At 40.5% G+C, this 72089-nt stretch overlaps 1 pseudogene; it reads left to right on the forward strand.

The window, feature by feature from the left end:
- The first annotated feature begins 18455 nt into the window (after positions 1-18455).
- Positions 18456-27302, forward strand: LOC107768317 (uncharacterized; annotated as a pseudogene).
- Positions 27303-72089: the final 44787 nt, after the last annotated feature.

Here is a 72089-nt window from a genome sequence, read left to right on the forward strand (position 1 = left end):
GTACATATTGAGGCAGGTAGATGGGGGTTGACTAAAGAGCTTCATCAGCTAGCCAATATGAGAATCTTATTATTAGACTTTGATGACAAAGGTGTTACTGTACAGAATACATCAGAATTATCTTTGGTAGCCGAGGTAAAAGCACGACAATGAAGATCCTATCTTAGTACGATTGAGAGAGAGCATTCATCAGTGTAAAATTACGGCTTTTGAGATCGGAGGAGATGAGGCACTGAGATACCATGGCCGATTATGTGTACCTAATGTGGCAGAGTTACGAGAGAAGATTATGAATGAGATTCATCAATACCGGTATTCCATCTATCCCGGCTCGACAAAGATGTATCATGATGTCAAGCAGCAGTATTGGTGGGACAACATGAAGAAGTCTATTGCAGAATTTGTAGCCCAGTGTCCCAATTGTCAACAAGTAAATATAAAACATCAGAAACCCGGTGGATTGCTTCAGAATATAGAGATTCCGACCTGGAAATGGGAGGTGATTGATATGGACTTCATTATTGGATTACCTCATTCTTATCATACGTTTGACTCCATTTGGGTGATAATTGATCGACGTACAAAATGTGCCCATTTTCTGCCAGTTAATACAATTTACACGACTGGAGATTATGCGAAGTTGTATATCAAGGAGATTGTTAGGCTTCATGGTGTGCCGATATCTATTATATCATACCGAGGAGCTCAATTTACGGCTAACTTTTGAAGGTCTTCTCAAAAGGGTTTAGGCACACAAGTGAATCTTAGCATTGCATTTCATCCGCAGACTGACGGAAAGGCTGAACGTACCATTCAGACACTTGTAGATATGCTACGAGCATGTGTTCTAGATTTCAAGGGGAATTGGGATGACCATCTTCCACTCATAGAATTTGCTTACAATAATAGGTATCATTCTAGTATTAAAATGGCCCCATAAAAGGCACTATACAGGAGGAGATGTGGATCAGCAGTTGGATGGTTTGAAGTCAGTGAAACAGAATTATATGGGCCAGATTTGATTCACCAAGCCATTGAGAAGGTGAAAGTGATACAGGAGCGATTGAGGATGGCACAAAGCAGGCAAAATTCTTATTCCGATGTCTGACGTCATGATCTGGAGTTTGAGGTTGGTGATTGGGCTTTCCTGAGGATATCACCAATGAAGGGTGTTATGCGTTTCGGGAAGAAAGGTAAGCTAAGTCCGCGGTATATCGAGCTGCATAAAATTTTTCAATGAATTGGACAGTTTGCTTATGAGTTATAATTGCCATCAGAATTGGAATTTGTCCACCCGGTATTCCATGTATCTATGTTGAGGAAATGTATTGGAGACCCTTCTCAGGTTGTGCCTATCAAATATGTACAAGTTACAGAGGATCTATCATATGAAGAAGTGCCAGTGGCTATATTAGATCGACAAGTCCGCAAGCTGAGAACAAAAGATGTAGCTTCCGTCAATGTATTGTGGAGAAACAAGAATATGGAAGAAATGACATGGGAAGCAGAAGAGGAGATAAAGTCTAAATACCCTTACCTATTCCAGTATGAAGATAACAAGGATGTTGGTGGAACGCAGGATACATTAGAAAGTGAAACGACTCTATGAGGTAAGCAATAACTTGAGAATAATCTACCTTAATACAAAATGGTGATATGCAGATAATGTACATATCCATAATGCTTTGTTTAGCCTTGTGAGGCCATACATTGGGCTTAACTACTTGTAGGTTTTGCTAGTGACCATTTTATACGGGAAAATTGACCGGAAATTTCCGTTGGAATCCACGATGATTTGGACTTCCCATAAACCCTTACATTCGAGGGTGAATGTTCCTGGGGGGGGGGGTGGTGTTACAACCCATATTCAGGTATGTTAGTTCCTGCCGTAAGGTAGTCAACGTAAATCCATGAAGAGATTATCTTTAAGATGATAAGAAATTAATCCTATTGGTCTTAAATGATACAAAGGTGTATAAGGGTGGTTAACAAGTATTAGAAGTTAAACGAATAAAGGATGTTGTCAGCCGTATTTTCGGGTAAACCTAGAGTTAATACACTAAAGAGGTTGTGTTTTAAGGTATTTGAATTATATAATATCTGTATCATAAGTCTTGAAGTCAAACGAGTTATGAAACAAAAGTCGACAAAAGTGTCGCGACTTAGGTTCATAATTTTACTTAAACATTAGGTCAAATGTTACTAATATTTTCACCCAATTTACTTGGAATTAAGGGGTGTTCTACCCATCAAATTGAATATATATGACATCAAAATGAATATCTATGAGTCTAGTTTCCAATGCATTAAACCGTTCATCGATACAATCTCGGAGTAGAGAGATATTCGCATTTTTGCGAGACTGCGCCAAGCACCTCTCTATGGGCCCACTTAGGTGGTTTAAGACATTTGGATATATATATATGATGCCTCCAACCCGTTTTATGTCATTGTTTACAGTATATTCATACCTTAGAACCCTAGAAATACCCTCTCAAGGTTCTCTCAAGATTCAAGACCCAAACAAAGGGCAAACAACACAAATCAAGTGTCGGGAATCTCGTGGCGCTAGTAAGTTTCTTGTTCTTGTTGTTGCTCATTTTTGTGTTGTTCTAGCTCGTGTGGGAGGTTGTTTTAAGGGGTTTATGTTCTGTAAATACTCCCTCAAATTTCTAATATCAAACCTAGGTGATTTCAAGCCTTCTAAAGTGATTCTAGTACCGAAAAACCCTAATTGATTGCTAGTTTCGCTTCCTTGTTGTTGTGGAAGCATTGAAAGGATATTTCGTGGACAATTGAGGTCAAATTGGAGTTGTTCTTTCTATGTAAAGGTAAGGAACCTCTTACTCTACATGTATTTAAGATTATCCAAGTTGCGGCTAAGTCATTGAAACTAGAACTTGTGAAATATATATCGAAAGGCTTGGTAGTAATGTTATCGGTTGGTGGACTACTTTTGGAGGCTCAATATGATTAACATTGATGTTGTTTGGGATGTTTGGTGATTGTTTTCACTTGTGGGAAGTTATTTAAATAGGGGAGGTGCTGTCCGTTTCATCGTAAAATAGGTTGTGGTCGGTACATAATAGTTACAACGCTTAAACATTCACAATAGTGGCATTTCTCCTATTGTAGACTAAGGAGTCATGACATTTGCATAGCTTGAGGTTGGGTAGAATATACAAGGTATGTGAGGCTATCCCTTTCCTTCTTTTGCACGACTTCGATTGTACATAATGTAATGAACGAGCATCCAAAGATACTCTACTCTTAGAAGATAGCAGTAATTAGATTGTTTTCCCTCTTATGGAACGATTGGTGTTGATGTTGCTTCTCTTATTCTTATGTTATAAATGTTGTTGGTACTTCCTGATTCTTATAAGGTTCATGGTGATGAGTTGGTCCTAATAACGTGTACAGAGGATACTGACCTTACGTCACTTCGAAAGGTTTAGAACGTGATTCCATGAGTCGAGTATGCGTTATATATATATGTATCTATTTTACTATACCGAGTCGCGCTATAGTCGGCCGTGTACGGCACCTATTGTGCAACCACTGATCAGTTGGGTTTTATCGAGCTCTACGTGGCTGGGTATGATTCTACCGAGCCTTATGATGGCCGGATACATTTTTACCGAGCCTATTACGGCCGGGTACGATATGATGATGATGATGCCCACAAAGGTGTATGTTTTAAAAGTTTATGTATATATACATATGTATCATGCATTTCATGTCAGTAGCCCTCAGAGGTACTCAGATGTTACATGTTGTATATTCTCTATCCCTGCTTACATTACTGATCGTATTTATGGTTCCCTGCCTTACATACTTAGTACTTTATTCGTACTGACATCCTTTTATTTGTGGACGCTGCATGTCGTGCTACTGGTCCTGATAGACAGGCATGCGCACTCTCTCACCATAGTAGGCTATCCAGTTCAGCGGTGATTGGCGAGATCCCTTCTTCGGACTTGCCGTGGTCTTGGTATGCATTTTTGTTATAGATATTAAGGGTATGTCGGGGCCCTGTTCCGGCAATGTTGCAGTACTTATGTTCCTGTAGAGGCTCATAGACAGGTGTCGACTCATGTATAGTTTGGTATGCCTTGTCGACTGATTTTTGTTGTATAGTCTTTCATGGTAGCATGGTAGCTCGTACCTTATATATAGTTTCTTGGTTGTCTGGTAATCCCATGTTATGTATGTTCATTCTATCATCTTCTATTGTTGGCTGTCCATGATCCATGTCTACCATTTATATTGATCTCGTCGGCCCTAAAAGATAATAAAGAAGGTTAGATAAAATGTACGTTGGTGCTCGACAAGTATGGCCGGGTGCTAGTCATGGCCCTCCAGCTTGGGTCGTAATAGTGTTTTCAAATTTAGAACAGGGTCATTCTGCTTAAAACAAATCAAAAAGTAAATAGGTTCACATAAATTAGAACAGATGGAGTATTAAAATGGACCTAATTCTTATACATTGGGTCCACAAAACCTTGGGTTCATTTGCTGTAAGACAAAACAAAGCCTCACACAACTAGTATCAGTTGTGTGAGACACAAAATAATTTTTTTTGATAAATTTAATTATACCTTAGTCAATATGTTCTTGTAGAACTCACTTTATAGCAGTCTTTCTTCCGTCATATTTTTGCTCCTACAACTTTTTGGCTTTGAGATAATAATGATAATAATAATAGAAAAACTTGCTGTAATAAATTGTTTATTAGTTTTGTTTACTATGATTTTGAGTGAATCTTAAAATAGCTTACCCTTTCTATATTTTAATTTAGTATTGTAGCATTGTATACGGTGGAAATCGGGATACCCGATTTCTTTCTTTGATACCGTTGAACCAAGGGTGGACATAATTGAAGCTTTGATACTGTTTTGGGACCCGACGCACAATGTGTTCCATTTCTCTAATTTTGAGTAACCCCTACACTTGAGGAGATAGAAGGCTATGCTGGCCTTAATGGGAATCTTAGGAGCCGATACCCAGTGTCACCAAGAGTTGTAACCCCTCACAAGTTTCTAGATCTTCTGAGTATTAGTCGGGAAGTCAAAGATGGAAATTTGGCTGAAGAATTTTGCATATTCTACTTCCTATACCGCCGTTATAGGGACCCCCACGGTTTTGAGGCTCCGGATACCGGGTTAAGTCATAAAGGGAATAAAGGCAAATGGGAAGCACTCCGGGGATTGGTCTTCGTAGTGGCATTCTTAGGCACTCTAATTTGCCTAAGGAGTGATGGGCATATAGACTTGGGGCTCGCAGGAGTAGCTAATTTCATGATAAAAAAGGCTAATGGTACTATTACACCAATGATCCTAGCAGAAATTTATCGAGCTCTAACTGTATGTCGAGGAGGGGTAAAGTTCTTTGAGGGTTGCAACTTGCTCTTACAGATCTGGATGATAGAACATCTTTTCCATCGCCCGGGTTACATGAACTATGGTCTGACTGGTCTCAACTGCATTGAAAAACATGAAAACCGGGTAGACGGTCATGAGTTTTCGGAAGGTACAAAAGCATAGTTTGCACATTTGGGTTCCTTGACTACAAGCCAAATTGAGTGGACATTCAGCTAGCTCCCGGTCAACGAAGTTATTTATATGTCGGCCCGAGTGTGTTTTCTTCTATTAATGGGTCTTCGGAATGTTCAGCCATATGCCCCACACAGGGTTCTACGACAGCTGGGCAGGTACCAAACTGTCCCTCAAGATGAAGATTTGAGTCGACAAGTCATTGAACTATGTCCAAAAGCTGCATTCCCAGAAGAAAAGGTTCGCCATATTTGGCATCAATATAGGTTTCTGGAGCCATAGACTTGAGTACGGGATTTGTACAAAGGTGAGGTAGAGCCTAGCTACACGGCTTGGTATGGTAAAAGGGTTCGAGTCCATTAAGAGCCTGAATGGCCCGCCAAAAGGCCCCACGTACAACAGTTCACTGATGGGGCACAAGAACAATAGAATTGGTTGGCAAAGGAGAAAACCTATATGGTTACGATAAGCAAATTAGAAGGGCAAATCAGAGATATTAAATTTGATAGCAGTTTGCAGGCCGCTGTAGATGAAGGGGGGAAGAAAAAGTTGGCCCGAGAAAATGAGGCCCTGCGAGCCCAGATTCAAAGGATGAAAATAGTTGCTGAAAACCTGGAGAGGAGTAGAACAGATGAAAAACTTATAAACGGCCTTAGGCAGAAAATGTGCGATAATGGTGCCAATTTTGAAAAAGCCGAAGATGAATTGGCAAGAACCCAAGAAAAATTGGCAAAGAATGTAGAGGAACGGGTGAAGTTTGTTCAGCAGCTAAAAGGAAAGTATGATAAAGAAGTCACAAGTTTAAAGAAAACGCTAACCACTCTTGAGAACGAAATGGCTCAGCAAACAAAGAACTTTAAAGCAGAAAAAGAGCATTGTTATGCATTGATGTCTCAATTGGAAGAAGGCATGCAATAGTTACAAGAGCAAAACCATACGGCCACCCATGTTCTAGAGGCCAGGTCTTAGTAGATTGGATGCCTACTCCAAGAAAACGGCATCATTAGAGAAAGGATTAGAGGAATTGCTAATTATGTCGTCATGAAATGCCATGAGTGTGAGGATATGACCAGATCCATGTTCTTCACCACTGTGATGATTTTTGTTCGTCAGATAATGGACGATCTACATCACCTCCAAGAAGATATGGCATGCAGGCTCGCGGCGAGATCGACTGACGTCCCTAGGACCCCCGGAGTAGTCTTGGAGGCACTTATGTATTCCTGATTTTTCTTTTCGAGTCTGTATTTCAGTTTTCTTTTAGAGTCCGTTAGTCTACTTTGAGTCTATTTTGGTTTTTCAGTTCTTAAGTCTGTATGTCGGAGTCGTTGTAATAGAGGAAAATCAGAAGTTTTTATTTAATGAAAATTTGAAAACCCAAAAATGTTTCTTTCTTTTATTTCGCATTTATCCCCTGAACTACGTAATGATCTGATTCACGCGGGATTATGATATGTAGGCAATCCCCATCGTATCTGGTCATAGGTATAGATAATTCAAATAAGATAGAAAATGATGAAAAGAGGGCATAAGAAAAAGAGAGAAAACAATACAAAAGAGAGAGCACAAAGAAAAGAGAAAGAATGATGAAAAAACGCAAAAGAAAAGAAAAAGATTCCAAAGATATGGGAGGTAACAAAAGCTGGGATGAGACACACAACCGTTGCAAAACATGTAGAAAAACGTTTAACTATCTAGGTGCATTACATTCCTCCAACATGCGGTTTCCTATGTGTTAAATGTCTCAAACTAACCGGTTTGTTGTGTATGTTGTTGAGAACTGGTTCTGTTTTAAGTGTTTGGTTTTGTGGTAATCTGGCTTCATACCCTTACTTCATGAGATCTAAAGGGAGTGTTGAAATGACATCGGAGAGTCACCGACCAATCATTAACCCCTCAGAGGACAGCCCGATGTCGGTTATCCCGATTTCAGATTCAGCAACTGCTGAAGAGAACAGGTGTACCTCCGCATATTGGAGATGTGGGACGCTTGGTCTAATGGTAGAGAGTGCAATCCCTGGTTTTCTCGAACGAATTCCCAGAACAAGTGGAACCTCCAACGTCCCTATAATTTACCCAGCCACCCCATTCGGGTACTCCACTATGTCAACCCATTTCACCGGAATACCTTCTAAGGTTTGTCCCCACACACTATTTTCGATAGTGTCTTCTAACATATTCACCATACCACCAACCTCTTCTACGGCCCAGCCAACAGTTCCCAGGCCAGGTTTTGAGCCGTCAGCCTTTACTTTCCAAATACCACCATTTCAAATGGACACGACTTATGTCACCCCAAACTCCTACCCTCAGCACCCTCGGTATGAATCTACCATGGAACAAGAGAGAACTGTGAAGAACCCTGAGCAAGAAGAGATCACTCAAAAAATGAAAAGCATCGAACAAAGTCTCAAGAACATGCAAGGCCTGAGTGGCCAGAAGAGTGTCTCCTACGCTGACTTGTGCATATTCCCTCATGTTCATCTACCCATCGGCTTCAAGACTCCTAAATTTGAAAAGTGTGATGGATATGGAGACCCCATAGCCCACATGAAAAGGTATTGCAATCAGTTAAGAGGAGCGGGTCGAAAAGAAGAACTCTTGATGGCTTTCTTCGGGGAGAGTTTAGCTGGAATTGCATCCGAGTGGTATATGGACCAAGACATCTCCCACTGGGACATATGGGATGACTTAGCCCGAGACTTTGTTAGACAGTTTCAGTACAATGTGGGCATAGCTTCAAAGAGAAACTCTTTGTCTAATTTCAAAAAGAAATCTTCAGAAAGCTTCTGAGAGTATGCTATCAAGTGGCATGAACAAGCTGCCAGGATAAAACCCCTAATGGATGAGACCGAGATGGTCAGTGTCTTCTTGCAAGCCCAAGAGGCTGATTACTTCCAGAACAGGATGTCCGCTATGGGCAAGCCATTTGCAAAAGCTATAAAGATTGAGGAAATGGTGGAAAATAGTTTGAAAACAGGTTGCATCCTGAGCCAGTCAGCTATAAGAGCCACTTCTCAAGCAATCTAGAGCGGGTCGGGGGGTATAGCAAACCGGAAAAAGAAAGAAGAAGTATAAATGATGGCCTCAAGTCTGAGAACCTTGTCAACCCTGAGGTTACTTTGGTTCCTCTTCCAGCAGCCCGCAACATTACTGCCCTCACCAAAATGCGGCATATGCCATGACTCCTCAGCCTTATGCAGTAATGAACGCCCAGACATACGCTCGGACACAACAATATTATAACTAAATTCGAGCTCCACCTCCAAGAAACAACCTTCCTCACCAAGAATAATTATCCATATTATGCCTGTCCCGGTAAGCCACCCAGGAAAACTAACTTCACACCCATTGGTGAATCATATTCCAGCCTCTTTTCAAAGTTGGTCCAAATGGGCCTGTTACAGCCCGTGCCTCCAAACAGGCAAAACCTAGAGTCACCGTCATACCGACCCGGTACCATATGCGCTTATCACTCAGGGGCGGAAGAACACGACACTGAAGATTGTTGGACCCTTAAGAGGGTAGTCAAAAATCTGATAGAGCAGAAGTGAGTAGTGTTGAGGGATGAGGAAGTTCCCAATGTAACTAATAACCCATTGCCGGCTCACAACAACGAGCCAGTCATTGGGATGATATGTGAGGAAAACAGTTCGACCTAGCTTTGAAAGCTATTATTGCTATTGCTGATGTAGAAAAGAAACCCAAAGTGGTAGAAAAGCAAGCTAAGGATGAGAAGAAAAGCAAGGTTGTGGAAACCAAGATAGGGGCAGCGACTCCTAAACATGCCATTCTCTATGTTCCTAGGGCCCCCAGAAAAGAACAGTTTGTGTTGAGTCCCCCCCAAAAGGTTTGAGCAAAAAAGGTTACACTGAAGGTACCAAAGATGTACGTACCAAAAGGGACTTATGTGGCATAGGGGCCGATAATTTCACCCAGACTGACTGAGCCCGTGGTTATCAGCCGTGCACCACAGAATCCCATGAAGGACCCCACTGCCATCCCCTGGAACTACAATAAAGCAGTGGTGACGTGCAAGGGAAAGGAAATCATGGGGGAGGTGAATGAAACGATCCCGTCTGGGAAGTATATCAACTTAGAAGAATTGAACATGACCAAACAGAAGCATTTTCCGCTCAAAAAGCCAGTCAGTGATGAAGAGATAGAGGAATTCTTCCAAAAGATGAAAACCTCGGACTACGCCATGATTGATTAACTCAGAAAGTCCCTCTCTCAGGTTTCACTTTTGTCCCTATTGATAAGCTCGAATGAGCATCAGAAAGTGCTGTTAAAGACACTTAATGAAGCATATGTTCTGGTCAAGACCACGGTTGAGCAATTGGAAAGAATGGCGGAACGATTTTTTGAAGTCAACCGGATCTCATTCAGCCGAAATGACTTGCCTCCATAAGGGTTTGCCCACAACAAAGCTCTTCATTTGACCGTTAAATGTGAAGGATACTACGTGAAAAGAGTTATGTTGGATGGCGGATCTGGGGTTGACATCTGCCCTCTCTCGACCTTACAGAGAATGGAAAATAGGACTGAAAGGATTAGACCCAATAATATTTGCATACGTGCTTTCAACAGCGTCAGGAGGGATACGATAGGGGAGATTGATTTGATCCTAACCACTGACCCTGTGGATTTTGAAGTAACATTTCATGTTTTGGACAAGGACACCTCCTACAATTTTCTCCTAAGAAGGCCTTGGATCCATGCTGTAGGAGCTGTACCCTATACTCTCCACAAAATGGTTAAGTTTGAACGTGAAGACCGAGAAATCATGGTACACAGAGAAGATGAGCAATCAATCTACAGGGACCTGTCGGTCCCATGTCTGGAGGCTAAAGAAGGTAGCGAGCACATAGTCTACCAAGCTTTTGAGATCGTGGTCGCGGACCAGTGTGAGGAAGGAACCCCGTGTCCTCAACCCTTCTTGTCAAACACATCAATCATGGTCACTAGTGAAATGATCAAACATAGCTACAAGCCCGGGATAGGGCTCGGGGCATCTTTGCAAGGCATTATAGAGCCCATCACTTTGACTGCCAGTGAGAAATTCCTTGGAATTGGTTTCCAAGATACAGAAGCCGACGTAAAATGGGCTAATAAATGTAAGAACAATGGGTGGGTTCTTCCTCAGTCAGTCCCGCATCTCGCCAGAATGTTTGTTAAGTCAAGGTACATAGAAGAAGAAGAAAAGGCCTTCACGACCAAAGAAATTGAGTACATATGTGGGGCAATGAGGCAAATGTTGTATGAGGTTCACATGGTCCAACCAGGTGAAGGTTCAAGCACCGCTGGGGTTCAATATATGGGGCCAAATGCCAAGCTTCAAAATTGGAAGGCTACTCCGTTCCTAGTCAGGCGGGAATCCCGGTAGCTCAGTCTTGCCATCTTTTCTGCATTCTGAGTTATTTCAGGGTGTAGCTCGAATGTTTTTAGTTTATTGTCTTTTAAATTCCGATGTAAACCCTCCTATCTTCAAATTTAATGAAATGAAATCAATATTTCATCATCTATGAATCTCTTTCTTTATTCTTTTTGATTCTTTGTTATTTTTTCTTATCTCTCTTTTGAGTTCTAATAATGAGGACTTAAATAACATGACATGCTTGCGGACTTCATGCTCGGATCTTATTACGCTGTCTAACTGTGAAATAATTAATCAAGAACCAGAATATGATGAAGATGAGGCTTTTAGGTAAATAAATCGAGAACTGGAACAATTTGAGAATAAGCCTAAGCCAAACTTAAATGAAACCGAGCCAGTTAATTTGGGTAGTCCGGAAGAGGTCCAGGAAACCATGATAAGCATTCACGCTGATGAAAGAACTAGAGATGCATTGGTCCAATTTTTGTTTGAATTCAAAGATGTGTTTGCCTGGTCCTATGATGATATGCCAGGACTGACTGTTGATTTAGTGGTGTATAAATTGCCAACATACCCCGGTTATCCACCTGTCCAACAAAAATAGAGAAAGTTTAAAACAGACATCAGTAACAAGATCAAAGAAGAAGTCACCAAATAGTTGAAAGCGGGTATGATCCGAGTGGTCCGATATACCACATGGTTGGCTAATGTGGTCCCAGTGTCAAAGAAAGATGAAAAACCCGAGTGTGTGTTGATTATCGGGATTTGAACAAAGCAAGCCCTAAGGACAACTTTCCATTACCAAACATTCACATTCTTATTAACAATTATGCCAAACATGAGATATAGTCATTTGTGGACTGTTATGTTGGGTATCATCAGATTTTGATGGATGAAAAAGATGCAGAAAAGGTGACTTTCACCACACCTTAGGGTACTTACTATTATAGGATCATGCCATTTGGTTTAAAGAACATCGGGGCAACTTATGTGAGAGCTATGATTGCCATCTTTCACGACATGATGCATCAGGAAATTGAGGTGTATGTGGATGATATGATCATTAAATCCAGAACGTAGGATGACCATGTATGAGATTTGAGAAAGTTCTTTGAGCGCCTACGTAAGTATGACTTGAAGTTGAATCTAGCTAAGTGTGCATTTGGAGTACCATTTGGGAAACTTTTAGGGTTTATAGTCAGTCGAGGGGGCATCGAGCTAGATCCAACAAAGCTAAAGTCTATTCGGGACTTGCCCCCTCCAAGAACCAAGAAAGAGGTTATGAGTCTGTTGGGAAGATTTAATTACATCTGCAGGTTCATTGCTCAACTGACTACCACCTGCGAGCCCATATTCAAGCTATTAAAGAAAGATGAGACAATTAGATGGATAGATGAGTGTCAAGAAGCTTTCGACAAAATCAAAGAATATCTGCCAAATCCGCCGGTGTTGGTTCCACCCGAGCCTGGAAGCCCTTTGTTCTTGTACTTGATAGTGTTGGAGAATTCTTTTGGATGTGTTCTCGGGAAACATGATGTGACCGGGAAGAAATAACAAGCCATATACTATCTGAGCAAAAGGTTCACTAGTTATGAAGCCAAGTACACTTTGTTGGAAAGAACTTGCTGCGCCCTAACTTGGGTCGCTTAGAAGCTCAGGCATTACTTGTTGGCTTATACCACCTATCTCATAACCATATTAGATCCTTTGAAGTACATATTCCAAAAGTCGATGCCCTCGGAAAGGTTAGCAAAATGGCAAATCCTGCTCACCGAGTTTGACATAGTCTATGTCACCCACACAATTATGAAAGCTCAAGACATGGCGGATCACCTAGCTGAGAATCCCGTTGATGATGAATATCGACCCATGAGTACTTACTTTCTAGACGAGGAAGTAAGTTCGGTTGAGGTAATTCCAGAAGACACCAATGCTTGGAAAATATTCTTTGATGGAGCTGTAAATGCAAAGGGTGTTGGGATAGGGGCAATTTTGATTTCGCCCACTGGACATCACTAACCGGCCATAACCCAGCTTCAGTTATTTTGTATGAACAATAATGCCGTGTATGAAGCCTGCATTATGGGCATGAACATGGCAGTTGACCTTGTTGTGGAAGAATTGTTAATCATGGGAGATTCTGACTTGATTATTCGACAAGCTCAAGCTGAATGGGAAACTCAAGATATCAAGCTTATTCCATATAGGCAACATGTAGAAGATCTTAGCAAACAGTTCAAATCCGTCGAGCTCAGGTATATCTCTCGGTTCCACAATGAGTTAGCTGATGCACTAGACACTTTCGCCTCAATGCTGCCGTATCCACGCAATATCCACATTGACCCACTAGAAATCCAAATTTGAGAAAGACATGGTTATTGCAATACAGTTGAAATGGAATCAAATATTCAGACATGGTATCATGATATCAAAAGATTCTTGAAAATAAAGGAATATCCCGAACAAGCTAGTGGAGACCAAAAGAGAACCATTAGAAGGCTCGCCAGTAGTTTCTTCTTGAGCGGAGAAGTCTCGTATAAAAGAACTCCAGATCTAAACATTTTAAGATGCATGGGTGCTCAAGAGGCCAGAATAATCATGAATGAAGTGCACGTAGGAGTATGCGGAGCCTATATGAACGGATACGTCATTTCAAAGAAAATCCTTCGGGTAGGTTATATCTGGATGACTATGGAAAAGGATTGCTTCAGTTTTGTCCGAAAGTGTTATCAGTGTCAAGTGCACGGTGAGCTGATTCATGTACCGTCTTCAGAATTACATCCTATGTCAGCACCGTGGCCGTTCGTTGCTTGGGGTATGGATGTCATTAGGCCAATCGAGCCGAAAGCTTAAAATGGGCACAGATTCATCTTAGTTTCCATTGACTATTTCACAAAGTGGGTTGAAGCAGTGACTCTCAAAGCCGTCACCAAGAAAGCGGTAGTGGACTTCGTGCATTCCAACATTATCTATCGTTTTGGTATTCCTAAGACTATCATTACGGACAATGCTGCAAATTTGAACAGTCATTTGATGAAGGAGGTATGAGAACAATTTAAGATCATACGTCAGAATTCTACCCCTTATCGGCCTAAAGCTAATGGTGCTGTTGAAGCAGGAACAAAAATATCAAGAAGATCCTCAGGAAAATGATTCAAAGTTCGAGACAATGACATGAAAAGTTGCCTTTTGCATTGTTAGGATATCGCACAACCGTGCGCACATCAGTTGGGGCAACACCCTATCTATTGGTTTATGACACTGAAGCCGTAATACCTACAGAAGTGGAAGTTCCATCTCTTTGAATCATCGTTGAAGCTGAGATTGAGGATAATGAATTGGTCAAGACCCGTCTAGAACAGTTAACCATGATTGATGAAAAGCGGATGGCCACAGTCTGCCACGGGCCATTGTATTAATAAAGAATGGCCCGTAACTACAACAAGAAAGTGTGGCCTAGAAACTTTAAAGTGGGGCAACTCGTCTTGAGACGTATTCTCCCGCATTATAAGGAAGCAAAAGGAAAATTCGCTCCAAATTGGAGGGGTCCGTACATTATAAGAAAATTGTTGCCAAAAGGGGCATTGTACTTAAGAGATATTGAAGGAAATAACCCCGAAACAGCTGTCAATGCGAACGCAGTCAAAAGGTATTACGTTTGACCCTTCTGTGGTGCTAATATTCTCCGATTGGGATGAAGAAGGCTTTCATTCTCGCTACCCAAACACTATCAACCGTTTGTAAACCCTATGAGCCTGTTACTTTCTTTGACTACCCTCTTTGGAACCCGAAAATGTTGATAAAAAAAACACAACAAAACAACAAAAACAAAAAGAAATCAAAAACAAGATTTGCTAAACTACGTTCGACTTGATTCTAAAAGGATACCTAGACAGTCTCTCGGGGGTTCAGTCACACCAAAACAAAATTCCACAATTCTCCAAAAGTTGAAACTGAGGCAGAAGTTATAATGATTCGGTAGTGGTTCGCCTGAAAGGTTCCAAAGTTATAATTCAATCCAAACTATTTTACCCCAAATCCTGTTCAAGTCCTTCCGATCAATCGGTAAAGATGTTCAAATTTGGAGGATATGGTTGCTTGGATCTGATAAAATCAAATGAGAGAAATAAAATGAGAGAGTCTTATTGGTGAAAACCCACATGGGCACCATAGGGCGATGGTAAGCAGAGAAATTGAAATGAGAGAGTCTTGTTAGTGAAAATTTGCAAAGAGAACTATAAGATACCGATGAGAAGAGAAATGAGAGAGTTCAGTTGGTGAAAACTCGCAAAGGGCGCCACAGATCGAAAAGGATCCCTTACAACCATCGACACTGAATCAGTCCTGGCAAGGTTTCTCGGTTTTGAAGTATGGGTTATGATGGGTTTATGAGAGTTGGATGGTTTGCACATATCGGGTATCCAATCCAAAAAGCATGTCATGTCTATTGAAGTTTGCATGCACTCCAGATAAGTCCTTATTTTCTTTCCCAAAAGGGACACTTCTCGTTTAAATTCATTATCCTATCCTTTGTTTACTTTTCTTTGAATCCCTTTCGGTCTAATTCTCCTCCGAAAATAATACAAAGAAAAGATGGAAAGATTGGTCTTATAGGGTTTTGTTGGCAAATTCTAATATTCAAGAAAGCACCCAGCCTCAGCAGGTACATCAAGTCGACCTCGACTGGCCATGATGGTCGATGCTCCCGAGTCAAAAACTCTTGAAAAGAAAGGAAATCAAAGTCAAGTACCCATAAAGGCAAAATAAAATGGAAAAGGCCAAGCCCCACACGGGTTAATCATCATGTGGAATTTGGGAAAAGTCAAGATCCCCGAGTTTTAGAGATGAAGCCGACTCCCAGAAAGAGCAAGCAAGCCCTGAAGATCCTTACTGGAAGAGAAAGGCTAAGATCAAATGATTGAAACAATCAAGGCCACAAAACCAACCACCGTTTCAAACTGACAAATTGTTTTTTGATTTGAAAATAGGAAAACAGGTACAATCCAAAACCACCTTGCAAGAAGCAGATGCGATAAAAGCAAAGCATGCAGAGACTCGAAACGGTTCTGCAAGCAAAGTTAACCCAAAAAGGGAAGTCCCTTCGGAACACTTTATTTATTCTCCTAAATAAAATTAAAAGTGAAATGAAAAGAAAGAAAATAAGAAAAATTCAAAATCATGGTAGTATAGGGTCTCTAATCCCTAGTTGCATCTTTTCTAACCTAGGGTCCCACTCCCTAGTTGATGCCAGCATAACCTGATGATTTTTCCAACATAGGGTCCCACTCCCTAGTTCATGCCGGCATAACCCGATGACTTTTTCAACATAGGGTCTCACTCCCTAGTTGATGTCGGCATAACCCGATGACATTTCTAACATAGGGTCCTACTCCCTAGTTCATTTCATTTTAGATATAGGGTCTCCACTCCTTAATCGTTTTTCCCCAAGGATACACAATCGTGATTTTATTGCTTTCAATAGTGAAGTAGTTTCGAATTTTGTTACAATAACTCACGAAATTTTCCTAGTGAAAACTGGGGCAGAAGAATTTTGTTCGTTTGTTTGTTTTGGTGTCTGAGCAGGTTATACCTAGAGACACAGGCTTCGAGACGACCAAAAAAAGAAGTCTAAATCCAAAATAAAAGAAAAGAAGAACAAGAAAAGAAGTGAACTCTAAGTGTAGAAGCGGAGAAAAGATGTGGACTGCTCAAGATATGATTGAAGTCACAAGCGTTGCATGTCTCGCCTTGATCTGAAAAGCAGAAGAAAAATGAACCAGCATTTTCAGCTAACGAGCATTAAAATTCAGATCAGAGTCTGCATGAATAACCAGTCGAGACTCAAGATCAAGCTTCAGAAAGTTTATAGATAGGGATCATGTAACTCGTAGATGATAGGTTTAGTTAGTTTAGTTTTTCATTTTGATCTTGGTATAATAAGGAGCTCAGCAAGCAGTAACAATAGCAACAATAGTGAAATCACAGCTATTCGGTAGTCCCAGCTACCAAAACTTCCAGAACTACACTGACCTGATTCCTTTATAGCCAAAGATATGTAGGCAACCTCCGAAGCAAGGTTCGGTTAGACTTTTCCCAAAAACATGCTTCCTAGGGAGTATCCAGACAGTCAAAAACCGCTCTTAATTGCTCATTTTATCTTTGCCGAAACCTCTTCGTGTTTCTGAGCAAAGAGGGGCAGCTGTGAGCATGTAATTTTTGCCCCACTAAAAAATACTCCTACAAAATTAAAGAATAGATTTTTTCCAAATTGTTTTCAATTTTATAGGATTTTTGTAGGATTTTATTATTTGTTTGCATTTTTGTGCACGTTTAATTTTGTTTAAATCATGAAAAATGCCCCAAAAATATCAAAAGCTTCATGCATTGCATATTAGATTTTGTGTTCATATTTTAGGATTAATTAGTAAATTAATTGCTTTATTAAAATGAAAATCACAAAAAATATTGTTCATTTTTATATTTTTAGCTTTTAATATTAGATTGGTAATTTTCTCTTCATTAATTTAGGATTAAATAATTTTGTAATTATTATAAATATATAATTAGTTTGATTTATAGGTTAGATTAATTTAGGATTTAATTAATTTAATTAGAATTTTAAAATTAAAGAAAAAGAAAAAAAGGAAAACAAAGAAAGAGAACAAAAGAAATGGGCAGGTCTTGTTTGGAAATTGGGCCAACTTAGAAACCCATTTTCCCTTTCTTATCCGCCCAGGCCCAGACCACCCTTACCCGGTCCAAACCCCCACTTGCCAAAATGACATCGTCTACCCTCCCCTTGATCCAACGGCTCGTAACTGCCTACCCTTTAACTATAAAACTGTCTGAACTCCCCATGAAACCCTAGAGAACCCCCTTTACATCTGTCTCTGAGCTCTTACAAACAAACCCTAGCCGCCCTTCAATGCCTCGCCGTCTCTGATGTGGTCCGCCGGTCGGAAATCGCCTCACGGCGGCAGACCACCTCCAAACTCTACCAAATTAACATCCTATAACCACCTTCGCTTCCTCTTTTCGTCTATCACCACAAATCCTTTCAAACAAGTCCAGAACCTCTTGAATCTTAGACACTACAAAAAATAGCGTTTAACGATGGAATTTAGCGACAAGCGATATTCCATAACTAAATAACGATGGATTAGCGATGAAATTTGTATTTTGTCGCCAAATAAGCTAGAAGATAATTTGTACCAAATATAGCGATGGATTAGCGAAAAAAACTTAAATTCCTCGCTAAAATTGGTGCTAAATATTAGTGCCTTTATTTTAGCTACAAAATTAGCGATGAATGCTGGGCGACAAAAAATATTGAAACTTAGCGACGGATTTAACATCCAATAATCCGTCGTAGAATTCAATTTACTTATCAAGGCATTCGAAAGTTATCTGCGACAAAATATTCCGTCGCTAATTTCCTAAAATATAATTTCATTAATTACTATTAGAGACAGAATTTCGGTCCGTCGCTTTTCCATCGTTAAATTTCCGTCCCCAAAATTAAATTACCCTAGGTAAAAGACCTTCCTAACCATTAGGGCACAAACACCCTAATTTCTCCATTGTTCTTCCTATTTCTTCTCTTCCTCTTCTTCGAAGGCACAAACACTGAGACTTCAGCACCTCCACTTTTTCAGTCGACGGTCCTCAACAAAGGCTGAGACCTCAGTAGCGTAGGTTTTCAGTCGAGGGTTTCCTATTTTTGCAAAGGGGTTTTGTTCTCAGAGGTATGGGCTTGCTTTCTTCTGATATTTCACAAATTAAGTGTCAAATCTTTGACAATTTCATTACTTTTCTTGTGTTAAAAAGTGATTTTTTATACCTATCTGAAAAATAGAAGAAAACCTTTGAAATTGCAAATTTTTGCTGCAGATCTATGAAATTCGAAGTCATGTGTTTGTAGGATTCTGAAACTCGAAATTGTGCGTTGATTTTAGGGATTGCATGTCCTTGATAAGGTAAACTTCTTTGTGTAGTACTTTCTACCTTGTTCCTATTCTTTTGTAAATTCAATTGTTTGTATTCATATATCAGTAGTTCTTCTTTCTTCTGTGTGATTATCCTAAGTCAAATATTTCCTATCCGCGCATGGTCTTCCTCTTCAATCTTAGGGATCTGTAGTAAAGTTCTATGAGAGATTTCAAACTTCTCCTGATGTTTACTCTTATTTTATGCTAGCTTGATCCTGACCAGTTAAAGGGCAAGTAAATGTTGCTGCCATTGTTTACCTTAATTGGCTGCATTGTCATCAGAAATGCATCTGAAATCTGCACCTTTTAGCTGAGTAGTTACTGTAACTAATGATTTATATCCAGTTTGATCTTTTATTTCTTGCATTTGAGTTGATATCTCTTGAGTCACATGTTGTAAAATGTAATACCATGATACTTTCCAGAGTGATGTACTATTTGCTAGTAATACAAGAGTATCTTACTCAAAGATTTGCTAAGATTTGGGAGCTGTGGTTCTCTGTCCAGCTAATTTTGAGTTAGTTTCAAATTGTTACTAACCTTAAGAGTAAGGAAATGCTTAACATGAATGCCGAAAAATTGAGAATATATGTTTTTCCATGATAGAACCAATGCAATTTTTTAAGGATTATCATGTATGTTATGAAAAAGTGTTGAAAAGGAAAGAAATATACTTCAAGTATTTTTAACTCTTTAACATTTAAGTGCCACAAAAGGACACAGGAATACCTATGTGTGTCACCCTCTGTCCAGCAATTTAACACAATGGTAGAATTTAAACACCACCATTTTCACTTCAAAAACTTCATACAACAAAATACTGTTTTTCCATATATTAAGGGACAATGTGAATATTTCTGCGTTTGCACATTGTGTTACATGATAGTGGAATTGTAGTACTTGGTAAAATATGGCTCTGATTGGTAGAAGATATATGATTCTGCTGCTTGTAATTGAAAGTTTTGCTTTTCTATAGATGAGTAGTGCAGTCCGTAATTAGTCATTGCACTTAGATTGGTTAGGATCAAACATCTCTGTTTGGGATGAAAGAGATTTTCCACCATTCAAGACAAAACAAGTGTAATATAGTCTTGAGATTTTGAGCAATGTGAGTTCTTTGAAAGAACTTTTTGTAATATATGACTTCACGTACAAGTTTAATCCAATCAATGATGACATTTATTCAAAAACTTTCACTTCATGCTGAAAAGCCTTCAATTGCTGCAGTTGGATCCTGAATTGGTAGCAGTTGCTGCAGCAGTCATAGCAGTAGCAGCTGCACCTACTTTTATACCTCCTGCAGCTTTAACAAACTTTAACAACTTCTTGTTTATTTTAATATTAAATAGGAACATGGACAATCTAGAGCGTGATTGGATGTACAAAAGGTTGGATGGCCGAGGGGGTATTAATTCAAGTTTTATAACCGGTGTGAACAAGTTTCTCCAGTTTGTTTGTTCTCAGCGCAATCGCATGAGTGGTGACAAAGTTAGATGTCCATGTAAAAAATGTCACAACATTAAATACATGGATGTTGAAACTATTAAATCGCACCTTTATCGGTATGGATTTGTTGAGAACTATTTTCTTTAGAAGTATCACGGAGAAAAAGATGTGATCGGTGAGATGTTTTCTAGTGGTGATTTGCATGGTGGCGCTCAACCTGAATCGGGATATGAGAATCCATATCGACAAATGGTTTTGGATGCAGCTGGACCCAATTTTGGCCATGGTTTGAGTTAGCAGTCTTATAATAATACTGAACCTGAGTCGTCGCATTCTTATGAACCTTCAATGGAGGCGGAGCCTAATCCTTCAATGGAGGAGGAGCCTAATACTTCAATGGATGAGGAGCCAAATCTTTAGTGCCAAAGGTTTTATGATTTGCTATAGGCCGCTGATGCAAAATTATACCCTGGTTCTTCCCTCTCTCAACTCGCAGTGGTTTCCAGGATGCTAAATATTAAAATTGAGAATACTTTATCACAAAGAGGTTATAACCAAATGATGCAATTGTTGAAAGAGGATTTACCAGAAGATAACACAATACTTGATAACTATTACGAGACCAAGAAGCTAGTGCGTAGCTTGGATTTGCTAGTTGAAAAGATTGATTGTTGTAATTCTGGATATATGTTGTATTGGGGTGAAGATGAGGACCTCACATCTTGCAAGTTTTGTGGCCACCAGAGGTACAAACGTCGTGTCTGTTCTTGTAAAAGGAAATTAATCCCTTATAAAAAAATGTATTATTTTCCTTTGATTCCTAGATTACGGAGATTATATGCATCTCATGCTACAGTCGCTGATATGAGATGGCATCATGAGCAAAAACAAGAGGAGGGAGTAATGCGTCATCCATCAGACTCTGAGGCTTGGAAGCATTTCAATGAAACTCATCCCTTTTTTGCTGCTGAACCAAGAAATGTGAGGTTGGGATTATGTACTGATGGTTTTCAGCCCTTTGGTCATTCAGGGAGGAAATACTCATCATGGCCAGTGATTGTTACTCCATACAATTTGCCTCCAGGGATGTGTATGAAAGGGGCGTACATGTTCTTAACTGTCATTGTTCCAGGGTCAAACAACCCTAAACAAAAAATTGATGTTTATCTACAACCTTTAATAAAGGAATTGACCTTGTTGTGGGAGACGGGTGTAGAAGCATTTGACATCTCAAAAAACAAAATTTTCAATTAAGGGTCGCTTTGATGTGGACAATCAATGACTTTCTAGCATATTCTATATTATCTGGATGGAGTAATGCCGGTAACTTACATGTCCTTGTTGTATGGAGGAAGCACAATCCTTCAGATTACTTCATGGTGGGAAAACAACTTGGTTTGACACTCATAGAATATTTCTTGACCAAAATCATCCATTTAGGAGAGATCGTAAAAACTTTCGTAAAGGTCAGACTGTCAGAAGGCTACCACCACCCCTTAGGACAGGAGATGAAATCTTGAACCAAATTTGTGAGTTGGGACTGAGAAAAGTAACTGAGCTAGATGTAGAAGAAGTTAATGGGAGAATTTCTAGGTGTTGTGGATGTAAAAAGAGAAGCATTTTTTGGGATTTGCCTTATTGGAGCTCTAACATGATATGCCATAATCTCGATGTCTTGCATATTGAGAAGAACGTCTTTGATAATGTATTTAACACAGTTCTTAACGTTGATGGCAAAATAAAAAACAATCCAAAGGCACGTGAAGATATGGTAAACTATTGCGATCGACCGCTTTAACAATACAAACTAGTCGATGTGAACCGTCACCGTCGCTTTAACAAGTATGAACCTTTTATTCTTGCGATGCAAGCAACTCAAGTGTGTTATATGCCTTATCCTAGCACGAAAAAGGACAAGGATGATTGGGTAGCTATTTTGAAAGTTAAACCTCGGGATGTTATTGAACTTCCTGATGAGGCAATAACATCAACTCCAGAACCGGCTCTTCTATTCCAAGTTGAAGAAGTTGAAGTTCATTTGATAGATATGAATTTCACCACTGATGAGAATATAATCTTACATGACCTAAATGGGGATGTAATTGAAATGGTTGAACCCATTAATGATGGACTATTGATAGAGAATCAAGAGTTTGAAGAAGAATATTCAGAAGACGAGTATGAAACTGAGGATGAAAATGAGGAGGATGATGAGGAAGAGCATGAAGAAGAAACATATGATGACTAGTGTGTTGATAATGCACTACTATATTTTTATTGAATTTTGGTTTTCTAGTAATCTGTGTGGTATGTTATAAGTCATGTATCTATTTTGTAGTATAATCTATAGATAATCGAATCGAATACTACGTTTGTAGTAATCTAAATGGTATAGTACACTTCTAGCTTACGTTGTGTTGTGAATCGAATACCACATTTGTAGCATGTATTTTTCTGCTTTGTGTTGCTTCAATATTGGATTCTTTTGATGAATCTACCTTTGTTTCTTTGCTGCTAAAATGAGCTAAAGAAGCAAGCTCATTAACAGAATCAGCAATTTCTTTGACACAAATGATGATATCGGTTAGTATTGATGCAACTGTAGTCATTGGTATGACTTCTAGTAAGTTAATATCTTCCTAGAAACCTGATATGAGAAGTGATTTCAGGTTCTTGGCTGCGGTTTTGGCGTTTTAGACATGTTTATTAGCTGACAAGGGAAAAGTCATTATTTTTATAGAACGTGCTAGTTCTTTTAGTGCTTTCCCAGATTCTATGCTCATTTTTGTTGTTGTTTCCTTGATCATTCCCTTGATCTCTTCAGGTGCCTCCAATGGAGTCACCATGTATCTCTCCGCATTCTGTTGAATTTCATAAGCTTTCATACTAGCTTAGCTTCTGTAACTTAGCTTCTGCTTATTTGAATTTTCAGTAAGTTAGCTTCTGTAACTTAGCTTCTGCTTGTTTGAATTTTATAAGATTTCATACTAGCTTAGCTTCTGCTTGCTTGAATTTTCTGTAACTTAGCTTCTGCTTGTTTGAATTTTATAAGCTTTCATACTAGCTTAGCTTCTGCTTGCTTGAATTTTCTATAACTTAGCTTCTACTTGTTTGAATTTTTAGAGACTATACTACTCAGGTTAAGTTGGAGCAGCCCATTGCAGGCCAAGAAAAGGAGCAATTGGAAATATGCCTCGAGGTAGAGGTCGAGGTAGCGCATGCCGTGTAGGTAAATCTTCAGTTAGGGGTAATCTTGCTACTCGTGAAAATATGGCTACTGTTCCCATTCCCACTATCAATCCTCAACAAGGTGGTATGAGTTCCTCAGGTGGACCGGATCACATCAATCAAGTTCAAACATTAGGTCTTAGTAGTACACCACCTATTCAAACATCAGGCCATGGTAGTACCCCAACTATTAATTTGGAACCATATCAAAATACCCCTAATCAGAGCAACACAATAGGTGAGGGTACATCTTCTCAAAGCAACATAATAGGCGAAACTGAGTGTAGCAGTACCCGCCGACCGCGGACGCTTCTTACTATTTCTCCTACAGGGTTAGTCCATACTTGTACTATTACTTTTGGTATATTGTTATTGATACATGGTATTCCTTTTAATAATGTCTTCTAATTTGTTCAGGTTAGAGCCTTCATATGAATGCTCTGAGTTTATAACTAAGTCTTTCAAGAATGAACTTGATCCTAATGGATTCAACTGGAAAAACGTTCAAATGAGTTAAGAAAATTTTATTTTGGAGAATTCAAGGTATAATATATCACAATTAGATTTTGAAAGTATATTAACTTTTATATGTAACTTATTAATGTTATTACTTTATAAAATTATTTCAGAAGGCTTTCTACTGGGATTCTTCAATTGATAGTGCGGTGCAGATCTAATGGGAGCGTAGGGCAGCAAGAAGATACAATATTTTGTTAGCAAACTAAAAGCGAATATGGTGCAACCGGACACTATTCCAAATAATGTGTGGGAAAGTTGGTCGAGACTTTGGAAATATCCTAAGTGTGTTGAAAAGTTAGAAATAAATGCAAAAAAATCATTGTGGTGGGAGCGAAATTGCTACTGGGACTCATACAGGTGGCTCTATTAGTGTTGGGGAGCATCACAAGAGACTTGTAAGTGTATTTATAACTTTTCCCTGGATTTGTACTGTGTGCATGTTCACTTGCAGCCCCAGATTCCTCTGTTCCAAAAGTGGATTAGATATTTTACAAGAAAAGTGTATACATATAAACTTGAAAGAACTTATATATGTTTATACCTTAATGTGAAAATATATTCACCACTTAGGTTGTTGTGGGATATCAATAACTTTTCCTCATAGTTTTCTCCTCCAAATATACCAATAATATTGTCCGAGCTGTGTTAAACATGAAATTACCAATGAAACTTCTGATCGAGGAGATACCATAATACCAAACAGTTGATAGAATCAAAATAGACAGTCAAGTTTCTCAAGAATATTAAGCAGAAGACAAATTGATAAGAGTGTTTCATGCTTTTACTATGAAGACCTTTTACTCTTAAAATTTCCTACAAAAATATCTTCTCAATATATTTCTATAAAATGTAATATTGGCAATATTCTTTTCATGCATTTTACTATCAAATGTTTGTTTTGAAAGTATTTCTAGGATTTGAAGTAATTTCGATATCTGAATTCACTGACTTTTTTTCCACTGAATTATCTAATCATATGACATCACTCGATTCTGTCAAAATCATTAAAGCATTTCCTGTATGTAGGAATGAAAGGGGATATGTTCCCTTACATAGAGTCCTCACTAGTAACTTCTTTAGTTCCATTCCTTTATTATTTAGTACCTATACTAGTTTATATAATTTTCTCTGTATATCATAATTATTTCCTTTATCTTCCTCCCTCCTCCATCAGTTTATCAAAGCTGTTTTGATTAATGATAGTGTTCTGATCCATAGCTCATTTGATAGCATCTTCCATATTTTTCTTTATACATTTACTGCTCCCTTTTTTATTGAGTTCTTTTTAGATTTTGAGCTTCCAGCCATTTCCTAATCCACATTGAACAATTTAACTAGTAACTTCCCCGTTCTTTGATCATGATACTATTAGGTGTGTTGTTGAGTAGATACTCATGTTCTTAAGCTAGTTCTGCATTGTCTTTTATATTTGCCTATTAAGTTGGTTGAAACACTTAAGTTAGCTCATTTTAAAAGCCTTTGTCTTCAGCCAAAAGCTAAACAGCTACTGAAATATTGGTTTTGGAAAATGTCAAATAATGGTATTTAAAGAATAATTTAGTTTCTATATTTCCACTCCAATTTGAAGTCAATATATAGATACTGACTTTAGTCTAAACTGAAAAATAGAACTAAGAAGAAAAAATATAAAAGAGAATTAACTTAGTAGATACTATAAATATTCTAGATAAGGGGTGTATTTTTAAATTAGATCTTGGTGTGTACTCTTTGAAATATAAAGTTGATAGAAATTGGGAAAAGTTGAAAAAGTCTTATAAGAATTTATTTGGTATACTTACGTTAGTTCAGGGTTGGCTGCTAACTGTCATTAGACTAACATTGGGGGGTGCGGTAAAATTTTCCATTGCTAAAACAAGTCTATAAGCTTATAAGCATTTATTTGGTATCACAAATCAGTCTGTAGCCTCAGATATGCTCTGCAATGAGGGATGCCAAGCTCTTGATTTTGCACCTATAGACTTTCGATGTTTTTCGTGTTTAATTACCTAAAAATTTAATCTGCTATTTGAAGTAAACAAACATGTTCTTTCTTTGAAATTCAAAGGAAATTAAGTATGTGAAATTTGGAAGATTAATATTCACTTTGTCCTGATGAACAACTGCCTTAGTTTGTGAAATTAAGATTTCAAATTTGGAACCAAGATAATCCCTCCGTTTCAATTTACTTGAACTCATTTGACTGGGCACGAATTAAAAAAATCTTATTGGCTTTTGTTAATTGTTGTCATTTTAACCTGATGGTGTAAAATAATTTTTGCTATTACTGCATATATGTTGAAACTATTTCTTTTATTCTTTTGTGCCTTGCACACACTCTTTATAGCGTTCAACTCCTTAGCAAACTTCAGGTTGATTGGGATTCGCTTAGTGTACCGTTTTGTTTCTCTATCTTCTTCATTGAATAATTTTTGTATAGGCTGTTAAAAAGGGTCGAGATCCAACACCAAATGAGTTGCATTTGCACATCCATACAAATGGTAATGATGGAAAATCTTTTGTTGCTGAGAAATCCCGAATCATACGTGTAAGATAACTTTTTTATTGACTTTACTTTCATATATTTTTTTCATTTTGTAAATTGAATGTTATTATTAACTCTTGTACAGGAAAAATATCAGGAGATATTACAACAACAAACACAAACTCAATCTGATATTGATCAGTGTAAAGCATATTATCAAGCCGCGGGAGGAGAAAAGAAAAGAAGAGTATATGGTCTTGGATCGCAAGCAAAATGCTACTACGGGTCAAATCTTCATGGCTCTCTTGGATCTGATGCTACATTGTCAACAACACCTCCAAATTCTCAATCAACACCGACAGGGAATCTGGATGAGTTAGTGATGCGATTGATTCCTGCACTGACAGATCATATAGTTCCTGTAATCGTTGAGTGGGTACGTGAATTAGTTTCCTTACCCTCGCATCAGCCAATTACTGATATGACACCAACAGTTCCAACATCTTCTACTGTTGCTAACATTGATGAGGTTCATGCATTGGGTTCTGATGATGACCGTAACTTTCCAGCCTAGCGTAGTTAGCTTACTTTGTTTGGACATTATTGTTGGTCCTTGTGGATTTTTTGTACTTAATGATACTGTTATATGCATTATGCTATATATTTTGGACCTTGTTGAATTTATATTAATATCGGTGACTTTTTATTAAGTGTATTTAATAGTTTATGTAATATGTTTGAACAAAGTACATTTAAAATAATAAATAAAAAGAATTTTAAAAAATCAGCAATATAGTAAAAATAAATCAGCGACGGATACGTTCCATAGCTAAAATTATCGCGTAAAATAAAATATTGCGACGAATTGGCGACAAAAGGTTTTTGTTGCAAAAAGCAGGGACAATTAGCTATAACACGGCTAGTGACGGACTATTTTGTCGCTATAATAACAAACGATGAATTTTATTATGAATTGCAGCGACGAAAGGCATCAAAATAGCGACAAAAACAAGCTCTATAGCGACGGATATTTCCCTCGCTAAACTTTGCTACAAAAATATGTCGTCGCTACTCCGTCGCTAATTCTGCGACAATTTGGTATTTTTCATTGCTATAAAACTAGGCTCCAGGATTTTAGGGACCAACTTGAATCCGTTGCTATTCCGTCGCTAAACAACTTTAGCGACATAAAACATTGATTTAGCGACGGAATGCTGCTGTCGCTAAATGCTAATTTTTGGGAAGTGAGATCTAAGATTACTAAAACCCTAAATTTTTCCCCTTCTGATTTTCAGTCAGTTTCTGGATCATTTGAACCCAAGACTTCCATCAGTCGACTATTCTTGTTAAGAACAGTTGATTAATGAACGTTCAAGTTCACTTTTACCCCATTAAATTTGGTCAAGTTTATAACTGGTCCATTTCAAAATGAGCCTTAGGTAATTTCTTTTCCATTTTTTATTTATTTCTTTTTCTTCTGTCTTCTTTCATGTTCGGTTTTGCTTAGCCTACACAATTTGGTTAATTATAATGTTAGGTCTTTTCTGTTTGTTTGATCTTGTTGGTTTGTAGCCGTTTGTTTAGGGTAATTAAATCATGCTGAATTTCATAAATTACTTGAAGCTTAATTTCGATTGCATAAATTTAGGTGAATTAGGTTTAACTTTTAGGTTTTGATAAATTGCATGACTGTTTTGTTTTCCATTTTTTTATGGTTGTTTCTTTCTTATGCTCGTTTGTTTTATATTCAGTGTTTAATTTAGGTTGATTAGAATAGTTTCACTCAAATTTTAAAAGTTAATTAATGATCTACTTGGTCTATTGCTGATTAGCTATTAGAAAGTTTAGCTTGGTTGATTAATTTGTTTGATTTGCAAATTGATTAGGTTAAATTATAGGTTTTTTATGCATCGCATTCTGTTTTGTTTGGTTACTAATTTAGATATAAGTTTTGAATGCAGTGTTCTTGTTAAGGGAACCTTTTAATTTACTAATTTGGATTAATTTGTTTGAATTAAATCCTAGATACCCTTAAGCCTAGAACTTATTTCAGAATTAAAAAGGACAATTGAAACAAGTTTAGGAACCCTAATGTAGAATTACCTAGTTGGTTCTAGAAGGTCCTAAGAGGAATCTAAAATCAAAATAAGATCAGAATGTAGGGTATAGCTGAAATAATCAGTAATTGAAGGGGTAAAATTGGATCTTATGTTGAGTAAAAATCAGAAGGTTCTAGCATTGCACAGTTGTCCCCATTTCCAGCATGAAAAATGTTGGAACTGGGCTGAAAAAGGACAGACAACTATCCAAATATGTTGTACTATCTGATACTTAGAGAATTTAGGGTACAATATGCCATTTTGATGCTGTTTTGGCATACCTTATAAAAGAAAAAGTTATTTCGTCATTCTGCGTAGAATTCACGAGCATATCTTCACCTAAAAAGTTCTGAATACAAAAGAAAGAATTTCTAAAACTTTCTTTTGGCTAAGAACATTGGTTTTTTTATTGGAACCCTAGGCTGATTTTCTCTAGTATCCTGATTTTTGAAGTCTAAGTGTTGGTTCTTTGGTTTCTAGGTTGGTTTCTTATTGCTGCTGTTTAGTTTTGGTTGTTGCTCCCTCTTTAAAGTTTCAACGTTTACTGTTGGTTTTTGTTGTTGTTAAGGTACTAATTTTACGTCTCTTGATGTACTGCCTATTTCGAATGTTATAATATCAACAAAGATGCAATTATATATGATGAATAAGAGTCATTTCATGTAGTGGTTTATTACATTGTTATAGACCTAATTAGTTTATTGCTATGTGAGTTTAAGGATGGAAATGAACTAGTATGAACACCTTGTTTGGTATACCGATACTTATAATCCCCTCTTAAAAACGGCCAAGTTTGAATTTTTAGTTGAAATTTTATACCGATTCTGAACATTGATTGCTGAAGTTGTTTTTCTTTCTTCTTCTGCTCACATGATAATGACATAGTGTTTTGCTTGAGGTCATGTTGCCTATGGGCTGTAACTTGTGGATTTGGTCACTAGTTGGCCAAATCAGCATATTTTGAAAGCCAAAAGATGGAATTTGGTTGTTGCTATTATGCTGAAATTGATGGCTTCATGTGGTGAACTAAGCTTGATGGATCAATTATATCCAAAAGGAGTGAGTGTTCACTAGGTGGTCCATTCCAAAAAGATCGTAATAGAATTGGTTGACATCTTTACCTTTTAAAAATAGAATTTTGATGTAATAGATTAGTTATTGTTGTAGTAATTCATGTATTAGGTATTCCAATGTAAATTTTTCTGATTGTCAAATTGCCTTTACATTATTTGTTATAGCAATGCTTCTTTATTAGTGTAATTTGTAATGTCACAATAGCTAAGGCTATGGGCCAGTTGCTAAAATTAGACTTCTGCTTCTGCGATTCAAGTTGGGCTAGACTCGCAAATGAGCTCAGTCGGGAAAAATGATCTCAAATCAGACTGAGCTTAGGTCATTCGGCCTGGGCATTAAGCCCAATAACTTGACCCCGCTATGGTATTACCTTTTGAACTATGACATAAACTTATTTCCTTTTTTTTTATTGTAAATCGCATATAGTGTAATCAATTTTAAAACTCGAAATTCTTATTTTTACATTAAAAATGAACTGGATTCTAACTTTTGGACAAATATGTATGTTCGGTAAATTTTGTTGGCATCAAACACAAAGGCCTGATAGGCCCAGCTATTCAAGAATCATGATTTGGCCAGTCCTTGCCAAAAATCCCAATTCGGCTGTTTCATCTACACCTTGGGGCCTGTAACCCTTTAAGGCCATACTTTCATGAAGTAGTTGGTCCCTTTTATTACTAGACATTGTTGTATATGCTGGGAACTATCAAAAATATCTTTGGAAATAATTTGAACATTGTATCATGCTTTAGGTGTTATTAATAAACCATCGTGATTATGGGTACGGTTCCCGTAACATAGTTACGATGCTTAATTTTCTATATTCGGGTGTGCATTTCATGTGACCCGATCATAACAACTTTGAATAATAATTATTTTATATTATAAGTGGAGTTGCAGATGAGAAACTCCACTTATACTTGGCAGTGTCGAAAATCGTGGTAACTGGTGTCCTAGTTCGAGAAGACCAAGGTATGCAATTTACCGTTTACTATGTAAGTCGAACCTTAGTGGAAGCAGAAACTAAATATCCACACTTATAAAAATTAGCACTTGCACTAATAAGCGCTTCTAGAAAGTTGAAACCATACTTTTAATGTCACCCCATATGAGTGTTAACCACACTCACCCACTTCGTAATATATTGCACAAGCCTGAACTATCGGGCCGATTGGCCAAATGGGCCGTCGAACTCAGTGGGTACGATATCGAGTATCAACCCCGAACGACCATCAAGTATCAAATTTTAGCAGACTTCGTGGCCGATTGTCACGACCCAGATTTCTCACCCTCGGGAGTCGTGATGGCGCCTACTAATGAGAGCTAGGCAAGCCAATCCTTAACTGCTTACTTCGTTAATAATTACTTCTTTTAACAATTATCGGCGATAGCATGAAAGCAACGGAATTAAATAAATATGCGGAAGTCTTAAATTTAAAAAAAAATGAACAATAATGCGAGAATCAACATATGCCTCTACCCAAGAACTGGTGTCACATTACTTCCAAACTTCTAAGAGTGCTAAATAAAACCGTTTGAAAGAAAATAAAAACTGTTTGTCTCGAATATATGAGATAACAAATGAAAATAAAAGATAGAGGAGACGCCGGGCCTGCAAACGCCTGCAAGGCTACCTCAGTGTCTCACTGGACTGAAGGCTGGCTCCCGCGCTACTAGTGCTATCCAAAACCTGGATCTGTGCAAAAGAGCACAAAGCGTAGTATCAGCACAACCGACCCCATGTGCTGGTAAGTGTCTGGCCTAACCCCGACGAGGTAGTGACGAGGCTAGGACCAGACTCCAGATAAACCTGTACAGTTAAATAAAATATGGCGGAAAAGTAAACAAGTAATAAGCAGTTAAACCTGGGGAAGGGGAACATGCTTCGGGAATAGCAGTTAAAAGAAACAACAGGGAATAAGAAGGAAGCTAGAACTATAACTTCTATCACAAATGAAGAAAATAAAGGCAACTTTCACTTTCAGTTTCCTCTTGTTGCAGGCATGCAACCCAATCCTATTTCTCATATCTCGTGGTAGGCGTACCACCCGCTCCCATTTCATTCTATCTCGTGGTAGGCGTACCACCCGCTCCCATTTCATTATATCTTGTGGTAGGCGTAACACCCGCTCCCATTTCATAATATCTTGTGGTAGGCGTACCACCCGCTCCCATTTCATCAATCTTGTGGTAGGCGTACCACCCGCTCCCATTTCATAATATCTTATGGTAGGCGTACCACCCGCTCCCATTTCATAATATCTTGTGGTAGGCGTACCACCCGCTCCCATTGCATCATATCTTTTGGTAGGCTTACCACCCGCTCCCATTTCAGTTCATCACACAATTACAAGAACTCCCGGCAAGGGAACATAAGTAATATAATAACTTCCCGGCAAGGGAACAAGGATATCGAAATAGTCATCCCGGCAAGGGAGAATCAGCTATAACCAATCTCACTTTGCTAGTACTCAGTTCAATTAATGGAAATACTTAATCATAGAGGATCATTAATTAAAGTATACAAGGTGTCATTCAAAAACACAACAACTTTCAAGTTAAGACCCACGGTCATGCTTGACACCAACGTATAGATACTCGTCACCATGCCTATACGTCGTACTCAACAAGAAGCAAGTAGCAAATATGACTCAACTCCTAATCCCTCAAGCCAGGGTTAAACAAAACACTTACCTCGATGCCTTGAACACCACTGAAGTCTCAATTATAGCTTCACCTCTTCATTCCACCACCAATCCGCTCGAATCTAGTCATAAGTTGCTTAACTACATCAATAAATGCTAAATGAGTCAACCCCAATGCATGAAAATGAGTTTTCCATAGTTTTACCCAAAAGTCAAAAATCACCCCAGGCCCACGTGGTCGAAACCCGAGGTTCGGACCAAAACCCGATTACCCATTCCCCCACAAATTCAAATATATGGTTTGTTTTGAAATCGGACCTCAAATTGAGGTCCAAATCCCCAATTTTAGAAAAACCTAGGTTCTAACCAAATCACCCAATTTCCCCATGAAAATCTTTGATTTGAAGTTGAAATCATGTTAAAAGATGTTAAGAAGTGAAGAAAATGAGTTAGAAATCACTTACCAATCGTTTTGGAGAAGAAAAGTTTTTTTTTGGAAAATCGCCTCTTATGTTTTGGGGTTTTGAAAAGTGTAAAATAACTGAAATTCACGTGTATTTATACCCCTCTGAAGTTCCCACCGTGGACCGCGCAAGAAGGACCGCGGCCGCACAGGCTTCCTAAAGGCCTACGGATCTATCCCCGCGCGGACCGTGTAAAGGCGACCGCGGCCGCGCAGCACCCACCGCGGACCGTGCAAAGGCGACCGCGGCCGCGCTGGCCCCTTCGAGGCCGCACGCGTTTCCTCGCGGGCCACGCAAAAGGGTTCAGAGACCTGTCAAAATTCCTGAACCTGCAAAATCTAATCTTTTAAAGCTTAAGGCGTCCCGGAACCAACTAGAAACTCACCCGAGCCCTCGAAACTCTAAACCAAGCATGCACACTACCTCAAAAACACCCTACGAACATATTCGTGTGATCACATCACCAATGTAACATCATGAACATCGAATTGAGCCTTAAGATCAATGAAATTTCTACAAAATTCCTTTCAAACATCAATTTCCCAATTAGGGTCCGGATCGCGTCAAACGACGTCCGTTTTCAACCAAGTTTCACAGGAATGACTCAAGTCATATATAAGACCTGTACCGGGCGCCAGAACCAAAATACGGGCCCGATACCATTGCTTTCTAATCAGATTTCATTTCCACTTTCTTTAAATAGTTTCAAAGAACAATTTCACTTAAAAATTCATAACTCGGGCTGGGGACCTCGGAATTCGATTTCGGGCATACGCCCGAGTCCCATATTTTCCTACGGACCCTCTGGGATCGTCAAATCACGGGTCCGGGTCCATTTACCTAAAATGTTGACCAAAGTCAAATTTATTCATTTTGAGGTCAAAACTTAGCAATTTTCACAAGATTTCACATTTAAGCTTTCCGGCTACGCGCCCTGACTACGCACACAAATCGAGGCGACTCTAAATGAGGTTTTCAGGACCTCGAAGACATAGATTTCAATTACAAACAGGTGATGACCCCTTTGGGTCGTCACATTCTCCACCTCTAAAACAACCATTCATCCTCGAACGGACAGAAGAAGGAAGTACCTTAGTCGGGGAAAAGATGAGGATAACGGTCCCGCATATCGGACTCGGACTCCTAGTTCGATGCCTCAGGAGGCTGAGCTCTCCACCAAACACGAACCAAAGGAAAACTTTTTGACCTCAGTTGGCGAACCTGTCGGTCTAGAATAGCCACCGGCTCCTCCTCATATGACAAATCCTTGTCCAACTGGACAGTGCTGAAATCTAACACGTGGGATGGATCGCCGTGATATTTTCGAAGTATGGACACATGAAACACTGGATGCACGGCTGATAAGCTAGGCGAAAATGCAAGTCTATAAGCCACCTCTCCCACTCGATCAAGGATCTCAAATGGACCAATGAACCTAGGGCTAAGCTTGCCCTTCTTCCTGAATCTCATCACGCCCTTCATTGGCGACACTTGGAGCAATACCCGCTCACCAACCATAAAAGCCACATCTCGAACCTTACGATCTGCATAGCTCTTTTGCCTGGACTGAGCTGTACGAAGTCTATCTTGAATAATCCTGACCTTGTCCAAGGCCTCCTGAACCAGATCTGTACCCAACAACCGAGCCTCTCCCGGCTCAAACCATCCAACCGGAGATCGACACCGCCTACCATATAAAGCCTCAAAAGGAGCCATCTGGATACTCGGCTGGTAGCTGTTGTTGTAGGAAAACTCTGCTAAAGGCAAGAACTGATCCCACGAACCTCCAAAGTCAAAAACACAAGATCGGAGCATATACTCCAATATCTGAATAGTCCGCTCAGACTGTCCATCCATCTGAGGATGAAATGCTGTACTCAACTAAACCTGGGTGCGTAACCCTCGCTGAACTGCTCTCCAGAAATGCGAGGTGAACTGCGTAGCTCGGTCTGAAATGATAGATATCGACATACCATAAAGACGAACAATCTCCCGGATATAGATCTCAGCTAACCTCTTAGACGAATAGGAGATTGCCATAGGAATGAAATGCGCTGACTTGGTCAGCCTATCAACAATGACCCATACTATGTCGAACTTCCTCCGAGTCTGCGGGAGTCCAACTACGAAGTCCATAGTGTTCCGCTCCCACTTCCATTCGGGAAGCTCAATCCTCTGAAAAAAACCACCAGGTCTCTGATGCTCATACTTAACCTGCTGACAATTTAAACACCGAGCCACATATGCCACAATATCCTTTTTCATTCTACGCCACCAATAATGCTGCCACAAATCCTGATACATCTTCGTGGCGCCCGGATGAATAGAGTATCGGGAGCTATGAGCCTCCTCTAAAATCAATTCTCGGAGCCCATCCACTTTAGGCACACAAACTCGACCCTGCAATCTCAGAACTCCATCATCACCTAAGGTAACCTGCATGGCACCCCCACACTGCACCGTGTCTCTAAGGACACATAAATGGGGATCATCAAACTGTCGATCACGGATACACTCCAATAACAAAGAACGAGCGACCGTGCAAGATAATACTCAACTAGGCTCAGAAATATCCAACCCTCACAAATCGATTAGCCAAAGCCTGAACATCCAAAGCAAGCAGCCTCTCACCGACTGGAATACAAGCAAGACTGCCCATACTGGCTGACTTTCTACTCAAAGCATCGGCCACCACGTTGGCCTTTCCTGGGTGATATAGGATAGTGATGTCATAATCTTTCAACAACTCCAACCACCTCCTCTGCCTCAAATTCAACTCCTTTTGCTTGAACAAATACTGAAGACTCTTATGATTCGTGAACACCTCACATGCCACGCCATATAGGTAATGCCTCCAAATCTTCAATGCGTGAACAATGGTTGCCAACTCCAAATCATGCACTGGATAGTTCTTCTTATGAACCTTCAACTGCCTCAAAGCATAGGCAATGACCTTGCCATCCTGCATCAACACTGCACCAAGTCCAATGCGAGATGCATTACAATAAACGGTGTAAGGCCCTGAACCTGTGGGCAAAACTAACACCGGCGCCATAGTCAGGGTTGTCTTGAGCCTCTAAAAGCTTGTCTCACACTCGTCCGACCATCTGAACTAGGCACCCTTCTGGGTCAACCTGGTCATCGGGGCTGCAACAGATGAGAACCCCTCTACGAACCGATGATAGTAGCCTGCTAATCACAAGAAACTCCAAATCTTGTAGCTGATGCTGGTCTAGGCCAGTTCTTGACTGCCTCAATCTTCTTTGGATCAACCTGAATACCCTCTGCTGATACAACGTGACCCATGAATGCCACTGAACTCAACCAGAACTCACACTTCGAGAACTTAGCATATAACTGACTATCCTTCAGAGTCTGAAGAACCACTCTGAGGTGTTGCTCGTGCTCCTCCTGTCTACGAGAATATATCAGGATATCATCAATAAAGACTATCACGAACAAGTCCAAATAAGGCCTGAACACTTGGTTCATCAACTCCATAAACGCTGCTGGGGCATTGGTCAACCCGAATGACATAACCAAGAACTCATAATACCCGTACTGAGTGCGAAAAGCTGTTTTAGGGACATCGGATGCCCTAAGTGGTAGCCAAATCTCAAGTCAATCTTTGAAAATACCTTGGAACCCTGAAGCCGATCGAACAAATCATCAATCCTCGGCAGTGGATACTTATTATTAATTGTAACCTTGTTCAATTGCTAGTAATCAATGCACATTCTCATCGAACCATCCTTTTTCTTTACAACAGAACTGGCGCACCCCAAGGCGAAACGCTGGGTCTAATAAAACCCTTCTCAAGCAAATCCTGCAACTGTTCCTTTAGCTCTTTCAACTCTGGCGGGGCCATACGATATGGCGGAATAGAAATGGGCTGAGTGCCCGGAGCCAGATCAATGCAGAAATCAATGTCCCGGTCGGGTGGCATCCTCGGCAGGTCTGAAGGGAAAACCTCAGGGAACTCACGAACCACGGGCACAAAATCAATATAAGGAACCTCAGCACTGGAGTCACGAACATAAGCCAAATATGCCAAACACCCCTTCTCGACCATACGCCGAGCCTTCACATACGAAATAATACTTCGGGTAGAATGACCAGGAGTCCCTCTCCACTCTAAATGGGAAAAACCTGGTAATGCTAAGGTCACGGCCTTAGCATGGCAATCCAAGATAGCATGGTACGGGGATAACCAATCCATTCCCAATATAACATCGAAGTCGATCATGTCTAAAAGCAACAAATCAACACGGGTCTCAAGACCCCTAAACACTACAATACAAGAACGATGAACTCAGTCGACCATAATAGAATCACCCACCGGTGTAGACACATAAACATGAATACTCAATGAATCACTAGGCACGACCAGGTATGGGGCAAAATATGATGACACGTACGAACACGTAGACCCTGGATCAAATAGCACTAAAGCATCTCTATCACAAACCAGTATAGTACCTGTAATGACTGCATATGAAGACTCAGCCTCAGGCCTGGCTGGAAGTGCATAACATTGGGGCTAGGCCCCACCACCCTGAACTGCCTCTCTGGGACGGTCTGCTGCTGGTTGGCCTCCATCTCTGGCGGCTTGAGCTACACCTCTAGGACCTCTACCTCCACCTCTAACACCTCTGCCCCTGCCTCTAGCTGGCTGGGCAGGCTGTGGGACATCTGGTGCTTGTACCATAGCACGAGAACCCTGATGCGGAGAACTGCTCGAAGCTCGAGGGCAATACCTAGCAATGTGCCTCGTGTCGCCACAAGTAAAACAAGCCCTCGGTTGCTGGGGCTGACCACCCTAGCAACTCTGAAGTGGCGGTGCACTAATAGGTGCTAATAGTGCACTATAAGGCTGCTGATCAGAATAGTGCGTCTGAGAACCACGATCGCCTGAAGTACCATGGGAGACCTGAAGATCTGACTGAAAGGGCCTAGGAGGATGGCCTTTACCATATGAATCTCTACCTCCAGACGAGGTACCACTGAATCTATCTGAATGACAGGGCCGCTTATCCGACCCATGACCACCTCCCTATGATAGAACCATCTCAACTCTGCGGGCCACATTTGCTGCCTCTTGAAATGTAATCTCACTCCCGGCCTCCTTGGCCATCTGAAGACGAAATGGCTGAATTAGACCATCAATAAACCTCCTCACCCTCTCTCTCTCGGTGGGAAGTATGACAAGAGCATGGCGAGCTAGATCGATGAACCTGGTCTCATACTGAGTGACCGTCATGGAACCCTGCTGAAGGCGCTCAAACTGCCTCCGATAGGCTTCTCTCTGCATCACAAACTTCTCAAGAAACAACACTAAAAACTGCTCCCATGTCAAAGATGGCGATCTGGCTGGTCTCGCTAAGCAATAATCCCTCCACCAAGTCTTGGCGGATCTAGATATGCGAAATGCAGCAAAAATGACCCCATTGGTCTCAACAACGCCCATGTTCCTAAGAACCTCGTGGCAGCTGTATAGGAAATCCTGGGGATCCTCAGAAGGAGCTCCGCTGAAAGTAGTAGTGAAGAGCTTGGTTAATCTGTCCAGTCTCCACAAAGCATCGGCGGACATAGCCGCTCCATCGCCGGTCTGAGCCACTACACCCGGCTGAACTGCCACCACTGGCTGAACTGCTGGAACCTGAATCTGGGGAGCTACCTACTCCAGAGTGCGTATAGTAGGAGTCTGAGCCCCTCCTCCAGCCTGAGAAGTGGCTGGTGCTACAAGAAGCAAACCTGCTTGGGTGACACTCTCCATAAGGCCCACCAATCGAACCAGAGCGTCCTGAAGAACTGGAGTAATGATAAACCCCTCTAGGACCTGAGCTGGGCCCACCAGAAATGTTGGGGTTGGAACCTCCTCCTCAAAATCAACCTGAGGCTCCGCCACTAGTGCTGCTGCTCGGGGCTGAGCGTTGCCCCTACCTCGGCCTCTAGCACGGCCTTGGCCTCGCCCTCTACCCCTAGTGGGAGCTGCTTTAGGGGGCTCAGGATGCTGAGCAGTAGATGAGGAAGCGCGTGTTCTCGCCATCTACAAAGAACAGAGTAGAAGTTCAATTAGCATTTGAGGAACAAATCCGCACGACAAGAAAGAACAAAAGTGAAGTTTTTCCTAACTCGGTAGCCTCTGGGGATAAATACAGACGTCTCTGTACCGATCCCTCAGACTCTACTGAGCTTGTCCGTGAGTTGTGAGACTTATGTAACCTAGAGCTCTGATACCAACTTGTCACGACCCGGATTTCCCACCCTCAGGAGTCGTGATAGCGCCTACTAATGAGATTTAGGCAAGCCAATCCTTAACTGCTTACTTCGTTAACAATTACTTCTTTTAACAATTATCGGCGATAGCATGAAAGCAACAGAATTAAATAAATATGCGGAAGACTTAAATTTAAAGAAAACTGAACAAAAATGCGAGAATCAACATATGCCTCTACACAAGAACTGGTGTCACATTACTCACGAACTTCTAAGAGTGCTAAATACAACCGTTTGAAAGAAAATATAAACTGTTTGTCTCGAATATATGAGATAATAGACGGAAATAAAAGATAGAGGAGACGCTGGGCCTACGAACGCCTGCAAGGCTACCTCAGTGTCTCATTGGACTGAAGGCTGGCTCCCGCGCTACTGGTGTTGTCGAAAACCTAGATCTGTGCAAAAGAGCACAGAGCGTAGTATTAGCACAACCGGCCCCATGTGCTGGTAAGTTTCTGGCCTAACCCGGTGAGGTAGTGACGAGGCTAGGACCAGACTCCAGATAAACCTGTACAGTTATATAAAATATGGCGAAAAAGTAAACAAGTAGTAAGCAGTTAAAGCTGGGGAAGGGGAACATGCTTTGGGGATAGCAGATAAAAGAAATAACAGGGAATAATAAGGAAGCTAGCACTACAACTTCTATCACAAATGAAGAAAATAAAGGCAACTTTCACTTTCAATTTCCTCTTGTTGCAGACGTGCAACCCGATCCCATTTCTCATATCTCGTGGTAGGCATACCACCCGCTCCCATTTCATTCTATCTCATGGTAGGCGTACCATCCGCTCCCATTTCATTATATCTTGTGGTAGGCACACCACCCGCTCCCATTTCATAATATCTTGTGGTAGGCGTACCACCCGCTCCCATTTCATAATATCTTGTGGTAGACGTACCACCCGCTCTTATTTCATCAATCTTGTGGTAGGCGTACCACCCGCTCCCATTTCATAATATCTTGTGGTAGGCATACCACCCGCTCCCATTTCATCAATCTTGTGGCAGGCGTACCACCCGCTCCCATTTCATAATATCTTGTGGTAGGCGTACCACCCGCTCCCATTTCATAATATCTTGTGGTAGGCATACCACCCGCTCCCATTGCATCATATCTTGTGGTAGGCTTACCACCCGCTCCCATTTCAGTTAATCACACAATCACAAGAACTCCCAGCAAGGGAACATAAGTAATATAATAACTTCCCGGTAAGGTAACAAGGATATCGAAATAGTCATCCCGGCAAGGGAGAATCAGCTATAACCAATCTCACTTTGCTAGTACTCAGTTCAATTAATGGAAATACTTAATCATAGAGGATCATTAATTAAAGTATACAAGGTGTCATTCAAAAACACAACAACTTTCAAGTTAATACCCACGGTCATGCTTGACACCAACGTATAGATACTCGTCACCATGCCTATACGTCGTACTCAACAAGAAACAAGTAACAAATATGACTCAACTCCTAATCCCTCAAGCTAGGGTTAAACCAAACACTTAACCTCGATGCCTTGAACACCACTGAAGTCTCAATTATAGCTTTACCTCTTCATTCCACCACCAATCCGCTCGAATCTAGTCACAAGTTGCTTAACTACATCAATAAATGCTAAATGAGTCAACCCCAATGCATGAAAATGAGTTTTCCAAAGTTTTACCCAAAAGTCAAAAATCACCCCGGGGCCACGTGGTTGAAACCCGAGGTTCGGACCAAAACCCGATTACCCATTCCCCCACAAATTCAAATATATGGTTTGTTTTGAAATCGGACCTCAAATTGAGGTCCAAATCCCCAATTTTAGAAAAACCTAGGTTCTACCCAAATCACCCAATTTCCCCATGAAAATATTTGATTTGAAGTTGAAATCATGTTAAAAGATGTTAAGAAGTGAAGAAAATGAGTTAGAAATCACTTACCAATCGTTTTGGAGAAGAAAAGTTTTTTGGAAAATCGCCTCTTATGTTTTGGGGTTTTGAAAAGTGTAAAATAACTGAAATTCACGTGTATTTATACCCCTCTAAAGTTCCCACCGCGGACCGCACAAGAAGGACCGCGGCCGCACATGCTTCCTGAAGGCCTGCAGATCTATGCCCAGCGCGGACCGCGCAAAGCCGACCGCGGCCGCGTAGCACCCACCGCGGAGCGTGCAAAGGCAACCGCGGCCGCACGCATTTCCTCGTGGGCCGTACAAAAGGGTTTAGAGACCTGTCAAAATTCCTGAACCTACAACATCTAATCTTTTAAAGCCTAAAGCATTCCGGAACCAACTAGAAACTCACCCAAGCCCTCGAAACTCTAAACCAAGCATGCACACTACCTCAAAAACACCCTACGAACATATTCGTGTGATCACATCACCAATGTAATATCATGAACATTGAATTGAGCCTTAAGATCAATGAAATTTCTCCAAAATTCCTTTCAAACATCAATTTCCCAATTAGGGTCCGGATCGCGTCAAACGACGTCCGTTTTCAACAAAGTTTCACAGGAATGACTCAAGTCATATATAAGACCTGTACCGGGCGCCAAAACCAAAATACGGGCCCGATACCATTGCTTTCTGATTAGATTTCATTTCCATTTTCTTTAAAGAATTTTCAGAGAACAATTTCACTTAAAAATTCATAACTCGGGCTAGGGACCTCAGATTTCGTATCCAGTTATACGTACGAGTCCCATATTTTCCTACGGACCCTCCGGGATCGTCAAAACCACGGGTCCGAGTCCATTTCCCTAAAATGTTGACCGAAGTCAAATTTATTTATTTCGAGGTCAAAACTTAGTAATTTTCACAAGATTTCACATTTAAGCTTTCCGGCTACGCGCCCGGACTGCGCACACAAATTGAGGCAACTCTAAATGAGGTTTTCAAGGCCTCGAAGACATAGATTTCAATTAGAAACAAGTGATGACCCCTTTGGGTCGTCACACCGATTGCACACCAATCCTCGTACTCGAAGTTGAAAAGGAACTCTTGTTAAAGTCGGGCACATCATCAGGGGTATGGCTCTTTTCATAGACGGTGCTTCTAATTTGAAGGGGTCCAGTCTAGGCATCGGTTTGAAGCCACCCATAGGTAGCACTGTTAGGCAATCTATCAAAACATCTAGGTTGACTAACAATGAGGTTGAGTACGAGGCCATGATTGCAGGTCTACAGCTAGCTAAAAGCTTGAGGGCAGAAGTAATTGAAGCCAAGTGCGATTCTTTACTGGTGGTGAACCAAGTAAACAAAAGCTTCAAAGTTTGAGAGGATAGAATGCAAAGGTATTTAGACAAGCTATAGGTAACATAGCACCGCTTCAAGGAGTGGACTCTAGATCTTGCACCTCGAGAACAAAACAGCGAGGCTGATACACTCGCAAATTTGGGATCATCAGTCAAGGAAGATGATATTATCACGGGGACTGTCGTCAAATTATCGAGATCTGTGCTCGAGGAGCGTCATGCCGAGATAAAATCTACAAGCTTGACCTGGGATTGGAGGAATAAATATATTGAATATCCAAATAACAGAAAGCTCCCATCGAACCCTGAAGAGTCGAGGGACCTACGAACCAAAGTTGCTCGATTCACATTGGATAAAGATGGAACATTATACAGAAGGACGTTCGATGGACCATTGGTGGTATGTTTAGGTCCAGGGGACACCGATTATGTTTTATGAGAGATCTACAAAGGCACTTGTGGAAAGCACTACGGCACTGAATCTTTATTAACAAAATCATTAGAGTAGGGTACTACTAGGATAGCATGGAGAAAGGTTTTCACCACTCCGGCACCTAATGTGTTAAATGTCAAAGGTTTGCACTGATGATCCATCATCCCGGAGAAGAACTTCATTCAGTCCCGTCCCCATGGCCATTCATAAGATGGGGGATGGATATCGTCGGTCCTCTGCCAACGGCCCCAGGTAAAGCTAAATTCATTTTGTTTATGACTGACTACTTTTCTAAATGGGTGGAAACACAGGCCTTTGAGAAGGTAAAAGAAAAAGAAGTTATAGACTTCATCTGGGACCACATCGTGTGTCGATTCGGGATACCTGCTGAAATCGTATGCGACAACAGAAAGCAATTCATCGGCAACAAGGTAACAGAGTTCCTCGAGGAAAACAAAATAAAAGGATCTTATCAACGCCATATCACCCAAGAAGAAACAGACAGGCCAAATCGACGAACAAGACTATCATTGAAAACTTAAAGAAAAGATTGAGCTATGCTAAGGGGAAATAGAGAGAAGTTCTACCTGTAGTTCTTTGGGCGTATTGAACGACATCGAAGTCCAGCACAGGGGCAACCTCGTTCTCCTTAGTATATGGCTCCGAGGCCTAAATTCCAGTCGAGGTTGGGGAACCTAGCGCCAGATTTCTACATGCAATGGAGGAATCGAATCACAAGGCCATGAATACTAGACTCGAACTATTGGATATAAAACAAGAATTTGCGCTTGTTTGGATGGCTGCACAGAAGAAAAGAATCGAGAGATATTAAAAAGAAGAGCCAACCATCGCAACTTCAGAATTGGGGATTTAGTTCTAAGGAAAGTCACCCTCAAAACTCGATACCAAACAAAAGGAAACTAGGCTCGAATTGGGAAGGACCATATCGAGTCAATGGTGTCATCGGAAAGGGATCTTACAAACTTGGCACGATGGAGGGCGAATAATTTTCAAACAATTGGAATGTATCACTACTCAAACGATATTAATGCTGAGGTATGACTTTCTCCCCTTTCCATTCGTATTTGATACTAACTTATTGTAGGTGTTCAATCGGGGCTTCAAGAAAACTCTTCAACACGAAGATCTTGGGTTTTAAAGCACGCATTGCACACTTTTTCCCTCAGGTTGGTTTTTATCCCGAATGGGTTTTTCTGGCGAGGTTTTGAAGAGGCAACAATTATGTGCTACCTGAGAAAAATTCAATAGTATCCAAGTCTCTTTTCAATCAACCTCAAATACTAGGGGGCATCACCCTCGGGGGTTGTATTTTTTAGGAAAATACTTCATGCCAAAGGGTCTCGATAGGGAAACCTTGTAATGTGCCAAACGCTCGAATGAACCGTGTCGATATAGATTAGTCAAGCCCCAATGGCAAAAGATGTACGCATGTATGAATTATTCAAAGAAGCATTATTTCTATATCAAACGGTTTATGTCTTAAATAAATTTTCTACTATACGAGTTCCATACTTATTATTTTGTGAGACATGGCTCAAGGGCCAAGCACAAATACACTTCGAACACTCGGGGACTATCGTCGACAGTCAACACATTCGAGTTATCTAAACTCGAATTCATAAGACCTCAAAGAGGCGCCCCTCGATCTATAGGACAAGGCCATCTTTCTCGGGGACTAACACCTCGAACAAGTTCAAAGTGTTATTAGGGAATAAGCCCAAGAGGCATACTATAACATCTCGGACGGTCATTTTAAGAATTAACATCCTGATCCCCTATTAACTGCTTTTTCCATGTTTGTTTCTGCTATTTTGATTTGTTGGGATGTTTAATTTTAAGTTTTGGAGTGTTTTGGGATACTTAGTCCCTAAAAGAGAGCTTTAGCTTTAGAATTTGCACCGTATTTGGAGCAGTATGAAGACAGCCTCAAAATAGAATTTTGTTGGTTCCGTTAGCTCCGTTAGGTGATTTTGGGCTTAGGGCGTGTTTGGATTGTGTTTTGGAGGTCTGTTGCTTCTTTAGGTTTGAAATGCCGAAAGTTGAATTTCTGAAGTTTCCGGTTCGAAAGTGAGGTTTTGATATCGGGGTCAGAACAGAATTTCGGAAGTTGGAGTAGCTCCGTAGTGTTGAATATGACGTGCTTGCAAAATTTCAGGTCATTTGGACGAGGTTTGATAAACGTTTTGATCGAAAGCGTAAATTGAGAGTTTTTGGAGTTCTTAGGCTTGAATCCATGGTTGATTCAATGTTTCGATGTTGTTTTAGGTGTTTTAAGGATTGATATAAGTTTGGATAGTGGTATAAAACTTGTTCGTACTTTTGGTTGAGGTCCCGGGGGCCTCGGGATGATTTCGGATGGTTAACATGAAGTTTGGAGTTGAGAGTTTGCAGTTGAAGCGGTTGAGTCTGCTATCATAACCACACCTATGGCTTGGGGACCGCAGCTGCGAGCCCGCAGAAGCGGTTGAAGTACCACAGATGCGGTTTGAGTTAAAATGGGATTTGACCGCAGATGCGGTCAAGGAACCGTAGGAGCGGAAAGGCAGTCGTAGGTGCGGAATGTCACCGTTTAATGAAATGTCGTAGATGCGACTTGGTCTTTGCAGAAGTGGGACCGCAGGTGCAATCCCAGAGCCTCAGATGCAGTTTCAGTGGTCAGAAAAGGGGCAGAAGTGAGGGTTTAGTTTCAAAACATTAGAAATTGATTTGGGAGCTCGGCGCTGGCGATTTTGAGAGAGATTTTCACCTGGGTATTTTGGGTAAATAATTCTTACTCGGTTTTGACTAATTTCCACGAATCTATTCTTAAATTCATCCTTTAAATTCGAATTTGGGGTGGAAAAATTGGATAAAAGTTGGAAAAGTTCTTAGACCTAATATTTGAGTTGGATCAAGATTTTGATGTCGGATTGGAGTAATTTCTATGTATATGAACTCGTGAGAGTGTGAGGATTCCGAAGTTGTAAATTTTACCCGATTCTGAGGCGTGGGCCCGAGGGACGTTTTGGGCATTTTTCCTAATTTCACGTATTAGCTTAGAATTAATTAGTGGAATCAGCTACCTGAAGTTATATTTACATTGTGCACTTGAATTGAATAGATTTGGGCCATTTGAAGTTGAGTACTCGCGGCAAAAGCGTGGTTTTGGGTTGATCTTGAGCCGGTTCGAGGTAAGTGGCTTGCCCAATCTTTTGTGGGGGGAAACTCCCCTTAGGATTTGGTATTGTTGATATTTGAAATTCCTTGTACGTGAGGTGACGAGTGCGTACTTGTGCTAATTGTTGAAAATCCTATTTTCATTAAGTAACTTTAATTGTGTTTTCCATTCCTCTTTATTCTACATGCAATTTAAGTCTGCTGTTAGCTTAGAGAATCATGTCTAATTGAATTAATTACTTTATTTTCTCAAACTGCCTCATTTGGACTATGTGAAACATGCTAGGTTTGAAATACCTGTTTTACCTTGGTGTGAATTTAATTTAATTGAGTGTTCTTCGTATTGTTGTTGCGTGCTTACTTTGGGACTACAGGACGGTATCCCGGGAGATCCCCTTCATATATATATATATATATATATTGATTTGGACTGTAGTGCGGGATACCAAAAGATCCCTAGCACATATTGAGGATAATAAGAGATCCTTGGGATACTGAGAGATCCCCAGTATATATATTGAGGATACTAAGAGATCCTCGGGATACTGAGAAATCCCCGACACACATATAGAGGATACTAAGAGATCTCGGGATACCGAGAGATCCCCAGTTGTTATCTCCGTGTTGAGATGTATGCCTTTCTGTGATTATTTTATCTCTGTTATAGTCGTTGTTGTTCTTTCTATCCCGTGTTACTTCTTACTATTGCACTTAATTATACTGTCTTATTAGACACTGTTATACCTTGTATTTCATTTAACCTCAGGAGAGCACTGACTTTCCTCATCACTACCCGACCGAGGTTAGGCTTGGCACTTACTGAGTACCGCTATGGTGTAATCATGCCCTTTCTGTGCATATTTTTCATGTGCAGATCCCGGTACTACGACTCAGCCCTTTCACCCTTGAGGCGAGGCGATTTTCCAAAGACTTCAACCGCGTCCGCAGACCGAGGAGTCCTTTTCTATTCTCTCTTTAAGTATTAGCCCTTCTGTATTTTCTTTTGTTAGACATTCTGGAGTTAGATACTTGTAGATGTCACACCTCCCTTTTTACATCACCCTGAAGGATAATGTATAAGGGAGTTTTTCCATTTAAAGTGACATTATTCGGATCGTGATTATTTATTTAGAGTCGCCACTTGGAATAGGTTTGGCTTTTGGTGTCCCAAGTCACCGGATTATCTTGAATCCCGAACCGAGGAAAATTTTCGACTTCCCAATTGGAGTCTGCGAACCAGAAATTCTAAGTAAGGAATTTTGTTGACCTGAAGGAAGGTGTTAGGCACCCCCGGATCCCGTGGTCCTAACACGGTCGCTTAAACTATTATAAATGGCTAAAATCTGATTTTAATACATGTTGTAACTTATGTGCCCTTTTACTTTAAACCGCTTTTATCATTATTTTAAAAGAATTGCAACGTCGTGAAAATGCATATCGAGCCACGTCACATCAATGCACCCGTGATTGTTAACATATTTCGACTTCGTTGAGATTTGGATTCGGGTCACATAAATGTGCACCCGAATTTTAGGAAGATAATGTTATTAAAGTGTGCGCCTAAAGAGACTAACGTGTTTTTATCTTTGGGGAAGGCCGTGAAATTCGTTAAACGGCCCATCCCAAATTCTAAAATATTTCATTATATCCATTTATTGAGGGCCCTGCAATATGTGCATTTTATTTAGCGAGGCTCGTCTCGTTTATTATTTAAAGGCCCACCTGAAGCAAACTTAAGGAGTCCTACTCAATTGTCTCTAAAAATAAAGGAAAGGTCCTAATCAATTGGTATTATTTAAGAACTATTATGTTTTAAACCCATGTTTTATTTATTAAAAGTTGCCCAACTTTGGGCTTCTGATCAAGACATTAGGCCCGGTATGGCCTGACTCTCGAATGAGTCCATCAAACTACCAATCAAAATGTCATCGTGACTCAGTTTGACATACATATGACAATAGGGTAGGAATTAAAATGCAACAACTCTTCATGTAAAGTTATCAATTCGCTACTTCACTACTTACTATAGCTGAATGAATCAATAGCGTGTCAGAAGCAGACAGAATAATTCACGATCTGATTTTAATACATACGAGCAGGCAATCAGAACCCAAATTCTGTTCCAATTAGCAAATTAGCCAACGTGAATCTGTTTCATACTACTGCCTGTATTAGGCTAATATCAACTTACAATCTTCTTTTGGATTCAATTTTCGATCTAACAGATTATTTTGAATCTGGTTTTACACGGATATGATATCAAATCTTAATTTATTAACACTCTAGCTGATATTTATGTTGCTACTCCTACTAGTTCGAACACAGGTGAACAACACGAATTCCATATCGATTTCCATCTCAAACCATTTTTAGTTCTAAAAGTTTAAACTAAACAGAACAAGCTAAATTATACTACAGCTAATACCATTCCGAACTTAATAGTCCAAAAGTCCACTACAGTCCTAATTACACAGTCCAAGTTTAACAATAAAATACAAAGCTAAATTATGCTAGGCAACTTATATCAAGTTTAACCATAAACACAGTTGAAATCAAAATAAACAGGGATCTGATGAACACTTTTATATTATCAACTCCAATTCACAGCTACATCATGATGAATTCGAATGTGTGTACCTTGAAGTCGAAATTCAACCAGAAGAAAGAAAAATCAGCAGCAGATCAAGCAGCTAGCAGGACCAAATAACAATTCAACAGCCGCAGGAAAATCACAGCAGTAAGTCTGGAATCCCAGCAGTAAAACACCAACAAACAGACCCAGAAATCGACTGAATAAACCAGTTTCAACTTGAAATCTACCCAGGAGCTCAACTATACCCAAAACTGACTCAAATTAGAATCAAATACACCTAGAAATGAACTGGTAAACTTTGGAAAAGCTTCAGCAACTAGAGACACCCAAAATAGCTTGAAGAAGACCAAAATGGCTTTACACTCGAATGCAGAAACCTAGGGACTCAGATTTCTTTTGAAATCTCAATGAGACAGTACCTGTTTTTGGATTTTTCTTTTGTTGTTTCTACTTTTTTTTTTGGTTTTTGAAGGTTTTTGGAATTTGAAATTCAAATTTGATTTGAAACTTGTTGAGCAATTTTTTGAGGAAAATTTCAGATCTGTCCCCTTCTCCTTCTTTTATGAAGGCATTAGGGTTGCCTTTTATAGGCAAGAAATGGGGCAGAATGTTCTGGAGTGTTTTACTCAATTTCCCCCTTTTTATTTCAGAAATTAGCATATTAATCCTAAAGTTTTGACTTGTTACCCAAGTTACTGCATTAAGAGTGCAGAAACTTACACTAAGGCCCCCTTCTAGAAGGCCCTAGGGTGTTCTTCTACCTATAGAATACCTATACTACCCTTATTTGCCACCTGAAATTACTAACTTCAGTTAACTACACCAACCCCTTACCCTTAGTTAAAATCTAACTAAAATTAATTCAACTACACTACTCAGCTATATCCAAAACTTAAACCTAATTGAATTGCAAATGAAGATTGAAGATCAATTAAACTAAGCTTAAACTAACAGAATCATTAATTCAAATAAACGAGAATCAAACAGTTTCAAAGCAAGCTGGAAACAGGATTAAACAGAAAATCTAAAAGGAATCAGATTCAAGGAAGACATTTGACCAAACTAATCAAGTTGAACTAATCGAAACTAAGCTAATACTTAACAATTAACTAACAATTGAACATTTAAACTAAGAAGAATAGATTTTGACTCAGAAGTAGCTAACAATAATAGACAGAATTCTATTGAAATTAAACTACCAATTAAAATGATTAGGAAACTAAAACTACACCTAATTAGACAACTAAAGCATGAAACAAACTAAAACGAAACTGAAAAGAAATGAGAAGAAAACTTACTGAAATTTGGACTTCATAAGAAAACCAACCGAGATTGACTTCCGGTTAATATTATACATCTATTTTGTCAAAAATGGACCTATTGTATTAACTAGAATTCAATCGACTTGAAAACTTCTCAAAAATGGCCTAGAACTGCATAAACCCTTGATTCGAAATTCGAGCCTTCCTACTCAGATTCGAGGGGATTTGGCTAGGGATTAGAGGTAAGGGAGGCCTTGGGATTGTGTGGTGTAAATTTAGGGCCGTTTGGACAAAGTAGTATTTTGGCCGGAATCTTCAAATTAAAATTCAAGTTGGTGGGCAATGATTCGAGAAAAACTGATGCCGGATATGGGAATAAAAATACGAGGGGGTACTGGGGTGTTAATTTGGTGGCGAATTGCGCCGGCGCCGCCACCGGCGGCTTAGGGATTTTAAGACGGCCCAGATTAGGGTTCATGGGAGGGAGTCTCTGATGAAGATGAAGGTCTGAGGGGAGGGGGGGTGGTGCCCGTTCGGACCGTTTTATATTAATGAGAGGTGAGTTCTTGGCCGTTAGATCGAGTTACCTCGACGGCCAGGATTGAGGTCATGAAACGGCGTCGTTTCAGATCATTGGGTGGGCAGGCCGGGTTGAGTAATGTTTGGGCTTGGATTTGGTCCGATTTTTAGGGGTTTTGGCTTGGGCTAAATCAGTTTTTGGCCCAATTCGGGTTATTTGGACAGCCTTTTTCTTTTCTATTACTCTTTTTAATGATTTTCTTCTTTTCTTATTTTTTGTGCTTTATTTATTTACATATTTTACCTATTATTATTCTTATTATTATTATTATTATTATTATTTTGAATTTTCTGATTTTATTATGTAAAATCAAAAACTAAAACAACTAAATCAAATCTAAAATTATACTAATTAATATTCCAAAGCTAACTAACTCCTAATTATAAGGAAAAGCTTAAGACAAATTTTAACAAAAAGTAGAAATGCCAGGAATCATTTTTGGTATTTTCTTTATTTTTGTAACATTAAAAAGCACATTATTTTGTATTTTTATGAATTATGTCACCCGGAATGCACACAAAATTCCAAAAAAGACATAAAAATCAAACAATTAATTCCTAAAAATTCAAATAATAAAGAAAAATTCTTATTCTAAGGAATTTATAGGAGTCGTTTAAACGTGGCAAAAATCACGTGCTCACAGCTGCCCCTTTTTGCTCGGAAACACGAAGGGTTTTCGGGCAAAGAGAACTGAGCAACTATGAGATTTTTGCCTACTTAGCACTCCATGAGAAGCATTTTGAAAACCGTCTGACTGAACCTTGCTTCAAAGGTTGCCTACATATCCTTAGCTGTCAAGGAATCATGTCAGTGTAGTTCTGGAGTGTTGGTAGCTGGGACTACCAGGAGCTGTGATCTCATTGTTGTTGCTGCTGCTATTGCTTGCTGACCTCCTTATTACACCAAAAGGAAAATCAAAGCTAAGCTAGCTATGCCCATCAACTATGAGTTACAAGATTCCTATCTATATAATTCTCTTGAAACTTGATCTTGAGTCTTAGCTGATTTGCTATGGACTTCGACCTGAATCTTAATGCTCGCAAGTTGCAGGTGTTTGTTTCTTTCTGCAGCATTGAGTCAAAACAGGATTGATAGTGTGACTTCAATCAGATTTTGAGCAGTCCGCACCTTTATTTGGTTCACATTTGAATTCATTTCATTTGTTCTTTTTCTTCTTTCCTTTACTCTGGATCGCGGCTCATTCCATAGGCCATCTCGAGCCCTGTACTCCGGGGTCAAACCTGGTTAAGATATCGAAACAAAAATGAACGAAATTTTCTGCCCCAGTTTTCACTAGAAAAATTTTGTGAGTTAGTTGTGACACATGTCTAAACAGTCAAATTAAGATTATATATCTTTGCGAATGGAATCCTCGGTTTTTGTCCGGGATTTGGATAGAAAAAGCTCCGCGGTGTTTTGGCCAGGAGATCCTTGGTTTTTTGACCGGGATTTGGATAGAAAAAGCTCCGCATTTTTTTGGCCGGGAGATCCTCGATTTTTTTTGACTGGGATTTGGATAGAAAAAAGCTCCACGGTTTTTGGCCGGGAGATCCTCGGTTTTTGACCGGGATTTGGATAGAAAAAGCTCTACGGTTTTTTGGCCGGGAGATCCTCGGTTTTTGGCCAGGATTTGGATAGAAAAAGCTCCACGGTTTTTTGGCCGGGAGATCCTTGGTTTTTGACCGGGATTTGGATAGAAAAAGCTCCGCGGTTTTTGGCCAGGAGATTCTCGGTTTTGGCCGGGATATTTAAGGAGTGGGATCCTATGCGACCATGATTTGTTTTTCTTTTGGGATTTTCATTTTCATCTCTTTTATTCTTCTTTTCTTTGGTTCTCCTCTTTATATGTTTTCCTTCTTTTTAACAGAATGCCTGAGAGAATGTTGAGGAAACTTCCTTTTTGGTCATTTTCCTGCTGCAAAGCTGTTTCGGCACTTGCACATTTCATTTCTTTTTGGGTTGCACCTGTTTCTGGCATGGTTGCTTTGAATAAGACCTGTTTTCAACAAAGAACAATTTGTTAGTCGAAACGGTGGTTGGTTTTGTGGCTTTTGCTCATTCCTATTGCTTGATCGCAGCCCCATTTCCGTTGAGAACTTTGCTGCTTGTTGATCTTGAGTGTGAATCTCTTTCACATTGACCAGGTTCAACCTTTGGATTTCATGATGACTTGCTCGTGTGGGTTCTAGTTTTTCCACCTCATTCTGCTTTTCATACCTTTGCCTTTTTCTAATGTCTGTTACTTTGGAAGCAAATCAACCACCATGGTCAGTCGGGATTGGACTGACGCACCACTGAGGTTGGGTATTTTCTTTGACACTTGCCGGGCGGAGCCCTGTGAAGCCGGTCCTGCCACCTTTTCTTTGTAACAGTTTCGGAATTTAGAGTTACGCCGAAAGGGATTCAAGGAAAGGTAAACAGAGAACAGAATAATGAATTTTAAATAGAAGCGTCCCTTTCGAGGGAAAAGAAGGACTTATCTAGGGAGCATGCTGGCTTCAAACTGACATGACATGCTTCTTGGACTAGATGCCCGACCCGCACCAACTTCTAGTTTCTCATGAACCAACTGATCCGTGTTTCCAAACCAGGGAACCTTGCCATGACTTTTAGTGATGAAATATCCCCTTTTCGGCCGATAGAGCCCTTTGCGGGTTTTCGCTAGTCGACCTCTCTCATTTCTCTTCTCACCGTCGCCCGATAGTGCTCTTTATGAGTTTTCACTAAGCGGACTCTCTCATTTTTTGTTTCTCTACTCCCGTCGCCTCATGGTGCCCGAAGGTTTTCACCGATAAGACTCTCTCATTTTATTTCTCTCAATTTAGAATGCATTGGTTTTCAATGATGTTTCTCAATTCCCACACCTTTAGCCATTGATATGAAGGACTTGTACCGGGTTTTGGGAAAAAGAATTGTGGACAAAATTACAACTTTGGAACCATTTGGATGGGGTCATGGTCGAACCATTATAACATCTGCCTCAGTTTCGGTTTTCGGGGGAATTTGGAATTTTGTTTTGGTGTGACTGAACCCTAGGGAGGGGCTGCCTACGTATCCCTTCAGAATCAAGTCAGACGTAGTTCAGGGGAATATTTTTTTTTCGGGTTCCAAATAGGGTAATCAAAGAAAGGTAATCGGCTCAAAGAGTTTACGAAGCATTGATAGTGTTTGGATAGCGGGCATGAAAGCCTTCGTCATCTCAACTGCGCAAAGACATCGCCGGAGCAAGTTTAGACATAGTACCTTTTTACAGCATCCGCGTTCACGGCTGCTTCGGGATCGTTTCCTTCAATGTCACCCAAGTATAATGCTCTTCTGGGCAGTATTTTTCTAATGATATATGGACCCTTCCAGTTAGGAGCAAACTTTTCTTTTGCTTCCTGATGATGAGGAAGAATTCGCCTCAATACCAGCTGCCCTACTTCAAATTTTCTGGGCCGTACTTTCTTGTTATAGGCGCGGGCCATTCTTTGTTGGTATAACTTCCCATGACAAACTACGGCCATCCGTTTCTCATCGATCAAAGTCAATTGTTCCAATCGAGTTTTAACCAATTCACTATCTTCGATCTCTGCTTCAACAATTGTCCGTAGCGAAGGAAGTTCCACCTCTGCCGGTATCATAGCCTCGGTTCCATAAACCAACAAATATGGGGTTGCTCCTACCGATGTGCGCACTGTAGTGCGATACCCTAGTAAGGCCAAAGGTAACTGTTCATGCCACTGTCTGGAGCTTTGGATTGTCTTTCTCAAAATCTTCTTGATGTTCTTATTAGCTGCTTCAACAGCGCCATTGGCCTTGAGCCGATAAGGAGTGGAGTTTCTATGCGTTATTTTGAACTGTTCGCATACTTCCTCCATCAAACGACTGTTCAGGTTTGCAGTATTGTCTGTGATAATAGTTGCAGGAATACCGAAGCGACAAATAAGGTTCGAGTGTACAAAATCCACTACAGCTTTCTTAGTGACTGTTTTGAGAGTGGTGGCTTCGACCCACTTTGTGAAGTAATCAATAGCAACCAATATGAATCTGTGCCCATTTGAAGCTTTCGGCTCGATCGGAGCAATGACATTCATACCCCAAGCGACAAAAGGCCAAGGCGCTGCCATAGGATGTAATTCTGTTGGAGGTGCATGAATCAGTTCTTCGTGTACTTGACACTGATGACATTTCCGGACAAAGTTGAAGCAATCTTTTTCCATAGTTATCCAATAATACCCGGCTCGAAGTATTTTCTTTGCCAGGACATACCCGTTCATATGAGGTCCACACACTCCTGCGTGCACTTCATGCATGATTCTTCCAGCTTCCTCAGCGTCAACACACCTCAATAAGTTGAGATCCGGGGTTTTTTTTATACAAGACCTCACCACTCAAAAAGAAACCATTTGCATGTCGTCTAATGGTCCTCTTTTGATCTCCAGTAGCATGTTCGGGGTACTCTTGTGTCTTTAAAAACCTCTTAATATCATGGTACCATGGTTGGACGTTTGGCCCTGCTTCAATTACATTAAAGTAACCATGTCTTTCCTTGATTTGGATTTCCAAGGGATCGATGTGGGTATTTCCTGGATAAGGCAACATCGAGGCTAAAGTAGCAAGTGCATCAGCTAGCTCATTTTGGCACCGGGGGATGTACCTGAATTCTATCGATTTGAATCATTTGCCGAGATCTTCCACATATTGCCGATAAGGAATAAGCTTGACATCTCGAGTTTCCCACTCTCCTTGGGCTTGCCGGATAATAAAATCTGCATCTCCCATGATCAATAAATCTTCAACATCTTGGTCAATCGCCATATTCATGCCCATGATGCAGGCTTCATATTCAGCAGTATTGTTCGTGCAGAAGAACCGAAGCCTAGCTGTAGCCGGATAATGCTGACCAGTAGGTGAGATCAAGATTGCCCCAATCCCTACCCCTTTGGCGTTCACTGCCCCATCGAAGAACATTTTCCAAGCATGATTGTCCTCAGGGACTACTTCTATTGTGTTTACCTCTTCATTTGGAAAATATGTGCTCAACGGATGGTATTCTTCGCCAATCGGGTTTTCAGCCAAATGATCTACCAACGCCTGGGCTTTCATCGTCGTGCGAGTAATGTAGACCATGTCACATTCAGTGAGCAAGATTTTCCATTTTGCTAGTCTTCCAGTGGGCATCGATTTCTGGAATATGTACTTCAAAGGATCCAACCTGGTTATGAGATAAGTAGTATGAGCTTGAAGATAATGTCTCAACTTTTGAGCAACCCACGTCAGGGCACAACAAGTTCTCTCCAACAAAGTATATTTGGCCTCGTAGCTAGTGAACTTCTTACTCAGATAGTAAATCGCTCGCTCTCTCTTGTTGGTTATATCATGTTTCCTGAGGACACAACCAAAAGAATTCTCCAACACTGATAGATACAAGAAGAGAGGTCGCCCAGCCTCTGGTGGGACCAAAACTGGAGGGTTCGACAGATATTCCTTGACTTTGTCAAAAGCCTCTTGACATTCAGATGTCCATTTGATTGTTGCGTCTTTCTTCAATAGCTTGAATATGGGCTCACATGTGGTAGTCAGTTGAGCAATGAACCGACTGATATAATTTAACCTGCCCAATAAACTCATCACGTCTTTCTTAGTTCTCGGAGGAGGTAGATCTCGGATAGCCTTTATCTTTGTTGGATCTAACTCGATACCTCTCCTGCTGACTATGAAGCCCAGAAGTTTGCCTGATGGGACTTCGAAGGCACATTTAGCCGGATTCAGCTTCAAATCATACATGCGCAACCTTTCAAAATATTTCCTCAAGTCTCGAACATGGTCATCCTGGGTTCTAGACTTGATAATCACATCATCCACATACACCTCTATCTCCCGATGCATCATATCATGAAAAATAGCAGTCATGGCTCTCATATAGGTTGCCCCGGCATTCTTCAAACCAAACGACATAACTCGGTAACAATAGGTACCCCAGGGTTTAGTGAAAGCTATTTTCTCGGCATCTTCTTCGTCCATCAACGCCTGGTGATATCCTGCATAACAATCCACGAATGACTGTATCTCATGTTTGGCGCAGTTATCCACAAGGATGTGGATGTTGGGCAGAGGGAAATTGTCTTTGGGGCTTGCCCTCTTCAAATCTCGGTAATCCACACACACCCGTGTTTTCCCATCTTTCTTTGGCACGGGAACTACATTAGCCAGCCACATAGTATACTGGGCCACCCGGATTACCCCTGCTTTCAGCTGTTCTGTGATTTCTTCTTTGATCTTATCGCTGATATCAATCTTAAACTTTCTTTGTTTCTGCTGAACCGGAGGACAATCAGGGTAGATTGGAAATTTATGCACCACTAGATCAACACTCAGTCCTGGCATATCATCATACGACCAAGCAAACACATCTTTAAACTCAAACAGAAGTTGAATTATTTCACCCCGCATTTTCTCATCAGCGTGAATGCTTATTTTTGTTTCCCGAATTTCTTCAAAGGTTCCCAAATTAACCGGTTCTGTATCATTCAAGTTCGGCTTAGGTTTATTCTCAAATTGTTCCAGTTCTCGATTTATCTCCCTAAAAGCCTCTTCTTCATCATATTCCGGTTCTTGGTTCATTATTTCACAATTAGACAGCGTGTTTGGATCTGGGCGTGAAGTCCGCAAGCATGTCATGTTATTTAAAGCCACGTTATTATAACTGAAAAGAAGAAATAAAATAGCAAAAATCAGAAAGAATAAAGAGAATAAGTGATGAAATGTTGATTTCATTTCTTGGAATCAGGAAGATAAACAGGGTTTACATTCGGGAATTTAAAGGCAGGAAACTTAAAGAACAAACATCTGAGTTACACCCTGGGATAACTCGGGATGTAGAAAAAGTGGAAGGACAAGTCTACCGGACTCCCGCCTGATCGGGAAGGGCGTAGCCTTCCAATTTTGGAGTTTAGAATATGGTCCCATGTAGAGAACTTCAGCGGTGCTAGTACCTTCCCCTAGCTGAACCATGTTGGTTTCATAAAACATTTGCCTCATAGCTCCACATACATCTTTGATTTCTTCGGCCACGAAGGCCTTATCATCTTCATTCTCGCTGTATTTTGGCTTGACAAAGTCTGATATAGATGTGTCAATGGTTGTGGCAAGACCCATCCTTCCCTTTTCCTCTCATCTGCCCAATCTTCATCTTCTGGGGTAGGGTGGAAACCTATCCCGAAAAACTTTTCGGTTGTGGGTAGGGTTATTGGCTCTGATATTCCTTGTAGAGCTTTTCCTAATCCTTTTCCTGGCTTGAAACCATGTTTGATCATCTCTTTTGCCACCATGATCGAAGCATTAGATAGGAAAGGTTGGGGGCAAGGGCTCCCCTCTTCGTACTGATCTGCCACTACAACTTCGAAATCCTGATAAACAATGTGTTCACTTCCCTCCCTAGCCTCCAAACATGGGATAGATGGGTCCCGATAAATAGACTGCTCATCTTCTCCGTGGACCACAATTTCCTGATCTTCAAACTCGAACTTTACCATTTGGTGAAGGGTGGAGGGCACAGCTCCTGCGGCATGGATCCAAGGCCTTCCTAGAAGAAAATTGTAAGATGTATCCATGTCCAACACTTGGAAGGTTACCTCGAAATCCACCGGGCCTATGGTTAATACCAGATCTATCTCTCTGATGGTATCCCTCTTAATGCCATCAAAGTCTCTTACACATATGTTATTGGGACGAATCTTTCCAGTCCCGATTTCCATTCTCTGCAGTTTAGAGAGTGGACAAATGTCAACACCCGAACCCCCATCCACCATTACTCGCTTGACAAAAAAACCTTCACACTTGACAGTCAGATGTAAAGCTTTGTTGTGAGCCGCTCCCTCTGGAGGCAAATCATTCTTACCAAAGGAAATTTGATTAACAGCAAAGAACCTTTCTGCCATTCTTTCGAGCTGTTCAACTGAAGTCTCAGCAGGCACATACGCCTCATTCAGAGTTTTCACTAGAATCTTCTGATGCTGGGCAGATCCCATTAACAAAGATAGCATAGACACTTGTTCAGGGTACTTGAGTAACTGATCAACCACTTCATAATCAGGCATCTTCATTTTCTGGAAGAAAGCCTCTGCCTCCTCAGCACTTACAGGCTTCTTGGGTGAAAAGCGCTTCTGTGTGGCATTGTTCACTTCTTGTATATTTGAATATTTCCCAGCAAAGGTATTTCCCGGAAGTTCTCCCGTGATTTCTTTACCTTTGTATGTAACCAACGTCTGTTGATAATTCTATGGCACCGCAGAAGGGTCCGTTATTGGCTTCTGTGGCACGTGTCTGATAACCACTGGCTCATTCAGCCGAGGCGGTTTAATCGCCCCCCGGACCACATAAGCTCCTTTTGGCACATACATTGGTGTTCCCTTTTTCATTTCAAATTTCTTTGGAATACCCACGACTAACGGCTTTTCTTGGCGACCTCGCGGAATATAAAGAACCCCATTTTTCGGAGGCGCCATCTCTGCCTGTGTTTTAACCTTCTTTTCAACTTCAATCTTGACAGTTTTAGTCTTCTTTACCCCTTTCTCCTGCTTCGGGGTTGCTTTAGGTTTTCTTTCTGCATCAGCAATAGCAATTATAGCTTTTAAGGCAGGATCGAACTCTTTGTCCTCACAGATCATCCCGATTACTGGCCTGTTGTTATGAGCGGGCAATGGATTATTGGTCACATTCGGGGCTTCTTCTTCCCTCAACACTATTTTTCCTTGTTCAATCAAATCTTCCACAGATTTCTTGAAGGTCCAGCAGTTATCAGTACTATGCCCCTCAGCTCCAGAATGATAAGTACAGTGGACACCTCGTTGGTAAGCTGGAGATTACGGATTCTGCCTGTTTTGGGGAATACGGTGCAACAAATCCATCTGGACAAGCTTAGGGAACAAGGTGGAGTAGGGTTCACCGATTGGTGTAAAGTTGGGCCTCCTGGGTGGTTCCCAGGGGCGAATGTTATTTTGTGGTGGTCGGGGATTATGTTGGTTCTGGTAAGGAGTTTGGTTTCTTTGGAATGGAGGTGGATTTCGGTTGGCTTGTGGTTGCGGTCGGCCGAAAGGTTGAGCATTCATGACCGCATAAGGTGAGGGAGCGTAGGCCATATCATTGTGGGATAGTAGTGTTGAGGGGTTCTTTCGGAGAACACCGGTCTATGATCCCGGTATCTACTTCCTCCTGACGCTGCCATGACCATTTCTTCTTTCTTTTTCCGTTTGGCCATTTCTCCAGACCCACCTTGGATGGCTTGGGAGGTCGCTCTTATGGCCGACTGGCTCAAGATTCTACCCGTTTTCAAACCATTTTCTACCATTTCCCCGATTTTAATTGCTTTTGCGAAAGGCTTTCCCATGGCCGACATCATATTCTGGAAGTAATCGGGCTCTTAGGCTTGCAGGAAGAACCATCTCTACCTCATCCATTTGAGGCTTCACTCTTGATGCTTGTTCGCTCCACTTAATGGCATATTCTCTGAAGCTTTCTGAGGGCTTTTTCCTTAGATTTGTCAAAGAATTCCTATCCGGTGCAATGTCTATGTTGTACTGAAATTGTCGAACAAAATCTCTGGCAAGATCGTCCCAAATGTGCCATCGAGATATGTCCTGATCCATATACCACTCTGAAGCTATGCCGATTAAGCTTTCCCCGAAATATGCCATCAACAATTCTTCTTTGCCACCGGCCCCCCGTAACTGATTGCAATACTTCTTCAAATGAGCAATGGGGTCGCCGTGCCCGTCATACTTTTCAAATTTTTGTGTTTTGAACCCTGACGGCAAGTTTACATGCGGAAACATACACAAATCTGTATAAGAGACACTCTTTGGCCCGCTCAAACCTTGCATGTTCTTTAAGCTCTGTTCAAGGCTCCTCATTCTCCTAGCCATCTCATCTTGCTCTAGGGCTTTAGGGGTTTTGTCTTGCCCCGGTGTAAACTCATATGGTGGTGGCTGAGGGTAAGCATATGCGGAGTATGGAGGAAGTTCTGGCTGGTAAGTAGGAGTTTGATAAGTGAAGGCCGATGGATCAAACATAGGCCTTGGGACTGCGGACTGTGTTATAGCAGCAGATGCTGGAGCAGTGAAGATGTTTGGAGCTGTCCCGGGTATGAATGCCTGGGGCCGGACCTCAGAAGTTGCTCCTACGAAATGAGCGGATATAGTAGGTTGTCCTAGCGGGACGTTCGGGCGGCTGATGGGAATGTTAAAGGTACCCGTTGGTCTTGGGAACAACTCGGGAAATCCAGGGATGACACTCGGGGGTTCTTTTCCATTTGTCCATGCGTCCCACATCTCCATTACCCTCAGACGTAAGATTCTATTTTCTTCGGCCACTGCGGACTCTGAGGCCGGGACGCCCGAGAGTGGGCTATCTTCCGAAATAGGGATTGTTGGCATGGTCATTTCTGACGACATTTCTGTACTACCTTTAGATCTGGTAAAGTAGTGGTGCGAAGCCAGTTTAACACAAAACCAACCACCTGTTTCTATAAACCTAGTTGGATTTGAAATTGGCAAATGGTTAGTTTGGGACAAATAACAGACAGGTAATCTCACATTGGGGTGTGACGCACCTATATAATTAAATGGATTTCTACATGTTTTGCACGGTTGCATGCGTCATCCCAGCTTTCTTTTGTTTTTCTTTTGTTTTCTCCCACTTTTTTTTCCCTCAGTTTTCTTCATTTTCTGCTTTCCCTTTTTCTTTTGCCATGGTTTTTCCTTTGATTTTTCTTCCGCTCTTTTGTTTCTTTTGTTTTTCCTTTATTTTCTTCCTTCCTTCTGCGTTTCTCTTTATGGTTACGGTTGAATCCGATGAGGATTGCCTACGTATCACGACCCCGCACGAATCAGACCAAGCGTAGTTCGTGAAAATTAAATGCGAAAAATAAAGAACAATTTTTTGGGAATTTTCAATTTTCATTACTAAAACATTCTATTACAAACTAAACATTTTTGAAAAGGGAACTAATAGACTCAAAATAAAACCAAGTACAGACTCAAAAACTATTGATGCGAAAAGGAAGCCAACAAACAGATAACAGACTCTAAAACGGAAAATACAAACTCGAACTATGAGTACATTAAAGCTTCAAAAATGGGTGCCCGCGGGGTATCGTTCGGCCTTCGCCGCGGGCTTAGGTGCGAGATCCCTTTCAAGTTGCTCCAGTTCATGTATTGTCCGCTTGACATAAATCATTATGGCTGAAAAGAAGGTGGTGCGGGTCATGTCTTCACACAGTCGACATCTCTTGATGATGGCATGGGCAATAGTCTCAATCTTGTCCCTGGTTCGACCTTTTTCTATGAGCAAGCGCCTTATCTGAACATTACGGGCCTCCAGAACCTGAGAATCCTGAAGATGCTGTCTCTGTAGATGCTGTATTTCTACTTCCATTCGGGCCAGTAAATCATAGCAGCGTCCACTTTTGGTTTCAAAAGCTTGGGCTTGCTTAGTTGCCTTGTCCTCAAGAGTGATCATTTTTCGTTTCAGACTAGCAATGGTATTTTCATAATCCTTCCTTACCTGTTGTAGATACTGTGTGCACTCTTTTGTTCTTTTTGCCCACTGTGCCTGGACTTCTGCTATGGTACCCTCGGATTTCTTCAACTCATCCCGGTACTCAACGATTTCCGTTTTCAACCCTTTTATCAACCGTTCATCCGACCGACTCCTTTGTTGGTTGTTGGCAGCTATCCTCATTTGCTGGACTTGATCCCTAAGCGCCTCGTTTTCTTGGGACAACCTGTTCTTTTCTCCCTGATCAGCAGCAACTCGCACACTATTCTCAAATTTCAGAGCTCCGATCTGTTGTTTCAGCTTGCTGATTTCGGCCTGATAGCCTTCTTCTTTTGCTAGCCAACCCCATTGTTCTTGTGATGATTCAGTGAAATCCTGGATGTGGGGTCTTTTAGCTGGCCTCTGATGCTCAAGTTCTCTTCTATACCATGCCAGGTATTCTGGCGACATTTCTCCTTTGGCCCGATCCTGCACACAAGTATCTGCTTGTAGATATTGACATTCATTCCAAATCTCGCAAACTTTTTCTTCGGGAAACTGTCTGTCAGGACTAATCTCAATTACTTGAACACTAAGATCTTCCTCTTGTGGCACGGTTTGGCATCTCCCGAGTTGTCTCAGAACCCGACATGGAGCATAAGGCTGGATGCTCTTAAGGCCCATCAAAAGAAAATGCGACCTAGCTGCTGGCATGTATATGATTTCTTCAACAGGCAACCATCCCAACGTCCACTGTATCTGACTATCCGTGAGAGTACGAAAGTATGATATCCATGCTGTTACTCCTTCAGGCAGACTAACCCCGTCAATCCTTGTGTAAAACTCTCATATACATGTCTTGTCAGATGAACCATAACTCAAGAGCGGGGAACGGTAGCATAGATGCTCGGTCATCCACATTTGTAGCAACAAGTTACACCCCTCAAAAAAGTTGCCTCCGGCTTTGCAGGCAGTGAGAGCTCGGAAAATGTCAGACACGATCATAGGCGCAAGAGTGCTTTCATTTTGAGCAAGCAAGGTACTGACGACCCCGGCTACTTTTATATCAATATTCTCGTCTTTCCTTGGGAACATCAGGAGGCCTAAAAAGGTTATCATGAAAGCCACCCTTCTGTGCTTATCCCATTTTTGACGGTTATTTTTACTGCATAGCTTGATGTCCGTCTTGTTAAACTCTCCTATGTGGTCGTACCTGTCGTATATGAAGCGCGGAGCCTTTTGCCAAATTTGGATTATGGACTGTCCTGGGTATTTTTAATGAATCTAAAAACCGATGCACCGTGATAGCTCTTGGAGCAACCAGATATTTTTCTCTTAACGGAACCTCAGCATTTTCGATGTACCCGGCGATTTCCTCCAGAGTTCGGGTGAGCTCAAAATCTGGGAAGTGGAAGACATTGTGCGCTGGGTCCCAGCAAGTGACCAACGCTCTTATAATATCACCCCGAGGCTTGATTTCCAGCAAACCCGTAAGACCTTTCAGATATTCTTGACTTCATCTTGTCCTTCTTTGCCTAAGTCGTTCCACCATAGCCGCAACTCGAAAGGGATTTTAGTCATTATCGAGAAAGGTTCGTTTTGCATCGTGCTCATCCTGCACATTTATTAAGGTGATTTTAAGAAAAAACAAAACTTTTATTTGACTCAAAACAAAATTAACTATTTCCTTTTCCAAATTTAAAATGAAAGACTCGGTTTTCAAACACGGCCTTTCAGCACTCCAAAGAATGAAGATTTTAAGGCTGTGAGAGTCAACCAATCAAAAATCAAAATTGACCAATGGTGGCTATTATGCAGAGTCAGCCTTCCGACGTCCATCTCGGGAACGTTCGGCTGTTTTTGACCAAACGGCATCACCCGATTTATTCATGAAAAAATTTAAACTGAAATATTTTTGGCTATTTTTGCAAAGGGGAGGTTGGACCCGATGAAGGTTGCCTACGTATCTCACGCCCTGTGAGAATCATACCTGCGTAGTTCGGGCAAAGAAACTAACTATATTTTTGATAACAAGGCTCTTTCTTTTCATTTTTCATGGCAAAACAAACTATTTTTCCTTTTCTATTTTTTAAAAACAAGACAAAATAACGACTCTCCTTTTTCTTTTTCATTTTGAACAAACAATAAACAACCTATATTTTTTTTCCAAACTAAAACAAAGACTCTTTTTCTTTTCTTTTTCAACAAACAACTTTCCAAAAATAAAAGACTTTTTTTTCTATTTTTCCTTTGCTTTTTAGTAAAACAAACTATTAAAAATAAAACATTTTCCTTTTTTCATTTTCTCAAAATTTCGGCAGAGTTTCAACAATATTTGGTCATTGGTTTTTCTAAAATAATCAATTAACTCCCTAACTGCTATTTCTCTCTTTTTCTCTTTTCCTTTAAAAGCCGGTCAACATGCCGGTTCGGAACAAATATATGTACAGAACAAGTAGGATGCATCAGGATGGTCTTTTCATTTCAGGTTGCTAGCCCTAAACGGACCCAACCCCTGTGTTGAGTCCCCTAAGTCAAATACAGCATTATGCAATTAAGCGCTCCTATTAGGGATCCGACATGAAGTCAAGTTATTCTAGGTTCAAAACTTGGGTATGTGTTCTAAATAGTGCACCCGAGCGGACAACTCGAGTCGAGGAGGGGGCAGCGTACCGGGGACCCGTGTGATCGTCCGGCTTTGCAACTTATCCGAGCCTCTTTTTTTATTTCAGGGTATGACACTAACAGAATAGGGAGTCTCAACCAGTAAGCACATCCCCGGAGGTGAGAAGAGAAGGGTTTCGGCACAGTTTATATACAGTTCAGATAATATCAAAGCGGTAAAGCATTTAGCACATTTAGCATGAAACATGTAAGGAGATCAGATAAAGCCAACATAACAATTATTCTAAGCTCTAATTCATAAACCCTGAACCGAAGTTCTGGGTAAATGTCCCCAGCAGAGTCGCCAGAGCTGTCACACCTCCCTTTTTACATCACCCCGAAGGATAATGTATAAGGGAGTTTTTCCATTTAAAGTGACATTATTCGGATCGTGATTATTTATTTAGAGTCGCCACTTGGAATAGGTTTGGCTTTTGGTGTCCCAAGTCACCGGTTTATCTTGAATCCCGAACCGAGGAAAATTTTCGACTTCCAAATTGGAGTCTGCGAACCAGAAATTCTAAGTAAGGAATTCTGTTGACCCGAAAGAAGGTGTTAGGCACCCCCGGATCCCGTGGTTCTAACACGGTCGCTTAAACTATTATAAATGGCTAAAATCCGATTTTAATACATGTTGTAACTTATGTGCCCTTTTACTTTAAACCGCTTTTATCATTATTTTAAAAGAATTGCAACGTCGTGAAAATGCATCTGGAGCCACGTCACATCAATGCACCCGTGGTTGTTAACACATTTCGACTTCGTTGAGATTTGGATTCGGGTCACATAAATGTGCACCCGAATTTTTGGAAGATAATGTTATTAAAGTGTGCGCCTAAAGAGACTAACGTATTTTTATCTTTGGGGAAGGCCGTGAAATTCTTTAAACGGCCCATCCCGAATTCTAAAATATTTCATTATAACCATTTATTGAGGGCCCCGCAATATGTGCATTTTATTTAGCGAGGCTCGTCTCGTTTACTATTTAAAGGCCCACCTGAAGCAAACTTAAGGTGTCCTACTCAATTGTCTCTAAAAATAAAGGAAAGGTACTAATCAATTGGTATTATTTAAGAACTATTATGTTTTAAACCCATGTTTTATTTATTAAAAGTTGCCCAGCTTTGGGCTTCTGATCAAGACATTAGGCCCGGTATGGCCTGACTCTCGAATGAGTCCATCAAACTACCAATCAAGATGTCATCGTGACTCAGTTTGACATACATATGACAATAGGGTAGGAATTAATATGCAACAACTCTTCATGTAAAGTTATCAATTCGCTACTTCACTACTTACTATAGCTGAATGAATCAATAGCGTGTCAGAAGCAGGCAGAATAATTCACGATCTGATTTTAATACTTACGAGCAGGCAATCAGAACCCAAATTCTATTCCAATTAGCAAATTAGCCAACGTGAATCCGTTTCATACTACTGCCTGTATTAGGCTAATATCAACTTACAATCTTCTTTTGGATTCAATTTTCGATCTAACAGATTATTTTGAATCTGGTTTTACACGGATATGATATCAAATCTTAATTTATTAACACTCTAGCTGATATTTATGTTGCTACTCCTACTAGTTCGAACACAGGTGAACAACACGAATTCCATATCAATTTCCAGCTCAAACCATTTTTAGTTCTAAAAGTTTAAACTAAACAGAACAAGCTAAATTATACTACAGCTAATACCATTCCGAACTTAATAGTCCAAAAGTTCACTGCAGTCCTAATTACTCAGTCCAAGTTTAACAATAAATACAAAGCTAAATTATGCTAGGCAACTTATATCAAGTTTAACCATAAACACAGATGAAATCAAAATAAATAGGGATCTGATGAACACTTTTATATTATCAACTCCAATTCACAGCTACATCATGATGAATTCGAATGTGTGTACCTGGAGATCGAAATTCAACCAGAAGAAAGAAAAATCAGCAGCAGATCAAGCAGCTAGCAGGACCAAATAATAATTCAACAGCCGCAGGAAAATCACAGCAGTAAGTCTGGAATCCCAGCAGTAAAACACCAGCAAACAGACCTAGAAATCGACTAAATAAACCAGTTTCAACTTGAAATCTACCCAGGAGCTCAACCATACCCAAAACTGACTCAAATTGGAATCAAATACACCTAGAAATGAACTGGTAAACTTTGGAAAAGCTTCAGCAACTAGAGACACCCAAAATAGCTTGAAGAAAACCAAAATGGCTTTACACTCGAATGCAGAAACCTAGGGACTCAGATTTCTTTTGAAATCTCAATGAGACAGTACCTGTTTTTGGATTTTTCTTTTGTTGTTTCTAGTTTTTTTTTGGTTTTTGAAGGTTTTTAGAATTTGAAATTCAAATTTGATTTGAAACTTGTTGAGCAATTTTTTGAGGAAAATTTCAGATCTGTCCCTTTCTCCTTCTTTTATGAAGGAATTAGGGTTGCCTTTTATAGGCAAGAAATGGGGCAGAATGTTCTGGAGTGTTTTACTCAATTTCCCCCTTTTTATTTCAGAAATTAGCATATTAATCCTAAAGTTTTGACTTGTTACCCAAGTTACTGCATTAAGAGTGCAGAAACTTACACTAAGGCCTCCTTCTAGAAGGCCCTAGGGTGTTCTTCTACCTATAGAATACCTATACTACCCTTATTTGCCACCTGAAATTACTAACTTCAGTTAACTACACCAACCCCTTACCCTTAGTTAAAATCTAACTAAAATTAATTCAACTACACTACTCAGCTATATCCAAAACTTAAACCTAATTGAATTGCAAATGAAGATTGAAGATCAATTAAACTAAGCTTAAACTAACAGAATCATTAATTCAAATAAACGAGAATCAAACAGTTTCAAAGCAAGCTGGAAACAGGATTAAACAGAAAATCTAAAAGGAATCAGATTCAAGGGGGACATTTGACCAAACTAATCAAGTTGAACTAATCGAAACTAAGCTAATACTTAACAATTAACTAACAATTGAACATTTAAACTAAGAAGAATAGATTTTGACTCAGAAGTAGCTAACAATAATAGACAGAATTCTATTGAAATTAAACTACCAATTAAAATGATTAGGAAACTAAAACTACACCTAATTAGACAGCTAAAGCATGAATCAAACTAAAATGAAACTGAAAAGAAATGAGAAGAAAACTTACTGAATTTTGGATTTCATAAGAAAACCAACCGATATTGACTTCCGGTTAATAACATCTATTTTGTCAAAAATGGATCTATAGTATTAACTAGAATTCAATCGACTTGAAAACTTCTCAAAAACGGCCCAGAATAGCATAAACCCTAGATTCGAAATTCGAGCCTTCCTACTCAGATTCGAGGGGATTTGGTTAGGGATTAGAGGTAAGGGAGGCCTTGGGATTGTGTGGTGTAAATTTGGGGCCGTTTGGACAAAGTAGTGTTTTGGCCGGAATCTTCAAACTAAGATTCGAGCTGGTGGGCAAATGATTCGAGAAAAACTGTTGCCGGATATGGGAATAAAAAGACGAGGGGTACTGGGGTGTTAATTTGGTGGTGGTTTGCGCCGGCGCCGCCACCGGCGGCTTAGTGATTTTAAGACGGCTCAGATTAGGGTTCATGGGAGGGAGTCTCTGATGAAGACGAATGTCTGAGGGGGGGGGGGTGCCCATTCGGATCGTTTTATATTAATGAGAGGTGAGTTCCTGGCCGTTAGATCGAGTTACCTCGACGGCCAGGATTGAGGTCATGAAACGGCATCATTTCAGTTCATTGGGTGGGCAAGTCGGGTTGAGTAATGTTTGGGCTTGGATTTGGTCTGATTTTTAGGGGTATTGGCTTGGGCTAAATCAGTTTTTGGCCCAATTCGGATTATTTGGACAGCCCTTTCCTTTTCTTTTACTCTTTTTAATGATTTTCTTCTTTTCTTATTTTTTGTGCTTTATTTATTTACATATTTTACTTATTATTATTATTATTATTTTGAATTTTCTGATTTTATTATGTAAAATCAAAAACTAAAACAACTAAATCAAATCTAAAATTATACTAATTAATATTCCAAAGTTAACTAACTCCTAATTATAAGGAAAAGCTTAAGACAAATTTTAACAAAAAGTAGAAATGCCAGGAATCATTTTTGGTATTTTCTTTATTTTTGTAACATTAAAAAGCACATTATTTTGTTTTTTATGAATTATGTCACCCGGAATGCACACAAAATTCCAAACAAGACATAAAAATCAAACAATTAATTCCTAAAAATTCAAATAATAAAGAAAATTTCTTATTCTAAGGAATTTATAGGAGTCGTTTAAACGTGTCAAAAATCACGTGCTCACAGTAGATATTCAAAAACTTGTCATTTCATGAGATTCTGGGTTTTGGGAAATGTATTTCCAGTTGAGAGTTGTATTGTATATGTCGAGCGATATCTTAAATGTTTCATTTTGATATATTTCTATAGTTTTGGCTAGTTTTATTCTATTATTTTCTGTTTCCGCAATTTATTAGGCTTACCTAGTCGTAGAGACTAGTTGCCGTTATGACAGTTCACGGAGGGCGAACTTGGGTCGTGACACATACCCAAAGGCTATGGCAAAATTAATGCGGCCCGGAGATGTCCGAAGCCCACAATCAAATAGGCCTTCAAGTTCTTTGAAAAACCGGTTAAAATAGGTTACCCTCGACAAATATCAAAAGGGCATCGATAAAATTAGCCTCCGAAAACCCTTAAGAGGTATCAAAATTATCTTAACGCAAACGTGCTAAGGCACAAAAAGCTGAAGGGTTTCAATAAACATCTAACCCTCAAAAAACCCAATGGGTAAAAAAAAACATGCTAAGGATTAAAGAATTTTTCACTAAGTGTTTTAAGCCAAAAGAGGGGAATAATAGCCATCTTTTAGAGGCCATAACAACCTGATCTAAAAGAGCCTAAGGGCCAATACACATAGGGTTCGAGATCTTGTTCTCACTCAATCCAAGCCCAATGGTTCAATTATCCCGAGCCCAAATAAACAATAACTTGATTATGGCTCGGGGATTCACCGTTATCGACACAAACCCTTAAGGGTCTTTGCCTCAAAGTTCGAACCTTATTTGAAATCGACCATGGTAACTTCAAGAAAGCCACCGAGACAAAGTCTAGAACACATCGTTCAAAGAATGAGACTATGCTAAAATTTTGCAAGACAAAAAAAATGCTCATAAAAATTAAGAAGACATTGAAGAAATTTTTTCTTTTATATATATGTACAAAAGACCGACAGAGGTCATACAAAAAGAAAAAGAAAAAATCCTAACTATGCTCGTGGCTGGTTTCTCTCTTGGGAGCAGCTTCCCCTTCGGGCCCCTCATCATTGTCAGACCCGCCTTGACTGCCTTTATCATTATCATCGTCGGAGGAGGAGACGAGAAATCTGGCATCAGCTTCGAGCGCCTTTCCTTGAGCTATATCTCCAGAGAGGTCGTACCCTCTAGCTTGGATTTCCTCGAGGGTCTCCCTCCATGATTGGCACTTGGTCAAATCATTACTCCGTCGCTCTCGGTCGGAGGATTCCCTTAGCTGCGTTTGAGCAACCTCAACATCCCTTAAGTATACAACAATAGTTTTGTCAGTTGTGACCTCCGTCTTCCCGATCTCTGCCCTGGCCTCAGAAAGCTTGACCTCGAGCTCGTCAATCCTTCTGGCCTGGGCCGAACTTATCTCTTTAGCTCCTTGAAGTTGGGCCTCGACCGATGCCAGTTATGCCAAAGCAGCCTCTTTCTCCACAGCAAGGCATTCCATGTTCTCTTTCCACCGATCACAATCAACCTTGATCTGACCGACCTCCCTTCGAAGTAGCTCAATCCTCTCTAGTTTTTGCTATAGCTGAGACATTGAAGCATTAGCCTCCACAGTTGGGTTGAGTAGACCGTACTCTTTCAAAATGACAGTTACCTACTTGTCTAGCTCGGCCTCATCCTTACGAGCCTTTGGCCAAGTCTGCCCGAAGGTCCCAGAGCTCCTCCTCCTTTTGACTAGGACAGAGATACAAAGCGTTCCTTTTATCCGAGGTCTTCTGAAGCTCGGCCTCACATTAGCTCAGGTCGGCCCTAAACTTGGTGAAAGCCTACACAGAAAGAAGGATACAATTTAGGGTAGAGGGAGAAGAAGAAAAAGAAAATTGCAACGATAGTAATCAATGCTTACTTGAGAGAAAAGGTGTTGAGCCTCTTCAAAGAAGGTAGATGCGTCATTGAGATCGGCGGCATCATCGACCCCGGTAAAGCAATCTCGAAAGGGATCCTCTTCGCTGGGGACTCCATCCAAGTCAGGCATATGCAGTGCCCGAGCCTCCCTGATGGCCTCTTTAGAATAAGTCGGTAGAAAGGGAGAGTGACCTATTTTCATGGCCTCGAGTGAATCACTCGGGGAGTTCTGTTTAGTAGTGGGAATATCGAAACTCGCCCCATCCGATATGCTTGTTGATGGTTGAGTAACAATCTTGACCTCGTGCGATTCAGGGGTTTTGCCCGCATCTTTCTTCGAAGCCTCTTCATCACGAGGAAGAGTTTCCGGCTTAGAGGGCTTGGCAACTTCAACCGGCTTCCTAGCTAGAACCACCAGCGCCGAGTCAATACCCTCGTCTTCTTCTTCATCATTCAGCTGGTGGACTGAGTCTATATCCATAAGAATAAGATTCCTCCTGCGTCTTCGAGCTGGAGCCTTTTTATCTTGGGGGTCTTTAGGCTTCGAGACCCTTTTCCTCTTATTATCTTTCCCCGATTTTATATACTCGGACTCTTCCCCAGGCATCACCGGCCTCATTTCAGAGACATCTCCAATGCCTGCATGAAGGAGAATCAGGTATGAGTAAAGAAACATCTCCGATAAAGAGGAAAGCATCAAAATCTTACAAGATGAACTTACCATGATGTTTGGCTTCCTATCTGCCCCTCGCCAAAATTATAAGAGGAGGTCGCGGCTAGTTTTCGGACCCAGTCTTTGAGGTCGGTGACCGCATGGGGCATCTAAGAGACTACTGCAAAAAAAATGAAGGCATCATGCAATGCAAAAATGGAATACGAAAGGCTACTAGGAAAAAACTTCACTTACGCTCGGGGTTCCAGTTCTCTGGGAACAACATTTCCTCCTCTAGGATGATGTCGCAGGTAATCAATCTCACGAACCGGCTCATCCAACCCCGATCTTTATCCTTATCATTGCTAGCAATAAAGGCCTTGGTCGCCTGGCATTGGAGCTTGATCAACCCTTAGAAAAGATGAGGCCAGTACAGTCGAATAAGATGGTTTAGGTTGAACTCTAGCCCCTCGGCCTTGCTGGAGAAGAAATCGAGCATGATGACTATGCGTTAGAAAGAAGGGTGGATCTTGCCGAGGGTGACATGGTACCTATTGTAGAAGTAAATAATGACTGGATCGATGGGATCCAATGTGAGGGGTAAGTGTAGACACTTAGGAACCCCTCCACATGAGTGGTGATACTC

The sequence above is a fragment of the Nicotiana tabacum genome, chromosome 22 (genome assembly GCF_000715075.1).
Source record: "Nicotiana tabacum cultivar K326 chromosome 22, ASM71507v2, whole genome shotgun sequence".
Classification (NCBI taxonomy): Eukaryota; Viridiplantae; Streptophyta; class Magnoliopsida; order Solanales; family Solanaceae; genus Nicotiana; species Nicotiana tabacum.